The sequence below is a fragment of the Symphalangus syndactylus genome, chromosome 12 (assembly GCF_028878055.3).
Source record: "Symphalangus syndactylus isolate Jambi chromosome 12, NHGRI_mSymSyn1-v2.1_pri, whole genome shotgun sequence".
Taxonomy (NCBI): Eukaryota; Metazoa; Chordata; class Mammalia; order Primates; family Hylobatidae; genus Symphalangus; species Symphalangus syndactylus.
The window spans coordinates 84,948,354-85,011,429 of NC_072441.2; the positions used below are offsets into that span (position 1 = coordinate 84,948,354).

The following is a 63,076-nucleotide window of genomic DNA, read 5'->3' on the forward strand; positions in this document are numbered from 1 at the left end:
AGTCACAGAGGACTGCTCATGTTCTAGGGTAGAGGACAGAGCCTTCCACCTCATGGGGAGGCTCCAAACCTCAGGGTTTTGGAAGAGGCCGTGGAATGGGAAATGTCGTGGCCATATTTGGAAAATACATTCTGCCACAATATGAACATATATATGAGGGCAAATGTATAGAAAGAAGGCCTGGAAGGATCTATACCAAATTATCAACAAGGCTTATTTTTGGGGAAGATGCAGATGTATTTTACCTTACTTTTGTACATATGACTTGAATCTTTTACATTGAGATGATATATACATTATTTTATTTGTTTAATGAAAAGGGAACTCAGAAAAAAAAATTTTGCTGTAGGCTTTTTATAATAAAAGGGTTTAATAGATGGTATTTCTGAGGAGTGTTGCATAACGCATCTGAGTTTTATGAAAGCATTTCATTAGGTTGATTATATTATCTTTTTAAAAAGATGCAGGAACATGGACAGCATTACTCATTCATTTAACAAATAGTCAGTGAATGCCTACTGTGTGTTAATGGAACAGCTATACCCAGAAAATCTTGTTAATAAATCTGAGTCAGCTTGGAGAGATATCACTGGTAGCTCCATCCATTGCCCTGTCCTGGTTAGCACTTTTGTCTGGAAAGAGAAAAGGCAGATTTGGCAAGAAGGTGGCTTATTGGTGCAAAAACACTTGAATATATTAGATTAAAACAGTGGCAAATGTTCAGCTCCACTCTTCCATTTATCTATTGCTATGTAACAGACCACCTTAAAACTTAGAGGCTTAAAACAACATTCTTTCATTATTATTATGGTCCTGGGCTCTACTGGGCTAAACTAGGCAGTTGTCGCTTGTCAGGTCTCTTATGTGGTTGCAGACAGCAGCTGGAGTCATCTCAAAGCCTTCCTCATGTGTCTGGTTTTCAGCTAGGACCTCAGTTGGGAAGGTCAACAGGAACGTCATATAGATGTTGACTTCTCCATGTAGCCTCAACTTCCTCACAGCATGGCCGTAGGGTTCCCAGAGCAAATGGCCCATAGGACCAGGTGGAAGCCATAAGTCACATAATGTCACTTTCACTGTAGTTAGAGGCCTTCCCAGATTCAAAGGGAGGGACTGTGGATGCCCCCTCTCAATGGGATGACAGATAATGCCCCTATAAGGAGAGCATGAAGGAGCAGAGATTTTGTTATGGCCATCTTAGAAAATAAAACTGCTGGGTCGGGCGCAGTGGCTCATGCCTGTAATCCCAGCAGTTTGGGAGGCCGAGGTGGATGGATCATGGATCCTTTGAGGTCAGGAGTTCAAGACCAGCTTGGCCAACATGGTGAAACCTGGCTCTACTAAAAATACAAAAATTAGCCGGGTGTGGTGGCATGTGCCTGTAGTCCCAGCTACTCGGGAGGCTGAGGCAGGAGAATCGCTTGAACCTGGGAGGCAGAGGTTGCAGTGAGCTGAGATTGTGCCACTGCACTCCAGCCTGGGGAACAGAGCGATACTTCATCTCAGAAAAAAAGGAAAAGAAAAGAAAAGAAAACGTGCTGCATTCACTAATTATCAAATAAATAAAAACTAATCAATGATGCTTCCTCTTCTTCAAAGAAACAATTGACTCAGTTAACACAGAGTAAAAAAGTCAAGCCCGTCTGTATCAGGCCAGATGGGCTAAGTTATGCTGTAGTGGTAACCATCCCCCAAGTCTCAGTAGCTTAACGTAATAAGTCTCAGTGGCAGATAGTGGCTGTCTTTCTTTCCAGGTTGCTACCAGCTGGTGATAGCTCATGACACATGTCACACTCAGGTTAGTAGGGGAGGCTCTGCTCCACATAGTCACTCAGGGACCCAGGCTGATAGAGGCTCTACCGTCTTCTAGCTCCACCATCTGGAACACAGATACCATATCTGGGAAAGAAAGATCAGAGAATCGCATATGGGATTTTTATACTTTTTATTTCTTTTTCTTTTTTTTAAGACGGAGTTTCACTCTTCTTGCCCAGGCTGGAGTGCAATGGCACGATCTTGGCTCACTGCAACCTCTGCCCTCCAGGTTCAAGTGATTCTCCTTCCTCAGCCTCCCAAGTAGCTGGGATTATAGGCACTTGCCATCATGCCCAGCTAATTTTTTGTGTTTTTAGTAGAGATGGGGTTTCACCATGTTGGCCAGGCTGGTCTCAAACTCCAGACCTCAGGTGATCCACCTGCCTCAGCCTCCCAAAGTGCTGAGATTACAGGTGTGAGGCACCACACCGGGCCTTTTTATACTTTAAAAATTTTTATTTTTCTTAAAAAAAAAAAAAAAGTCCAGTTGTGGTGGCTCATGCCTGTAATCCCAGCACTTTAGGAGGCTGAGGTGGGGGGATCCACTGAGTCCAGGAGTTTGAGACCAGCCTGGGCAACATAGGGAGATCCTGTCTTTACCCAAAAAAATAAATAAATAAATAAAATAAAAAGAAATCAGCTGAATGTGGCAACACATGCCTATGGTCCTAGCTACTTGGGAGGCTGAGGTGGGAGGATTGCTTGCTTGGACCCAGGAGGATGAGGCTGTAGTGAGTCCTGATCATGCCACTGCACTCTAGCCTGGGCAACAGACTGAAAGCCTCTCAAAAAAAAAAAAAATATGATGGGGTTTGCTATGTTGCTCAGGCTGGCCTCAAATTCCTGGGCTCAAGCGATCCTCCCACCTCGGCCTTCCAAAGTGTTGGGATTACACGTGTGAGTCACTATGCCTGGACTCATATGGGATTTTTATTGCCTAAGCATGGAAATGGTACACTGTACTTCAGTCACCTTTCATTGGCCTAAACTAGTCATATAGTTCTGCCTAACTGCAAGGAGACTGGGAAATGTAGCAGAGTAAATGGAGTTATTGGTGAGTGTTTGGTGGTATCTGCCACACCTTGTTACAGCCTACAAGGTTATATCAGATCTGTCCTTCCACCTTACTTGTTAGACCTTGTCTCCAGGTGTTCACACTTAGCTCACCTTTTAGCTTCTTCAAGTCATTGCTGAGTTGTTGTCTTCTCAAGGAAGCCTCTCCTGATCACCCTATTTAAAATTGCAACCCATCCCTCACTCCTCTCCTCCACCCTTGACCTCCCTTACCCTGTTTTTCCTTTTTCCAAGGCACTTATTACTTTTTTTTTTTTTTGAGACAGAGTCTTGCTCTGTCACCCAGGTGGGAGTGTAGTGGCGTGATCTTGGCTCACAGCAACCTCCGCCTCCCAGGTTCAAGTGATCCTCCTGCCTCAGCCTCTGGAGTGGCTGGAATTACAGGTGCGCACCACCACGCCCATATAATTTTTGTATTTTTAGTAGAGATGGGGTTTCACCGTGTTGACCTGGTTGGTCTTGAACTCCTGACCTTAAGTGATCTGTCCACCTTGGCTTCCCAAAGTGCTGGGATTACAGGTGTGAGCCACTGTGCCCAGCCACAAGGCACTTATTTCTTCTAACATACTAAAGTATGTGTCTTTCTCTGCTGCAACGTCAGCTCCACTAGGTTGTTGATCTATGTCTGCTTTGTTCAATGATGTATCCCAAGTACCTAGGGCAGTGTCTGGCACACACAGGGCACTTAATAAATATTTGTTGAAGGATTAAATTTTTTAAAAAATATTTGCTGCTAGCAAGGGTGTGGTTACACTAACACTTCCACACACTTTTAGTGGGACTCTACATTGGAGCAATACATTTTTTAAACAAAACTTTAAATTTTGTACTAATTTTAGATTTATGGAAAAGTTGCAAAGATAGTACAGTGAGTTCCTGTGTACCCCTTACTGAGTTTACCCTAAGGTTAACATCTTATGTTACTGTGGTACATTTCTCAAACTAAGAAACCACTGTGAACATATTACTCTTAAATAAACTCTAGAATTTATTTAATTTCACCAGTTTTCTATTAATGTCCCTTTTTCTTCTGTGCCAGGATCCAGTTCAGGTTACCAAATTGTATTTGACAACACATATTTTTTAAATGTCCACGTTTCTTGCAGAGAAAGGGGCCCTCTTACCTACACTAGTAGAAAGGCAACTGAGAGGTTTCATTAAGCCCCAGCAGAGATAGATTTGTGTTGATTTGCAGCAAAGTCAGTCTGGGCTTCTTTCTTGACCCTGGACTACTGGCCCTAGTAGTGTAGACCATTTGCTCTCACTTTCTGTCCCTTCTTTCTTTCTGTGAATTGGTACAGATTTTCTGTAGACATTAGGCCACATGTAAAAAGATCCTTTATAAAATGCACCAAGCAACTTCTCATCTAGACACGTAGTCCAATACAGCATTATTTTATTTTATTGTTTATTTTTTCAATTTTGAGACAGAGTCTCGCTGGGCCCCCAGGCTGGAGTGCAGTGGCGCGATATTGGCTCACTTCAACCTCCACCTCCCAGGTTCAAGCAATTCTCCTGCTTCAGCCTTCCTAGTAGCTGGGATTACAGGTGCATGTCACTGGGCACAGCTAATTTTTGTAGTTTTAGTAGAGACAGAGTTTCACCATGTTGGCCAGGCTGGTCTCAAACTCCTGGCCTCAAGTGATCTGCCTGACTCGGCCTCACAAAGTGCTGGAATTACAGGTGTGAGCCACCACGCCCAGGCAATACAGCATTAATTTGTATACTAAAACTTAAACAATCTAGTTATTTTATAGTGGATGGATTAAGTAGATTATGTTGTATCCCATTTAATATGGGAGAATGTTTATAATGATAAGTGGAAAAAGCAGGTTACAAAAGAAGATACATAGTGTGGCTGTAATTACAAATATTATCGGAAGAAAATATATCAAAATGTTACAAGTGGTCACCACTTGTTATGGTATCATGAATTATTTTCACCTTTTTTGTTTTTTTATATTTTCTAAATTTCCCACAAAAAATATGTATTATAATTAGGAAAAAACCTATAACTTTTTAAAAAGTGTATACTCTTTGAACTACCCTCTGTTCTAGGATTCTATTCTAAGGAGTTAATTAGAAATGTAACAAAGGACCCAGTGCAGTGGCTCACGCCTGTAAGCCCAGCATTTTGGGAGGCTGAGGCGGGAGGATCACTTAAGTCCAGGAGTTTGAGACCAGCCTAGGAAACATGGTGAATACCCTGTCTTTACAAAAAATAAAACATAAGCTGGGCATAGTGGTACACGCCTGTAGTCCCAGCTACTCGGTAGGCTGAGGTGGGAAGATCCCTTGAGCCCAGGAATTGGAGGTGGCAGTGAGCCGTGATGGTGTTACTCCCTCCAGCCCAGGCAACAGAGTGAGACCCTGTCTAAAAAAAAGAAAGAAAAAGATGTAACAAAGATTTTGTCTACAAAGATATCCATTACATAATTACTTTTACTAGTGAAAATGGAAAACAATTCAACATTGTAATTGTAGGAATGTCAAACACATATGGGCTATATTATAGGCATTAATAATATTTTTGAAGAAATTTTAAAGACAGAGGACAATATTTTTCATGGCTAAGTGAATAAAGCAGAATCTAAAATTGCATATACAATATGATCTCAGCTACTCTCAACTCAAGTCTCTTTATTTTTTATTGTAAATTGACAAATTATAATGCTATATAAGTCTCTCTAGTTTGATTCAACAGAGATGATGCATTCTTATATCACATTATTCAAGTATGCCCTCTAGAACAGTTCTCAAACTGTCTGTAGTGAAGGATGCATTTTTAAAAATTTCCAATCTTTTATGGACTGATATTTTTGTGAAATGCAAGAAATACTAGTTACTAGAAAACTGAAATAAAAAAGACCTATTAAATACAAGCCTCAATTTTTAAAATTATTACATTCAGATGAAAAATTACTGGCAGTTCCTATAAGCTTCTAAATGTTTGCTCTCAATTATTGCATTTATCTAGTTGTGGACCAGTAACAGCTTGTGGTGCCCACATTTAGAAGCACTGCTCTAGCAGAAGCAGCATGCCACTCTGTCATGTTGCTCACATCTGGGCAACAGAGGGAGATCCCATCTCTAAATTAAAAAAAAAAAAAAAGAGCAATACAAGCTTATCGTAATAATAGTACAAGAAGAGCCTTCAAAGGTGACCACCGCCAAGCTTCTTGTGTATCAGTCCAAAATGACAGCTTTCTACATTGGCACATACAGATCCACCTCATTTTTTTTTTTTTTTTTTTTTTTTAAGAGACAGGCTCTCACTGTGCTGCCCAGGCTGGTCTCTTTTTTTTTTAAATTAAATTAATTAATTAATTAATTATTTTTGAGACAGAGTTTTGCCTTTTTCACCCAGGCTGGAGTGCAATGGCATGATCTCAGCTCACCACAACCTCTGCCTCCAGGGTTCAAGCAATTCTCCTGCCTCAGCCTCCTGAGTAGCTGGGATTACAGGCATGCGCCACCACGCCCAGCTAATTTTGTATTTTTAGTAGAGATGGGGTTTCTCCATGTTGGTCAGGCTGGTCTTGAACTCCCGACCTCAGGTGATCCACCCGCCTCAGCCTCCCAAAGCGCTGGGATTACAGGCGTGAGCCACCATGCCTGGCCTTTTTTTTTTTTTTTTTTTTTTTTTTTTGCCTGTCGCCCAGGGTGTAGTGCAGTGGCACAACCTCGGCTCACTGTAACCTCCGCCTCACAGGTTCAAGTGATTCTCCTGCCTCAGCCTCCCAAGTAGCTGGGATCACAGGCACATGCCATCATGCCTGGCTAATTTTTGTATTTTTAGTAGAGACAGGGTTTCACCATGTTGGCCAGCCTAGTCTTGAACTCCTGACCTCAGGTGATCCGGCCACCTCGGCCTCCCAAAGTGCTGAGATTACAAGCATAAGCCACCACGCCCGGCCTTCCCAGGCTGTTCTTGAACTCCTGGGTTCAAGCGATCCTCTGGCCTTGGCCTCCCAAGTGCTGGGAATACAGATGTGATCCACCATACCCAGCTTCCAGCTGATAATTTTTATTGGCTGCATAATGTTCCATTGTGTGGCTGCCCTACTGAGTTTATTGCCAATATGAACAATACTGCAACAAATCCTCCAGAGCTCTTTGCCCACATATCCAGATATATCCACAGGAAAAAGTCCTTGCTGGGTATGTGCACTCATATTAAGAAAAACAAGCTTTATTGAAATATAATTCACAAACCATAAAATTCACCCTTTTAAAGTATATAATTGTGTGATATTTTATTATACTCAGCGTTGTGCAGCTATCACCACTAATTACAGAACATTTTTATCACCCCTAAAAGAAAGCCCATACCCATTAGCAGTCACTCTCCGTTCTCCCCTTTTCCCAGGCCTTTGCAATCACTGATCTACTTTCTGTTCCTATGGATCTGACTATTCTGGATATTTCACATAAATGAAAGTATACAGTATGTGGCATTTTGTGTCTGGCTTCTTTCACTTAGCAACACATTTTCAAGTTCATCCATGTTGTAGCATGTGTCAGTATTTCATTCCTTCTGATAGGTGTATAATATTCCATTGTATGGAGATACTACTTTTGTTTATCCACTCATCAGTTGATGGCCATTTGGATTGCTTCCATTGTTTGGCTATTATTTATAGTGCTGCTATAGATATTCATGTGCAGATATTTGTGTGGACATATGCTTTCAATTTTGTTGTATATATACTTAGGAGAGGAATTGTTAGGTCACATGATAACTCTATGTTTACCATTTTGAGGAGTTGCCAAATTGTTTATCAAAGTAGCTCCACTATTTTAACCCTTCCAGCAATGTATGAGAGTTATTTCTCCTCATCCTCACCAACACTGATCATCGTGTCTGCTTTATTTTAGCCATCCTAATGGGAGTAAAATGGGATCTCATAGTGATTTTGATATGCATTTCTCTAATGGCTAGTGATGGCCAGGCCCAGTGGCCCTGGCCTGTAATCCCAGCACTTTGGGAGGCAAATGAGGGCAGATCACTTGAGCCCAGGAGTTCAAGACCAGCCTGGGCAGCATGGCGAATACTTTGTCTTTACAAAAAATACGAAAATTAGCTGGGCATGGTGGCGAATGCCTGTAGTCCTAGCTATTTGGGAGGCTGAGGTGGGAGATCACCTAAGCCTTGGGAGATCAAGGCTTCAGTGAACCATGATCATGCCACTGCACTCCAGTGTGGGCGACAGGGTAAGACTTCGTTTCAAAAGAAAAAAGGCCATTTGTATATGTTCTTTTGGGAGAAATGTGAATTCAAATCCTTTGCCTATTTCTTAATTAGGTTGTCTTTCTATTGTGATGAGTTCTTTATATAGTCTGGATATAAATCCCTTATCACATATATGATTAGCAAATATTTTCTCCCACTCTGTGGGTTTTTTCATTTTTTTTTTTTTAAATTTTATTTTTATTTTATTTTTTGAGATGGAGTCTTGCTCTGTCACCCAGGCTGGATTGCAGTGGTGTGTTCTTGGCTCACTGCAACCTCCACCTCTGGGTTCAAGCGATTCTCCTGCCTTAGCCTCCCAAGTAGCTGGGATTACAGGCACGTGCCACCACGCCTAGCTAATTTTTGTATTTTTAGTAGAGACAGGGTTTCTCCATGTTGGTCAGGCTGGTCTTGAACTCCCGACCTCAGGTGATCCACCCGCCTCAGCCTCCCAAAGTGCTGGGATTACAGGCGTGAGGCACCACGCCTGGCTTAAAATACATATATTTTTTAGAGATGGGAGCCTCACTATGTTGCCCACGATGGTCTTGAACTCCCTGGACTCAAGCAATCCTCCCATCTTGGCCTCACAAAGTGCTGGGATTACAGGTGTGAGCCACCATGCCTGGCCTTTTTTAAAGAGTTTTATAGTTTTATCTCCTACAGTTAGGTCTGTGGTTCATTTTGAGTTTATTTTTGTATCTGGTGTGGGGTAGGGGTCCGACTTCCTCCTTTTGCATGTGGATTTCCAGTTGTCCTGACACCATTTGTTGAAAAGACTACTTTCTGTTGAATTATCCTGGCACCCTACACTTAATTTTTTTCATGCCACCTTGTCTAAGAAGCACTTATATTTTTTATATTTCCAAATTGTCCTCCAAAGAGGTTACACTGGCACATAGTCCCATCCATAGGAGCTAAGAAACTGTATCTCAGATTGGGCATTGAAGGTTAGCAAAGACACTAATGAGCTCAAGCTTATCAGGGACCCACAGCAGAGTGGAGTGTTGGGGGAGCTTGAGAGTGTCATGAAAGGGGAGGTTGAAGGAAATAGAAATGTTTCTCTCAGAGAAGAGAAAAAATGCTGGGGATTGCATATCTGGTGGGCCTCAGTTTAAAGCCCTGTTCTGCTCCTTTCCAGCTGAGTAGCCTTGGGTAGTTATCAGATCCAACTCTGAACCTCAGTTTCATCATGTTAAACCAAGATGGAGACCACAACAACCTTTGTAGGGTTGTTGTGAGGAGTAAATGTATGTAAATATCCCAGCCCACGATAGACTCTCAATAACGGTAGCTATTGTGACATTTCTATATGTGGTATATGTGGCTGAGATCATGTGATTGTGGGGGAGCATTGCAGCCATTTGGTGAGTATGAGATTTTTAATGATGGCTGATCACATGTAGAAACTTGGATCTACTGGTAAATGTCACTGTCACCCAGAGCAAGGCAGTACTTGAAGTCTTTGCTGTGACATGTTAAGGGGGGGAGAGGCTGTGACTGAGATTGGATGTGACAGCAAGACAGATCCTGAGTGACAGAATGGAACAGAGTGGAGTGGGGCAGACTGCACCAGGCAAAGATGTGTCCCCAACAGGAGCTGCCTGGGACTTCAGATGTCAGGGCAGGTGTCTGTCTCTACTGTCCCCTCCCCAACAGACTTCCCTCCCTACTTTCTGAAAGCAAGGAGGAAAGGAGGGAGGTTTCCCTTCGGAAAGGAGATTTTGATCAGTGTAGAATCTATAAGACCTAAGGAGTTATGGCTTAAGCACCTTTGATATCGCCACCTAAGGCTCAGGAAAAGAACCTGCTGGAACTGTGTGTAAAACGGGTGGGGTAGAAGTTAGAGTGGCTTCTCAGCTTTAGTCTTCAGAGTGGCCGATAAAAACAGAATGGAAACCTAAGCATTCCGTCCTCCTCTCTGTCCCCCAGGGGAAGGAAGAGAGAATAAATGCCACATCTCATTAAGCTTTTGCGAGCTCAGGCAGGCAGAGTGGGCCCACACCGGAGGCAGGCAGAGGGCTGGGGGAGGCTGCAGGAAGGATTCCCCAGTTCTCTCAGGGAGATGTGTTCCCGAACTTAAAGGCCAGCTCCACAGAAAATGAAATAAGGGTTAACAACAGATGTGGGAGTAACAGCTGCTTTTATTAACATCAGAAGGGCAACAGTACAGGAAGTTGGGTAGATGTGGGGACAACAGAGAGACTGTGGCAGAGGCAGGACTGCAGATCTATGGAAATTGCCTGGAAGAGTCAGCTGTAAGGCATGAGAATCCTGAGGGTAAAAGAGAAAAGGGAAAGACTCCTCTTTGATCTTATGGGGCTGAAATAACAAGATCTTAAACATGAGTGAGAACTCTGTTGCCCCAACCTAAGGTGACTTTAAATCCAAGGTATAAAACACGGCGTGGATATTAGTTTGAATAGGGAAAATGAGAACTCTCTTTAAGCTCAAAAAAAAAAAAAAAAAAAAAAATGAAAGCATTAAAACCCTGATTAAGTCTGCACAATGATCCAGAGTGTAAGGATGGGAGAAAGAATAAATACCTTAGTGACCCACATATTAAACAGACCACAAACAAGAGAACAAGACTTGAAGCTAATGGAAGGTCATCTTGCCCATGCTGCCATGGGGGGCAACAGTGCCACAACGCCACGTGGGCACTAACACACACTGCATCCCCCCAGCCCCTGCCTAGGTTGGAGGGTGTGCAGATCACAGCAGCACAGCTGCCTAGACTCAGGCAGGGCAGGAACACCCACTGCTCCTGCAGTGCGAGGTAAGGATGGGGAGCCTGGCCCTGGCTTTGTGGGAGTGCAGAGAGAAGGAAGGCAGAGGGGAAATCAAGCCGCTGGGGTAGTGTTTGTAATATTGGGGTCTGTGGGAGGGCAGTAGCAGACACAAGAGTAATGGCTTTCCTAGGTCAAGGTCCATGTCCTACCATCTGGCAGGAAAGCCAGGGGTTTATCATGCATGATAAAAGCCACACAACTGGACTCTAGGCAAGGCCTGCTTTAGCCAATTAGAAGATACACTGTCTGTGGCCAGGCAGGCAAGCTCCTCCCAGCTGGGGAAGGGGTGAGAATCCCTGGGCCTTGCCCAGTCCTGAGCTCTGGGTGTCTGCAGGGAAGTGCAGCGGTGAGTTAGTGTTAAAGAAAGCATCCAAAGAGGTAAGAGGGGCTTGGGTAGCACCCTTTGCCTCTGTCACTTCCGCAAAAACTTATTGTTGAGGAGGAAGATGAGAAGGTTGACATTGACTTTGGCCTTGTTGAAGAGTTTCATGACAGCCACACCCTCATACTGGAGCTGCAGGAGGTCCTAGGAGGGAAGAGGCAGAGAGGGGAGTTTAAGGGCTTCTGAATGTGGTCCAGTCAGATGGTGTACAAAACACTCACATCATGGGGCCTTCTGCAGTCACCAGTGGCACTGGCCACTGAAGTAGGGCATTGAAATCCCACTTCACAAATGAGGAAACTGAGGCAAGAGAGGTACAGTGACTTGATCAAATGTCAACTCAAGCAAAACCAGGGCTTGAAATTGTTTTTCTTATTTTATTTATTTATTTTTTGAGATGGAGTCTCACTCTGTCTCCCAGGCTAGAGTGCAGTGGCGCGATCTCGGCTCGCTGCAATCTCCACCTCCCAGGTTCAAGCGATTCTCCTGCTTCAGCTCCTGAGTAGCTGGGATTATAAGCAGGTGCCACCACACCAGGCTAATTTTTGTATTTTTAGTAGAGACGGGGTTTCACTATATTGGCCAGGCTGGTCTCGAACTGCTGACCTCGTGATCCGCCCGCCTTGGCCTCCCAGAGTGCTAGGATTACAGGCGTGAGCCACTGCACCCGGCCAAAATCATTTTTCTTACTCAAAAGGCAAAACAGCAAAGCAAAAAGATTTGGATTAAAAACTACTGCTCGGCTGGGCACGGTGACTCATGCCTGTAAATCCCAGCACTTTGGGAGGCCGAGGCAGGTGGATCACAAGGTCAGCAGTTTGAGACCAGCCTGACCAACATGGTGAAAACCCATCTCTACTAAAAATACACAAAAAGCCGGTGTGGTGGCGTGCACCTGTAATCCCAGCTACTCAGGAAGCCGAGGCAGGAGAATCGCTTGAACCCAGGAGGCAGAGGCTGCAGTGAGCTGAGATTGCGCCATTGCATTCCAGCCTGGGTGACGGAGTGAGGCTCCGTCTCAAGAAAACAAACAAACAAACAAAAACCCAAAAAAGGCCAGGCTTGGTGGCTCATGCCTATAATCCTAGCACTTTGGGAGGCCGAGGCGGGTGGATCACGAGGTCAGGAGATCGAGACCATCCCGGCTAACACGGTGAAACCCCGTCTCTACTAAAAATACAAAAAATTAGCTGGGCGTGGTGGCGGGCGCCTGTAGTCCCAGCTACTTGGGAGGCTGAGGCAGGAGAATGGCATGAACCCAGGAGGCGGAGCTTGCAGTGAGCAAGATCGCGCCACTGCACTCCAGCCTGGGTGACAGAGCAAGACTCCATCTCAAAAAAAAACAACAAAAAAAACAAAAACCCAAAAAAGCAACAACAACAACAACAATAACCACAACCAAAAACACCACTGCTTCACTCCTTTCCTGACACTGGCCTATGACTTAGGCCGGCTTCTTAACCTTTTAGCCTAGAGCCTGTAAAATAGGGATAATACTTCAGAGCTGTGGAGAGGATTAAATGAGGTAACATGTAAAGTCCCTGACATGTGATAGGGCTTCAAATATTAATCCTGCTTCTGACACCAGCAGCCCACTCCACTATCCCTGATGCTTGCCAGTGGGGTCTGTGTCAGGGCATGGGGAAAGGGGGGCTTGGGCTACACAGACCCCCACCCTTCTCTTCAGGAACAGACGATACTGATCGGGTGAAAAACTGAGCTGGTGTCATCTGAGGACTAGGAAAGTGAGGCCAGCTGCTCTCTTCAGGCCAGCACCTAAAGCCCAGCAGGTGTCCTGCAGGCTCATGGGACTGTCCCCTCACCTGATAGTGAAGCTGAAATCGCTCCATGTCCACACCCAGGAACTTGGCATTTACTTCAAACTTTCCTGCCTCATCTCCCGGGGTGATGTCAAAGATGACGTTTCTGAAGCTGTCAGGAACAGGATTCAAAACAGGAACCCACTGCCTCTTTCCAGGGCTACAACCACATTCTTGTACCCACTGCTCCTTATCCTGGGCAGCAGTGTAATCCAGAACCAGCTTTCCCTCTGTCACTCCCAGAGGGCCCAGCTCGCTGTCTTCTCCCAGTTTTACTTCTGCTCCCCACACCATCTCTTTATCTGCCCCGCCCTACCCAGCTGTTCTCACCTCTGGAAAGCTTTCCCAGTACCCTCTGCCTCAGGGCATCTAGAACTGTGCTAGACCATGTCCACGGCCCTTCACTTTCTGTCTGGGCGTGCTCTGTCTCCACCATCATTCTAGCAGCAACTTCAAGACCGGGACCATGCTTCTCCTTCTCTTCCACCCGGTGCCCAGCCCAGAGCTCCACCCCCAGGTTAGAGGACAGGAAGGGGCTGACATCCTGCCCTCCAAAGACACATACTGAGAGGCGGGAAGATCTTCAATTTCCACCAAGACACCCTTTTCCAGGAGCTGAGCAGCAGTGTAATGAAGAGAAGGCTGCTTCTTCCCCTTCCCAGAACTCCTGATTAAAAGAAGGCCCCAGAGAATTCATCCAACAAATACTTTACCACCAAAGAAACTTGTTTTCTGTGGCTGGAAAGGAAATGAGACCCCGAGGAAGACTTCTCATTGATGGAAGACAGAGAAGGGGGGCTGCACTTGAGCCCAAGACTTTGTAAATCAGGCTCAAAGACCAGACTTAGGAAGGGACTGTGCTGTGCTGGGTGAGATTCCCCTTTCAAAGCTGGGAGATAGTGGGGCAAAGGTGACATGGGCAGGGGTGAGAAGTCACACGTAACCTTCCGAGTATGGGAAAGCAGCACCTACTTGGAGTCAGGGGCCAGGTGGTCCAGGCAGGCCCGGATGTACTGGCTGTAGTAGTCACCCTGCTCCTCATAGAAGGTAGTCTTAGTGCTCAGGCCCTGTAATGTGGCCTGCAGCTTCACCAGCTCCGCCTTCCGCCTGTGCCTGTGTCTGTGCTGGTTGCGGATGTCCTGGGGTTGGGGAACAGAGGAAGGGATGAGTGGTCCTTCCTGGCAGGAGAGCCTTAGGGCCTGACACAGGCCCAAGCACTACATACTGTGAGGCTCTTCAGAAGAACAGGCTTCAAGGCTGTTTTCCTAGAAGGAAAATCTCAAGGATGGTATTCCAAATCCTCAAGGCATGTCCTCAAGGCCTCTGCCCCTTGAGGACTAACTGGTTTCAAGGCTGTTTGTTTTTTAGCAAAAGAAAGTTGCAAGGATACTTTTGTAGGTCATAAGCTGAGGACTGGGTTTTCATGCTCTTGTGTGAGATATGCTTCCCTCAAACCTTCTGACCTGGGCACATTACCCAGCTAATGTGGAAAAAAAAAAAGAGAGAGTTGCAAGAACACCCTCCTCTCTTTTTTTTTTTTTTTTTTTTTTTTTTTGAGACGGAGTCTTGCTCTGTCTCCCAGGCGGGAGTGCAATGGCGCGATCTCGGCTCACTGCAAGCTCCGCCTCCCGGGTTCATGCCATTCTCCTGCCTCAGCCTCCCGAGTAGCTGGGACTACAGGCGCCTGCCAACACGTCCGGCTAATTTTTTGTATTTTTAGTAGAGATGGGGTTTCACTGTGTTAGCCAGGATGGTCTCGATCTCCTGACCTCGTGATCCGCCCGCCTCGGCCTCCCAAAGTGCTGGGATTACAGGCTTGAGCCACCGCGCCCGGCCAAGAACACCCTCCTCTCTAACTAATTTCAAGATCTTTCCTTCAGGCCAGGAGTGGTGATTCACACCTGTAATCCCAGCACTTTGTGAGAGCCTAAGGTGGGCAGATTACTTGAGGTCAGGAGTTTGAGACCAGCCTGGCCAACATGGTGAAACCCTGTCTCTACTAAAAATACAAAAATTTGGCTAGGTGCAGTGGCTCACGCCTGTAATCCCAGCATTTTGGGAGGCCAAGATGGGCGGACCCTGAGGTCAGGAGTTCGAAAACAGCCAGGCCAACATGGCCTGAAACCGTGTCTGTACTAAAAATACAAAAATTAGCTGGGCGTGGCAGCGCGCACCTGTAATCCCAGCTACTTGGGAGGCTGAGGCAGGAGAATCGCTTGAACCAGGGAGGTGAAGGTTGCAGTGAGCCAGGATCACACCACTGCTCTCCAGCCTGGAGGACAGAGTGAGACTGTCTCAAAAAAAAAAAAAAAGAAAAGAAAAAAAAATCTTTCCTTCAAAAAGGACCCTCAGCCTTCCTCTGGCTGGTGACAATTTTGGGTGGGCACTCATCAGGAGGGGCCCACCAACACTATGGATTAACATGTACACACACACACACACACACACACACACACACACACGTACACACAGGCACACGGAGCCCAGGCCCAGGTTATTACCTTGGCCAGCTCGTCCACTAGCCCCTGGTAGCCATTTCTGGCGCTGACCAACCCCAGGGCTTCAAGTCGGCGCAGGTTCCGCAGGACGCGTCGCTGCTTCTCTGCCAGTGGCAGGAGGGAGTGAGCTGTCAGTGAGCGGTGTCGTCGCAGTGGCTCCGGTGTCTGGGCTGTACAGGCCTGGCGTCGGCTCATCAGCTGCTTGTGGGCTGCTTCCTGGGGACACACAGACGCTGGAGGGGTTTACCAGGTCCTACCATTCTGCTCCCACACCACGGAAGGTCCCATGGGCACCAGCAACAAAGGGAGGCCTGAGCATTTTTCTGGGTATCATTAAGAAAGTGCCCCAGAGCCCAGCCTCTGCAGGATATGGCTGGGGCAGGGCATAGCTTATGAAGAATATCAAGGTATAACACCATAACACATGGTGTCACACATGGGAGGGCCTCATAGATCACCACAGGGGAGGAGTGGCCCAAAGGAGACCCAAACCCAGGCCATGGCATAAAGGATTCCGGACAGACACTAGCTGTGACTTCCCAACAATGGATCTTTCTGATGGCACAGGATGTTTGGGGGCATTTCCCTGTCTGTTCTGTTTTGGGACACACCTCTACTGGCCATCCCCACCTTTTCTTTGGGAAGACCCTGGTTCAGTCTTCGCTCCAGCGGGCCCAACCTGCCCCTGGCCCCCCACCTGCCTACTACCTTCTCCTGCCTCCACGCGTTCTAGCAGACCACTCTTCTGAGTGCAGGCCTTCCAGGGGAGCCTTCCCAGACTGTCTCTCAGCGCCCCCCATAGCCCTAGTGTTGGTGCTTGTTTCAGTGTGTGAAGTGGGGAGAGGGGTGGGGCCCCATGACTCTGCAGCCTGAGGCTTCCCAAGGCTAAAGCTGTATCCCTCACCCTGTAGGCCTCCAGAGTTCTCATTACTGGTGAGCACAGGTGTCTGCTTCTGGCTGACTGTGGGTGAGGTTCAGAGGAGGGAAACAGCAGCAGTGCAGGTGGGACGAGGCGGGGGATGAATGAGACAGAACCTGTGGGCTGGCCCGGCTACTCACTTGCTCTCTGGAAGCCGAGAGGGACAGGATCTCCTTGAGGGTGTCCCCGGGATGGAACTGTATGATATCGGCCAACAGCTGCTTGGTGCTGCACAAGGAGGGCAGTGACAGAGGAGAGGTAAGGGGCAGGGGAAGGGCCTGGACATGGGACTGGCCAGAGGTCTGAGAGTAAGTGGACCATGCTCTATAGCATGGCTGCTAGGATCCAAGGAGAGAGAGCAAGGGATAGGGGATGTCGTTGCCTAGAATACCTTCCCCACAACTATCTTCCTTTGAGTCCTTCAGCTGAGCACACATGTCCTTCCCGCCCAGCCATCCCTTCTCCTTAGCTCTCAATGCATCTGACAGCCACCGCCCTCTTGGTGGTGCTCTGTGTTCAGCCCTAGCCCGACCCTGCTCTCAGCCCTTTGATGGCAGGACAAAGACGATACTTAGCTCACTTGTTTTTTTTTTTTTTTAGATGGAGTTTCACTCCTGTCACCCAGGCTGGAGTGCAACAGCATGATCTTGGCTCACTGCAACCTCTGCCTCCCAGGTTCAAGTGATTCTCCTGCCTCAGCCTCCCAAGTAGCTGGGATTACAGGTGCCCGCCACCATGCCCAGCTAATTTTTGTATTTTTAGTAGAGATGGGGTTTCACCATGTTGGCCAGGCTGGTCTGGAACTCCTGACCTCAGGTGACCCACCTGCCTCGGCCTCCCAAAGTGCTGGAATTACAGACATGAGCCACTGCACCTGGCCAGCTCACTTGTTTATTGAGTGAATGAGTGGGTGTAAGGGGTTGCCTTGTTGGCAGGGAGCTTGAGCTGGCACTTTGGCTCCTCTTCTGCCCAGATGACCAGCTCACCCCTACTGGGAGTCCTCCCTCACTTTTGTAGGACTGGGGAAGAAAAGCTCCATGCCCATCTGCTGACCATCACACTCAACAATAATGTGGAATTAGGCTGGGCACAGTGGTTCACGCCTGTAATCCCAGCACTTTGGGAGGCCAAGGCAGGCAGATCGCTTGAGGTCAGGAGTTCAAAACCAGGCTGGCCAACATGGTGAAACCCCATCTCTACTAAAAATACAAAAATTGGCCGGACGTGGTGGTGAGTGCCTGTAGTCTCAGCTACTCGGGAGGCTGAGGCAGGAGAATCGCTTGAACCCAGAAGGCAGAGGTTGCAGTGAACTGAGTTCACGTCACTGCACTCCAGCCTGGGTGACAGAGTGAGACTCCATCTCAAAAAAAAAAAAAAAAAAAAAAAAAGTGGAATTAGAACATGAGATCTACAACCCACTGGCTGTGGAACTTTGGATAAATCACATAACTACTGAGTCTTTCCTCAACTATGAAGAGGGGAAGCCACCATCTACCTCATAGCTTGTTTCTAAGAATAAACGATAACATATAAAAAAGCACTTGGGCCAGGCGCAGTGGGTCAATCCTGTAATCCTAGCACTTTGGGAGGCTGAGGCAGGTGGATGGCTTTGAGGCCAGGAGTTTGAGGCCAGCTTGGGCAACATGGCGAGACTCTGTCTCTACTTGAAAAAAAGAAAAAAGCATTTGGTAAACAGCACAATATGCAAACACCTGCTGTTGCCAATATCTTCACTATTCCTTTACTTTCAGTACAACACAGAGCAAAAAGCTGAGGATACCAGACGGAAAAGAGCCAAGGCTGCAGTGAGGGGAATAAAGGTAGGCTTCAGGGAGAACTTCCTGAAGGATAAGGGAGCCCAGGAATAAGGTGGAATGGGCGCCTCAGAGTAAGGCCATTTTACTGGCCTGGGGAGCTCAGGTATGCAGGGGCAGAGGCCGGCGTCACCCACCTCAGAAGCAGGCTACGGGTGTTGGAGTCATCAGCGTCTGCCTCTAGTCCTTCAAACTTGTTGGTCAGTGTCAGGGACACTTCTAGCTTGCTCAGGTCTGTGTGCCCATCTGCAGCGATGCTCTCCCCTGAGGTGTGGTGAGGAATGAGAGGGAGACAGCATACACACACACATGCGCGCGCGCGCGCACACACACACACGCACACACACACACACACACACACACACACATGCACCAATGGGGTCACGTTAAATCGGCTGCTCCACATGCCCCTCTTCCAGGAAGTTTTCCCACACTGGGCTGCAGAACTACCCTGTGTCCCCAACCCTTAGCACCGATGGAAGGGCTGTCATCCACAGAGCATACCCTTGTGTTACCGGGGCTGTGCCACCCCCACACCCTCAGCCCTGGGTGCCCTGAGGGTAGAGGAGCCATGCCTCCCTGAGCCTGCAGCTCCTGGTTCTCTCCAATCACCATCTTCATTCTGTCCTTCCTCCCAGTAAGTTGGCTTCCTCCTATTCCATGGCCCGGAAACCCCTCCTTCTCAGAGAAACCTAATGAGGCCCTGATCCCTGTGCCTCTTTCAGATCACTTAATTGGCCGTTTTCCATGATGATCGTGGGTCCCTCTACTGTTTGTCTACCTTCTCCACATCAATCTGTGTCCCTGTGCCCATGTCAGGACCAGAGGGAGTGTATGGAACTAGTCGCCTGGCACAAGACCTAGACTGCATGGGCACGCTCACATGCCCTGCCTGCCTGCCTGCCTGTCCCTCCCTCCCTGCAGGCCCCCTAGCTGGCCCCAGCTGCTAAGGAGGGCACGCACCAATAAGGTCAGGGATGGTGGGCAGCTCCCCAAGGTCCTCCAGGAGCTCATGCAGGGGGTCTTGGTGATCAGGGGCAATGCAGTCCTGGTGCTCCAGCAACAGCTGCAGCACAGAGGAAGAAAAGGAAATGCAGGGTCTGAGCCAGGTCTTCCCTCTGGGGCCAGCCCACTACCCCATCACAGGCTACCAAACCCTTGCCCACCCAGCCAACACCCTCCAGATCTCAGCCCCTCACCCTGTGTGTGTTGACCAGCTCCCCCACGGTGATGTACACCACGGGTTTGGCCACAGCCACCATGTCTGAGTACTCGTCCACTGCAAAACGCTCCTCTGGCTCTGGCACCTGGCAGGCTCTATGGATGAACTTCCTGTCCAGAGGGCGGGCATGTGAGAGAGCGGGGAGGGCCAGCACCCCACACATCTTCTGTCCCCATCATTTCCCCAGCCTTCTCCAGTGATTGCTCAGGCCAATTTGGACTCTCCAGTCTCAGCTTCTGCCCTCTGTCCTCCCCTACCTCTATCCCAGTGACCCCTCAAGCCAATCTCCCTTAATAGTCTCCTTTTCTCTCCACTGGGAAGTCCTTCCAACAACCTATCCTCCACCCCGCTCATTATGCTCGTCCCTTCTATTTATGCCTCTTGTCCTCATGGATTCTGGAGGGGACAAGTGGGATGTCAAAGGTGAGAAGAGGGAAGAAAGGGGACAGAGAGGAAAGGGACCCAAGACCTGAACTTGAGGTGTGTTTCCTCCAGATAGTCATTCAGGACCCGCAGGTGCTGGCTCTGCCCAGAGAAGGCCTTGCCAGCCGCAGCGTGCTGTAGGAGCTGAGCCACAGCCCCCAGGGCATGGCGCTGGGGGGCAGCCAGGGCTCCACCAGCTGCCATGGCCACAATGTCGAAGGCGTCAGGAGCCACCACAGCTGGGTTCAGGAAGCGGTAGTACAGGAGGTTCCCGACCACCTGAGGGCAGAGGAGACTCTCCCAGGAGTGTCCAGGGGCCGCCTTGACTGGTGCGGCCCCACATTCCCAGCTTGCTTGGCTGGAAGGGACACCTGGGCCAACCCCCTCACTTCAAAGAAAACAGGCCCAGGGCAGGCAGACAACTTGCTTAAGGCCACACAGCAAACCTGAGCAAGAGCTGGGACTTGAACCCAGATCTCCTGACAAGAAGCCAGTGTTGCCCACTCTGTTCGCTCACACCCCAGCGTGAGCCATCTGCCACCTGAAGCCCTGTGGGTGAGCCAGGCTCCATTTATAGAGGCAGCATATTTCTCTCCTTGGATTTTTATGGCATAGGATTTTTTGTGTTTTTGTCTCAGTCTGGGGATTGCAGGTACCAGCAAAGCAAAGGAGGGATTGGGAGGTGGGGGTGGGGAGACAACACTTGCCTTATAGACCTCGCTGTCTGTGGCGTCGGGGAATTTCTCTGCCAAAGTTGCCTTCAGGACTTTGGCCACATATCGCATCCCATACCTGGGGACAAAGAAATAGGTGCGCTGTGCCTATGCCTCTGCCCATCTCTCTCTGCCAGAGATAAGAGCTTGAGTGCCTGGCTGTCTCTTCTCCCCCAGGCTCAGCCACTCCAGAGTGGAGCTCAAGCACTGTCCCTCCACTAGCCATGGCCAGCTCCCTGCTGCCTTCCTCCAAATGTCTCTGGGCCTTGTCCCTTCCTCCTGCCTTGTGTCAGCAGTCAGGACCAGGGCCTTATCATCTACTAAATCTCTCACACAGCCTCCAACCTGGCTCAAGAACCTCTTCTCTGAGACTCTCTGGCTCCTCTGCAGAGCACCCCAGATCACCATAGCCATCCCCCATCCCCCAGAGGCACCGTTAACCTAAAGCTTGGGTATCTGACACTCACAGCCAAAACCCTGTCCTAGGACAGCCTAGGTGGCTCCGAGGTAGTCAACCTTGTCAGTTGTCACAGAGCACCTGTGAGTGGCCTAGTCTGGGCTAGAGGCAGGGCCCCAAGGAGATCAGTGAGCCGGGAGGAGAAGCTCCAGTTTGGACTCCACCACCAACCAGAGATATTACCTTAGGCTATTTCCTTCCCCTTTGCAAGTCTATCCCCTGGTCTAGAAAATGGGAATGATCATTCTTGCCTTCTCTTCTCACAGGGTTTTTTGAGGATCAAGTGAAATTATGTCTGCGAGAGTAACGTATAATGGTAGAGTACTATTCAAATGTGCTAGACTGTATTATCATTATTATTCCTATTATGGATGTGCCACCTACAAATGTAATTAAATTCATTTAAAAGCAATTTCCACTCCTAGGGTACCAGAGACAGAAGTTTACAGCTCATTGTATACTTTACTTTCTTAAGCCTAGAACAATCTTTTCTTACTCCTAATTGTAAACTCTTAATCTGGTTCTCCAGGTTTGGGGAGCAGGGTTATAAACTCTGTGGGTTCCCCCTTTCAACATCCTCATCTTGCCCTGGGCACTCCAGCCTGGGCAACGGAGTGAGACCCTGTCTCGAAAATAATAATAATAAAAAATAAAGAAAAACAAACAAAAAAAGAGTGAAAGCCTGTCATTTTCGACAACATAGATGAACCTAGAGGTTCGTGTTAAGTGACATAAGCCAAACACAGAAGGACAAATACTGCATGATCTCACTCATATGTGGAATCTAAAGAAGGTGATTTCACAGGAGTAGAGAGTAGAATGGTGGTTACCGGAGCCTGGGAAGGGTAGGAGAGTGGGGAGAGAGGATGGGGAGAGGTTGGTCAATGGGTACAAAGTTACAGTCAGGTAGAAAGAATAAGTTCTGGTGCTCTATTACACAGAAGGTGACTATAGTTGATAATGTGTTGTATATCTCAAAATAGCTAGAAGGATTTTGAATGTTCTCACCACAAAGAAATAAATGTTTGAGGTAATAGATATGCTAATTACCCTGATTTGATCATTCATTGCACAATGTATACATGTATCAAAACATCACACTGTACCCTATGAATATGTACAATTATTATGTGTCAAAAAATAAATGTAGAAAACCAAATGTATTGACTAAATTTTAAGAAAAGAGAGAACTATAAAGTACTTTGTGTGCTTAAAATATTTATTTTTGATATTGGGAACTGAAGAGTCCCATTTTCTCCTCATTTGCTGTTAGATAATAAAGTGTCCCTGAGATCATTTTAGGGTCCCTCCTCTGGTTCCACTGACATCCTACCAGGCCACACACAGACTTGCACACCGTCTTTCAGCTCAGCCCTCTAGCAGGAGTTTCGAGCATTCCCCACATCTCTTCAGGAACCCCTCTGAGTACCCCTGGCTCCATCTCCCTCCCTGCCTTCCTCCCTGCAGGACTATCACCCTGCTCTGCTCCCCATGGTGGCCTGGCCCTCTTGAAATCCCATGTGTAGGCTGGGGTGGGGCTGTTGCACATACGGAATTTGGTCCACAGATGAGGTGATGGCTACAAGGAACTTATCGGTCATGGCGAGGAGGTTGCGTAGGGCGATGTCCAGTCGTCTCTGGACCTCGGGGTGGCTCAAGGCCTGCTCCAGGGTGACATCATATGGGAGATGGCTATGAGCAGAGAGAGACAAGGTGTTAAGCAGGAGCCCCCTCCAATGGCCTCCTTCCCCAAGGCCCTATTCCTTAAACTCTTGTCTAACAACAAGATCTCATACAGATGTGCTAAGGACAGCTCAGCATGCTAAAGGAGAAAGGGCCAGAATGAGAGAAAGGACTGGAGAAATGCAGATGGGAGGTAAAGAAAAGTTGGAGTATCTACAGGGAAGCTGGAAGAATGTAGGAAGGAACAGAGAACCTGGAATCTAGGGACCCTTCTAAAGGAAACAGATGACAAGCAGGCAGCTGCGCTGCAAATAGTCTTTGGGAGTTTGGAATAATGAAGAGGCTGGGCCAGAGCCTTATAGTTCCCTCACCTAAAGCCTCCTGTGCCATCCAGAGCAGCCACCGCAATCTGCTTGCCTCTGTGGCTAGGTTTCCCTAGCACTTAGGGACCTGAGTAATGACCCCAGGCTACAAGGGCAACCTATTTCTCCCACTATCTCATTTGCCTATTCATCTGTAAATAGAAATATTCTTCTATACCCCTATCAATAGGAGTCCACATCCTAACTCCCAGCAAATTTTGTTTTTTTTGCGGGGGGACAGAGTCTCACTCTGTTGCCTAGAGCTGGAGTGCAGTGGAGCGATCTCAGCTCACCGCAACCTCCGCCTCCCAGGTTCAAGTGATTCTCTTGCCTCAGCCTCCCGAGTAGCTGGGACTACCGGAGTGCGCCACAATACCCGGCTAATTTTTGTATTTTTTATTTTTTTTTGAGACAGTCTCGCTCTGTCGCCCAGGCTGGAGTGCAGTGGCACAGTCTCGGCTCACTGCAAGCTCCGCCTCCTGGGTTCACGACATTCTCCTGCTTCAGCCTCCCGAGTAGCTAGGACTACAGGGGCCTGCCACCACGCCCGGCTAATTTTTTGTATTTTTAGTAGAGATGGGGTTTCACCATGTTAGCCAGGATGGTCTCGATCTCCTGACCTTGTGATCTGCCCGCCTCGGTATCCCAAAGTGCTGGGATTACAGGTGTGAGCCACCACGCCCGGCCTGTATTTTTAGTAGAGGGTTTCACCATGTTGGCCAGGCTGGTCTCAAACTCCTGACCTCAGGTGATCCGCCCACCTTGAGCCCCCCAAAGTGCTGGGATTACAGGCGTGAGCCACTGTGCCCAGCCCTACTACCAGCAAATTTGACACATCATTTGCAAGCACTGACATAGCAATTAAGCACATTTGCATATTCATCTGTACTCATTTTATGTTAAGCCCACCAGGTCTGGAGTCATTTACATCAGTTTCATGTTAATTATCAGAGGGGGTCTAAAAGACTACTTTATGCATGCCTATAAAGCTGGTGTCATATTTGCATAAATCAGCATGCCTATTTATATGCCACCTTCAAAGTACACCCAAGCTTCCCCAGTAGGGTCCAAGACACAGCTGATCAAAGAGAGCTCTCCCTCTGCCCATGTGCTCACCTGCGCTGCCCTGTCTGGGCCTCAGTCTGGTTGATCCAATTCTTATAGAGGTGGACAGGGTCTGTGTGGACACTGAGCACTTTGTCTTCTAGCACATCCTGGATAACCTTGCCCAGAATCTCCTGCAGGGCACTCTGTCCCCGCCCATTACGGTAGAATCTCACCACCAGCCTCACCACTGTTGGGTTGCCTGTCACCACATCCTGGGGCTGCTCCACCTTTGACCTGTGGTTTAAGAGGTCACTGAAATCAGTCTTCTCCCTCTGTGTAGGACAAACCGTTGCTTTTCCTTTTTGAGATTTTGGCTCTCAAAGCCTGCCCTGGTGTCCCCGCTCTTAAGGAATGTCTTGATATCTCTCTCATCCTTTGTGTTAGCAAGTCAGCCCATATCCTCCCACTGTGCTGTCCCAGACGTTTTACGGTTTCTCCACAGGAGGCAGAGAAAAGAGGTCTTCTGATTCCATTTCTACCCTTAAGCCTCAACAAGCTGTCACCTTGTGAAGGAGCCAACAGGGGCATCTCTTAACCCATTCTCTCCCCATTCCTTTGTGTCTGGAGAGCCTACTTGATTTCCTCCTGGAGTGCTGTCTTGAACAGCTGGAGCAGGAGATAGGCCTCTCGGCGGCTGGAGGCATAGTTGTACAGGCTGAAAATCACTGCCTCCATGAACTTGGTGGTTTTGTTCTGTGGCATCTGAAAGATCAGCTTGGCCAGGTAGATGGGCTGAGTCTGCAAGCAAGAGGGGAGACAGGAATGGCTGACCATGTACTTCGAGGACCAGTGATAGGATAAGGAAAGGCTTTCCCCTGATGGAAATCTGGAATGGAGAAAGCACTACCACACTTTCTCCAGGTGCTAGTAACAGACAAACAGACAAACAGGGGAAGAGGTAGTCTCTTTTCCTGGGGATAAGGAATTAAGATTATGGGAAAGGACACCTTGCATGGTGCCAAAGGCACAGACAAGAAGGCCTTGAAGTCTCAGACCCTCAGGAGATGGGAGAGACTTCTCCTTGGAAAGTCCTCTGCTAACCTGGAGCAGGTAGAAGAGGTGTTGGTATGCTTCTAGTTTCTGCCGTTTCTCTTTGCTCAGCGACTTTAATCCCTTCTGCTTGTCCAGAACCATCATATCTGACAGCTGTTCCTTATTCCTCTTGGTCAGCTTCTTGCAGTGGGAGACCACTTCCTGCAGGGGTGGAGGAGCGGGTGATACAACTAGCCTAGGCCATCCCAGGGCACAGAACATATGGTCTAGAATCAGTGCCTTGAAGAGCCAGGGCTTTCTGCTGTTCAAGGAACAGGCATAAGCTGGGGGACAGAAGCAGTACTAGGGTGAGGAAGGGCCCCTCCTAGTGCCCTGAGACTCCATCTGGTGCCTCTCCTGTCATGGGAGTGAGTCCCTAAAGAGAACTGGGTTGCCAGGCTGAGGAATTGTGTCTATTTGGCTTTTGCTATCTCTCCTTTCTTTTTTTTTTTTTTTTTTGAGACAGAGTCTTGCTCTGTCGCTCAGGCTGGAGTGCAGTGGCGCAATCTCGGCTCACTGCAAGCTCCGCCTCCCGGGTTCACGCCATTCTCCTGCCTCAGCCTCTCCGAGTAGCTGGGACTACAGGCGCCCACCACTATGCCCGGCTAATTTTTTTTTTGTATTTTTTTTAGTAGAGACGGGGTTTCACCGTGGTCTTGATCTCCTGACCTCGTGATCTGCCCGCCTCGGCCTCCCAAAGTGCCGGGATTACAAGCGTGAGCCACCGCGCCCGGCCGCTATCTCTTCTTATTAGACTGCTACACACATTTGAGGTGGAGCTATCACTATATCACTATTACCCTGTCACTGCATATTTGTATGGTAATTTATGATTTAAACAGCTTTCATATCTATCTCTATATTTGGCCTGGAGAGGTGGACATTCTCATTATTCCCAGTTTGCTAATGAGAAAACAGACTTAGAAGTGAAATGAGCACTCACAGCCCCATCCCTGGGAATCAGCAAAGCCAGGCATTCTGATTCCAGGTCTCATGCTCTTTCTACTCTGTCATGGGTCCCCCAAAATGATTTATTAGAATGGCAGAGGGCCACTGGAACAAGGACCTGAGTCAGGTGATAAAATCCACACCATTTTGAAAAAAATTGATTAGCAAGCAGAGAATGGTCAGCATCACATCTCCAGACGCAGGCAGATCTGAGGAAGGGGAGGACGGGTGGGCCCCACACCTGCAGAGTGATCCGGTTCTTCACCAGCAGGCCAATCTTGATGTCCATGATGTTGAGGTCCTGCTCCAGCTGCTGATTGGATCGGATCTTCCTAACTACCTCTTCCTGGAGCTTCAGCAGCTCTGCCTCAGCCAAGAAGTCTCGCTGGCTTTGATTCAAGAGATGGGCAAATCTGCGTACCACACTGAGAGGAGGGTGGGGGGCATGCACTGGGAGGAAGGGAGGAGGCATCAGGATTAGCCATGCCTCATCAGAGGCCTCCTAGCCAGCCCCTGCCCCAGAGTCAGCCCACCCCAGTCCCCATTCTGCTTGGGATCAGCAGGTCCCCAACGCCAGTCCTCTTCTAACTGGTTCTGCTTGCACGTGGAGGGCAGTGGGTAGCCTCCTAGCCAGGCCTGTCCCTGAGCTCCCTGTCTTATAACTGGAGATGACATAATAGCTGCTCTTCCCATGCCTCTGATTCACCCCAGCCTGGGTCTATCCCAGGGACCTCTGACACCAAAGCCAGAGCCACAGCTCCTTCTGATTATCCTCCCAGACCTCCCTAGTCTACCCCAATTTACCACTCACTTCTGCTGGGCCAACCTGTTCCTCCTCCTCCTACCTGCCAGCCACCACTCAGCCCTGCTTGCTCCCACAGTGCTCCTCTGTCAGGAATGTCTGTACACACCGGGAAGGACAGGTAGACGGGATGGACAGTGGGCTTTATAATATAGGGGAGGTCAGAGCTAGCTGGTGATTCTCCTTGAATAACCTTTGGAATTGGTATTTGAGCAAAAAGAAAGAAGCCTCTGAGCTAATTTATTGGAAATAACAACAAAACAACTAATACATAGAATGTTTACTATAAGACAGAACCTGTTCTAAGTGCTTTACATAATTAAGACCCCCTGTGAGGTCAGTACACTATAACTATCCTCTCTTACCGATGATAACTCTGAGACTCAGAGAAGGTAAGCAACTTGCCCTACGTTACAGTTAGTAATAAATGAAGGAGTCAGATTTGGAAGATGAATAAAACTAGTCCCTGTCCCTAAAGGGAGTCTAGTAGGGGAACTAGACAAATAAACCACAATTCACTGCAATGTAGTTAGCACTTTGAGAGGAGCAAGCATGGGGATCTTTGGGAAAACAAAAGTGGGTTGCCCAACCCCACCTGGGGAGTGAAGAAACACTGCAAGGAGGAGGTGAGACACCCCTGATGTCGGTGAAAAGGAGGTGGAGAGGGTGAATGTGGGGAGTGCTGGAAGTCCACTGTATCTGGAACACAGTGCAGAAGGTGTAGGTGGTGAGGGGCAGGTCAGTGAGGTTAGAGGTGTAGGGAAAGGCTGGATCACAGAGAGCCCCAAAGCTGTGGTTAGGAGGTTGGACTTTATCCTCAAGGCAACAGGGCATCATGATAAGTCTTAAGGAGGTGAGTGACATCATCACATGTACAGGTTTAATGGACTAATCTGGCTATAGTAGGGGAATAAATCTTTTTTTTTTTTTTTTTTTTTTTTTTAGACAGAGTCTTGCTCTGTTGCCCAGGTTGGAATTCAGTGGCATGATCTCAGCTCCTTGCAACCTCTGCTTCCTGGGCTCAAGAGATTCTCCTGCCTCAGCCTCCCAAGTAGCTGGGATTACAGGTACCTGTCACCACGCCTGGCTAATTTTTGTATCTTTAGTAGAGACAGGGTTTCACCATGTTGGCCACGCTGGTCTTAAACTCCTGACCTCAGGTGATTCTCCTGCCTCAGCCTCCCAAAGTGCTGGGATTATGGGTGTGAGCCACTGTGCCTGGCCTGGGAACAAATCTTTGAGGAGTGAAGAAGGGTAGAGTCCAAGACAATTCATGGCGTCTTGGATTCGATGAAATACAGCATATTAACTCCTCAGAACAACCCTACAAGATAGGTATTAGCATTATGTCCAATTTATAAAGGAGAAAAGTGGGCGAGAAGGAAGTTAATTGGCTGGGTGTGGTGGTTCACGACTGTAATCCCAGAACTTTGGGCAGCCAAGGCGAGTGGATCACTTGAGCCCAGGAGTTTGAGACCAGTCTGGGCAAAATGGGGAGACCCCCATCTCTACAAAAAATCAAAAAGTTAGCTAGTTGTGGTGGTGTACGCCTCCAGTCTCAGCTACTCAGGAGGCTGAGGTGGGAGGATCGCTTGAGCCTGGAAGGTTGAGGCTGCAGTGAGCCATGATCGTGCCACTGCACTCCAGCCAGGGTGACAGAGTAAGACTCTGTCCCAAATAAATAAATAAATAAATAATCAATTAAAAAAAAAAAGAAGTTAAGTAACTTGCCGAGGGCCACACAGCTAGTAAATGGTAGAGCTCTGAGTAAAGTTTGGGGGCCAGTGAAGTCAGGAGACAGTACTAGGGAAAAACAAATTCTTCCAGAAAAACCATAAACTGAAGAGAAGAAAAAGAAGATGAAGAATGGCCAGGACAATGGTATTAGTGTAACCACAGAGACAAAATAGAATGGGCTAGGCTGGGGAGAGGGAAGGAGAGAAAGAAGGAGGGAAGAAAGCAGATGGCCTGAGTGTGCATGGCCAGAGAAGGGACAGACAAAGCCCCTGTGGGCAGGACAGGGGCGAAGAAGGACTGAGGAGGTGAAGGAGAGGATTCCTGAATAGGACATTTCACCAGAAGCCCAAGAGTGCAGCCTCAAGGTCAGGAAGGAAAGGGGCCTACTGCTACAGGAACCCAGGGGCTAGAAGTGATATGTAGAAATGGACTACTTGTCAATTTCACAAAAAGGAAGGGGATGCCATTTGCTGGGCTTCTGAACTTGAAGAACAAGAGCCAGAAAGGACCTCTTTAAAGCTTTAAATGAGCACCCAACTAATGGGGAATATGGAGCAGGAAGATGGCACTCCCTTGGGTGCTTCTCACATTCCCCACACCACAGAATAGACTCTGTGTGCCTCACCAGGCCTTGTTTGTGCTGGGCCACAGAGGTCTGGAGAGGAGAAGATTGAACACTAAGAAAAGAAGCAAGATCCTTTTCTTTCTGCTTTGGTGGTAGCAATAGGTAGATAATCTAAGCCTGTTACAAAAAGAGTCTGGTTAGAAGAACTTTCACTGTGACAAGGCTATATGTGATTGGGATGAGCAGGGGGGCTTTTGTTACAACCCCTGTTCCATGCTCCTGCACAGACAACTTGTGACTACCTTCCCCTTACCTGCTGTGCAGTCGCAGAAGGATGTCTAGACCTGCCTGGCTCTATGGGGTCCTCTCCCTCCCAACAGCTGGGGAGGGTGGATCAGGCAGCTCACCTAATATCCTGTAGTCATCCTGGGCTTTCCTGGCTCGGAAAAACGCCTGGATCTTCACAATAGAGTTAACCTGCCACAAACACAGATGGGAAAAGGGTTGCTGACTGTCCTTGCTCTAGTCTCATGGGCAAAGGTTGGGTATGTGGGCAGGGGGAGCAAGGTGACACTCACGTTCTTCTGGAAGTAGTGCAGACGCCTCAGGTATTGCCTCCGAGCTGCCCACATCCGGGCCCAGGCCTGGATCTGGGAGAAGAAACACACTGCCTCAGCTCCAGCTTGGGGCCCACCCTCAGTCTCAGGCCAATTCAGCCAAATCTAGAGGTCACAAGGAGGTGACAAGACTACAAGATTGTTCTCAGAGGGTCCTTCGAGAGAAAGGAGCCTGCCAAAACCACCGTACCTACCTTGATTATGGCATCCAGGTTTGCTTTAAAATACTGCAACCGCTCCAGGTAAATCTTCCGCTGCCTATGACCCCGCCAATGAGCCTGCACATCAGGAGAGAAAGGGAAGTAACTCAAGCAGGTCTCCTTTGGCCAGAGAGGCTTTTAAGAAAATCTTTGTCCTGGGCCCTCCAGGGAATGGAAGGGGGCGGTTCAATAGAGGGGGAAGGGGAAAGTGGCCCTGTTCTCAAAGAACTTCCAACTTCATGGGGAAGACCAAATGGCTGCACATAGCCAACAATGCCCTCTGCCATACTCCCTGGTCCCAGAACAAACACCCACATACCCATACCCACACACCTCTAACCAACACCTCTTCACAGAAACTCAACTATAAGATATAGTCCTAAAAGATAATAAAGCATACACCTACTCACCAACTTCACCAAACTATGTACCATATCAGCCTAAAATATACTCATACACCCATATGCAGACCACCCACACCCTATCACACACTCCACCCTCCCTCATGTGCACAGAAAGTGGGCAGAGAGCAGTCTGGAAATGCATGCAGTTGTGTGGATGAGAAGTGTGTACAGACACAGAGCCGTGTGCTCACCATCTCTGCCCGCGGCCACCTGGGCAGCAGGTCACTAATGCTCTCATAACTCACATTCTCTTTACAACACAATCCAGTTCCTGACCCTAGTTCTCAGCAAATCTTCCCACCAAGGTCCCCAGTAACTCAGCTGTCAGGCTGATGGCCTCTCCCCTAGCTGATCTGCTGCAAAGGACCCAACCGACATCTGCACAAATCATGCCTCCTTTGGTCTCTAAAATCTCAAGGCCCTCTTCAATTCCAGTCTCCTTCCTAGGAGACTTTTCCCTTTCTCTCCAAGCTTGTGTGGGATTAATTTTCCTAAAGTACCTCTTAGACTGTCCCAGCCTGTTTCCAGAAGTTCTCAACCATCTGACCCCACATTCCCTATTTGACTTGCCACTGGTCCCCACCTTCTTAAGGATCCTAGATGCATCAGACTTTTCACTTTCTTGTAAACATGCCTTATGGTTTTCTGTCCCTGAACCTTTTATACTCACCCTTGTTCCCAGCCCTATCTACCCACTGAAATACTTCCTGTCTTTTTTTTTTTTTTTGAGACAGAGTCTTGCTCTGTCACCCAGGTTGGAGTGCAGTGGTGCTGTCACAGCTCACTGTAGCCTCAACCTCCTGGGCTCAAGTGATCCTCCTGGCTCAGCCTCCTAAGTAGCTGGAATCACAGGCATGTGTCACCATGCCTGATTAACTTTTTATGTTTTGTAGAGATGGGGTCTTACTATATTGCTCAGGCCAGTCTTGAACTCCTTGGCTCAAGCAATCCTCCCACCTCGGCCTCCCAAAGTGCTGAGGTTACAGGCGTGAGCCACCATGCTTGGCCCTTCCTGTCTTTTAGGCCCCATGTCCAGCATCTCTCAGTGCACAGGCCCTGGGAGATACTCTACCACTGACATTGTCTCAGTTTGGTAAGACTTGGGAGCAACTCCTTTCATTCAGTTGCCCCCAGCCCTTCCTAAAGCCAGTTCTGCCAGCTTTCCCTCAAGGCTTACACGGCCCCTCTGTTGGGATAGGATGTAAAAGAGGATAGCTTGGTCCATGATGCCAGCTGTCCACGTTGGAGCCTAGAGGTCAGGAAGCCCCATTTCCATTCTGCCCTCAGGACTCTTTCCTTTCCTCCTCCAGGTACTGCCTGGAAAGTTGCTGTGGGAAAAGGCAGAGTGGTCTGCTCTCTGCTCTTACTCACTACCCCACCTCCACCAGGCTCCTTAAGGCCTCTGAATTGGTCAGAATTCAGGACCCTGGATGGGGTTCTGGCCAGGGTCAGAGCTTTCAGGAGATAAAGTCTCAGCACACCCAGGAAGCCTCATTTTGGATTTTCCTTTCCCCGGGCAAGAGGCTCAAGGCTCTGGGCTACCTCTCTCTTTCTCTGTCTCCCAGGACCCAGGCCACAGCCCACACAGCTCTGGTACTAGTGACAAATGTTCCCTCTGACTCCATCTTCTCTCCCACTGTTGGTGTGGTTAGTGTGAAATTCCAGACTGGGCTCAGGAGGGAGAAATCCCTATGATTCAGACCACTAAATACAGATCACTAAAGTTCTGTATTGAGTTCTGGGACCAATGCCCTGAAAACAAAATCTCATAATGGCTCCCATCAATGGAGCACTTACCACGCTAAGTGCTACATGTAATTTTCCTACTGAGTCCTCCTAATCAACATATGAGGTGAGTATCATCATTATGAATGAGGAAACTGAGTGCTAGAGAGGGCATAAGTAAGGTGCCCAATGTCATATGACCCAGAAGTGGTAGGACCAGGAGGCAAACTCTAGCTTCTGACCCCAAAGCCTGAGCTCTCAATTACCCCCCAACACCCTCAGTCATAATCAAGGGCCATTTGCCAGTCCCGGTCTGCACATCTGTCTCCCTTGGAGTCCTCTGTGTCCCTTGGAGTCTTTGTGTCTCTCCTATCACAATGTCTAACACCAAGTGTACTCCAATTTCTGTGAGGGGAGAGATGTGATTACTCACCCGTGGGCCTTGCACCCATCTCGCACCCTTGCTCTTGGCATTCAAAGAAGTTTGTGAAAGCATGTTTACATTGCCAGCACCTCCACGAGGCCCTCCAGATCACATCTGCCTGGGAAGGTATCTGCTCAATTGCCATCATTCCTGGCTTGCACAGTGCCTCTGGCTATCTTCCCTACCAGCCTCATGTCTCAATTACTTATAAGTCAGTCTCAGAGGCCACACTGGACCATCCACGGGTTGGAAGAATAAAAATGGGAAGGGCTGGTAGGAGAGAAAAGGTAGAAGGCTATTCTCTTCCTAAAGGATATTCCACCCCTTTTCTGTTTAACCACCACCACCCCTTCGAGCCCTCCTGGTGTCTAAGCCTTGACGTCTTACCAAATACACAGACACACACACACAGACACATACACACACACACACACACACACACACACACAGACACACACACATTTTTAGAGTTAGGGTCTCACTCTGTTGCCCAGGCTGGAGTGCAGTGGTGGCATTATAGCTCATTTCAGCCAGTACACTGCCCTCTAGCCTGGGTGACAGAGTGAGACCCTGTCATGTAATCCTCCCACCTCAGCCTTCTGAGTGGCTGGAATCACAGGCATGAGCCACTGCGCCCAGCTAAATCTTATTTCACTCTTCCCTTGGGGAAGCTAAGAAGCAGCTCTCACTCTCTGGATAGTGATGATGATGATATAAATAGCATGGTAACTTCTACCATGTTCTTACCTACCTCCCAGGCACAATTTATAAACACTTGAGATATTACCTAACTTAATCCTCATAACAACTCTATAAGGTAGGTGCTATCGTTATCCCCATTTTTCAGACGAAAAGACTGAGGGACCAGTGAGGAAACTGATGGACAGAGGGTAAATAATTTTCCAGGGTCACACAACTAAGAGGTGGTAGAGCTGGGATTCAAACATACATGGTCTGGCTCCAGAACCTATGCTTTTAACCACTACTATTCAGAGGCCGAAAGATCATTCCCATGTCAGTAAAAAGGAAGCAGGGTGGATACCCTGGAGCCCAGATAAGCCCAGACCCTGAAGACTGAGAAAGCCAGAGCCTGCCACCTGGATCTTGATGACTGCTGGGAGCCAGGTCCTCAGAAAGTGGGAATACTCAGCAAACTTCTGCCGAACTAGGAAGCCACGGAGGCGGGCCTGGAGCTGGATGACAAAGCTGACGTTGGCTTTCCAGAGCTGTTGGCGGTCATAGGCAGCAGTGACCTTGGTGACAGCTAACTGTGGAGGCAGGAGAGAGACGCTGTGGTCTTTTGGGGAGTGGGAGCCTCTTCTTCAGGACATTCCTATCCAAGATCCCCTACCCTTGCAGGGGCTCTGCCAACCTGGATCTCCTCCCGGGTCAGGTGAGAAGTGTTGAGGGGGCAGCCAGGAGGTTGCTCCCAGATCCCCTGGAAGGTCTGCAGATGGAAGTAGTAGGCAGTGCCATCCTTCATGTCATGTTGAACCCAGAAAGCTGTGTCTGCTAAGCAGAAACCAAGCAAGTAGAGAAGGTTCAGAGCAGGCAAGGGGTGGCTGGGACAGGCAGCGAAGAGGAGGGTCAGGTTGGGGCCATTACCTGGATGCTGTTTCTTTGCCATGACACTTTCCAGGGCTCGCTGGTATCCGTTGGCACAGTCGGGAACTACCCCTCGAAGGGCCACTGCGGGGTTCCTCAACACCCGCTCAGTCTGGGCTGCCTTGCCCTCCTTGATGGCTTGATTGATGGCAGCCACACCAAGAGCCACTGACAGGGGCATCAGGAGAGAGCAGTCAGTCCTTCCCCTGAGTCCCTCCCATGGGCCTTGGCCTGTCCACTAGGGACAGATTCCATGAAAAAGGACACAAAATCACCCTTCTGAAGGAGTAGACGGGAACATCCCAGGATGGACAGAGACACATACATGAAAAGCAGCAGTATGCAACTGTGCTTCGAGGGAAAGGCAGCAGCAGTCAAGGAAGCACTCCTGAGGGAGGCAGCATGGGGCTAGGCTGAGTTGGGGCTTGATAAAAGGAAAATCAGCTTGAACAGAAGCATAAAGTCCCGGAGCAGTGGCTCCTGCCTGTAATCCCAACACTTTGGGAGGCTGAGGCAGGCGGATCACTTGAGCCCAGGAGTTTGAGACTAGCCTGGCCAACATGGCGAAACCCCATCTCTATAAAAAAATACAAAAATTGGCCAGGCACTGTGGCTCACGCCTGTAATCCCAGCACTTTGGGAGGCCGAGGTGGGCAGATCACCTGACGTCAGGAGTTCGAGACCAGCCTGGCCAATATGGTGAAACCCTGTGCCTAATAATAATACAAAAATTAGCCAGCTGTGGTGGTGGGCGCCTATAATACCAACTACTCGGGAGGCTGAGGCCCGAGAATCACTTGAACCTGGGAGGTAGAGGTTGCAGTGAGCCAAGATTGTACCACTGCACTCCAGCCTTGGTGACAGAGAGACACTCTGTCTCGAAAAAAAAAAAGAAAAAAAATTAGCCAGGTATGGTAGTGCATGCCTGTGCTCCCAGCTACTCAGGAGTCTGAGGTGGGAGGATTGCTTCAGAGGGTGCAGTGAATGGAGATCACAATACACTGCCCTCTAGCCTGGGTGACAGAGTGAGACCCTGTCTCAAAAAAGTAGCATAAAGGCAGGATATGGGCAGAGGACCCTGGGACAGTTTCTTAGGAGAAGAGAGCCTAAGAGGTGGGAATGGCTGCTGTAGCATCTGCCTTCCAGTCACTAGCAGACAGACAGATGGACAGAGAGACCCCAGCCACTGAGAACTAACACTACCAGCACCACACAACAGCACACCCCTGTCTATTTGCACTGAGTCTGCCTGTTTTCCTCAAACTACTGCCAATTCCTCTTCTCTCACACCAAGTCTAAACATTTTCTAGCCAGAGCTGATTGACTGTTGGAACCCAAACTCAAGCTACCAGCAGAAATGGGATTTCTGACTACCACGTGATCTCACATGCCCACATTACAGGCAAAGTGTCCACAGGAAGGCATAGAGGGAGGCAGCGGGTGAACTATGGATTCTCACCTCCTGAGAATTTCCTGCCCCGCTGACTGCTAGGAAATCCATCCTGCAGTCTGAATAGCAGCCCTCCTGCTCTGACTCTGGCCTGCCTCCCCACAGAGGTTGAAGGGAGAGGGAGGTGACCAGGGAGGCTGCCTGATTATCTGGGCTGCTGCTGAGCCCACATCACTATCCCTCCCCTCCCAGGGTCCCCCACCCAGTCCATTTACTTCTCTGAGCTGTATTAGTGTCCTGGTTGGCTCTGACCACTCCCTGGCGGATCTCCTCAAGCCACAGCACAGCTCCAGGATCCCCCGTCACCTGGCAGATTGAGGGAGAAAAAAAAGATGAGACCCCAAGCTAGTCTCTCTAGGTTCCCAGGCCAAGATGCGCAAGGGAACCAAACTGCAGGCAGGCATTGGGAGCCACAGGGACAGCAATCTCCACTCAGCTCTTTGCCCTGTGTGTGGGCATGTGTTGCATGTGGTTCCCTGGGATGCGGCCAGGCTCAGGAGGCTCTCTTTTCTTACTGGGCTTTCAGGTCTACTTGGCTTGGCCACAGCACCTCCGGAACCACAGAGGCTCTGCATAGCTCCTTAAACCCTCAGCATCCACCACCTTCTCAATAGCTCAATTCCCTGCTCTTGTGCCTCAACCATGTCCAGGGATAGCCCACACTGGAGGCTCCAACTACCTGCCCCCACACCCCACTCGCCATGCCTCATTGCACACCTTCTCAGGCCAATCCTGACCCTGACCTTTACCTTCTCTTTCCTTTTCTTGCTCCGCACTCCTCTACCTGACAAGGTAGTGGGAAGATTACATGAGCCCACAGGTCAAGTAAGCCCATGCCTGCCACACTGTCAGACTGATAAAGGCTTGAACTCTTCCTTGCCTCACAAAACCCCAGATTCTACTCCTTCCCAACTCTCCTCATTAATAATAGACTTTGTAAACTAACATTTTATTGAGTACTGACTATGTGCCAGGCAGTATTCTAAAGCACTTTCTTATGCATTAATACTTGTAAAGCACATAAAACGATGCTTGGCACAGAGTGAGGACTCAATAGATGTTAGCTAGTACTACTGTCATATTATCTCACTTACACCCCGTAACTATGAGATACGCTCTTTACTGCCACAAGCTTCTAGGTGATGAAACAGAGGTACAGAGAGGTTAAGTAACACGTGCAGGGTCAAGCTTCCAGGACGCAGGGTCAAGCTTCCAGGACGCAGGCTCCAGTAGTCTGGCCCAGGAGCCTGAGCTCTCAACCACTCTCTACTGCAATATACTCAGGGCATTTCAGATTCAGAACCCTGCCCCATTTGTCAATTCAGTTGATTTTCACCCTCATTCTGGGAGCTGGGTAGGACCAGGGTAGGCAGTACTTTACAGATGAGTAAATAGAGCTCAGAGATATCAAGGGATTTGCTCAAGGTCACATGGTCACTAAGGGTCAGAGTGGGAAATCCAGCCTGGTTCTCTGGTTCCCAGGCCTGTGCTCTTCCCATGGACTGCCCACTGCCCTGGCAACGGGGCCATCCTTCTTTACCAGATTGGAACGCTCCCCTCACCCCCACCCAGAAGCCACTGTGTCCATCAGAATAGAGCTCTGCCAGACTGGGTACAGTGCAACCCACAGAGAATGTTCTTCCTGCTCTGATGACCAACCCAGCCAGCTCTAACTTCACCTGGGCCTTCTGCCTTTTGGCTGCCACAAGGAGGAGATGGTACCGAGGGGCAACAGGGAGGCTGACATCATCTAGGCCAGCTGCAGGAAGCAGTAGGGCAGACAGAGTCTTCTCAGGGCTGCCTTTGTCCAGAGCCTCATTAATGAGGCTGACTGCGAGGACCCCTACGAAAGAGAGATCTAGGTGGGCGGGGGGCCCCTAGACTTATGGCTAAGGGACAGGACTGCCTAAGTTGGGCCATCTCCACCCAGCTCCAAACTATACTTACGGTCAGTCTCTTCCTGGGCCTGTGCATTGACCTGGCTCACAGTGGCCTGCAGGTCATTCCAGCTCAGGAAGTCCTCACCCGTCCCACGCTCCTGTCGCAATTTCAGCAGGGCATCGAAGTAACTGGCAGTGGGGTGAAGGGCAGAGAGGTGAGTAGCATGTGAATTATCAGCCAGAAGTCAGGGGAAACAGTTGAACGATTTTCCTCACTTGACCTCCAGGACACCACACTCTTTTAGTTCTCTTCTTGCCTCACAGGCTGTTCTTTCTGAGACACCTCTTCTGGTTCCTCCCTGACATCTAAACATGGGAGCATCCCAATCTTCAGTCTTCAGACCTCTTCTCTCTCCATACTTACATCGTAGGTGATCTCACCCAATCTCATGACTTTAACACCATATGCTCCCGAAAGCACACCTCCAGCCCATTCATTTATCCCAGCCAGCTCCTTGTGATTTCCAAGTAAATGTCTAACAAGCACCTCAAACCCAACAGCTCACATCTGAACTGATTCCCCTGCTTAACCTGTGTGTCCCACTGTCTCTCCCATCTTGCTCCAAATCTTGGAGTCATACCTAATTCTGTTCTCTCTTCTACCCCATATCTATTATATGACCAAATCCTATCAGTTTGCTTTCAAAATGTATCCAAAATCTGACTCCTTTTCCCCATCTCCACTACCGCCCAAGGCCAAGCCCCCATCATCTCTTGCCTGGATTACTCCAATAGCTGTCTAACAGGTCTCCCTGCTTTCCCCTTGTACTCCTGCAGTCAATTCTCAGCACAGCAGCCAGAAAGATCCTGTTAAGTAGATCAGATCGCTGGGCGCGGTGGCTCACGCCTGTAATTCCAACACTTTGGGAGGCCAAGATGGGAGGATAGTTTGAGCCCAGGAGTTCAAGACCAGCCTGGGCAACATAGAGAGATCCTATCTCTACAAAAAATTAAAAAATTAGCCAGGCATGGTGGCATGTGCCTGTAGTCCTAGCTACTTGGGAGGCTAACTCGGGAGGATCACTTGAGCCCAGGAGTTCAGGGATGCAGTGAGCCGTGATTGCACCACACACTCCAGCCTGGGTGACAGAGCAAGGCCCTGAGCTGTGATTGCATCACTGCACTCCAGCCTGGGTGACAGAGCAAGACCCTGAGCTGTGATTGCACCACTGCACTCCAGCCTGGGTGACAGAGCAAGACCCTGTCTCTAAAAATAAAAAAACGAAGTAGGTCAGATCAACTCCCTCCTGGCTCAAAACCCTCCCACGGCTTCCTTCCTCACTCAGAGTAAAAACCAGAGTCCTACATGGTCTGGCCTCGGCTACTTGGTCTTCATCTCCCACTCCTCTTTCTTCCTTACTTCACTCCACCACACTGGCTTCCTGGTGTTCTTTGAACACACCATGCACATTGCTTTCTCAAGGCCTCTGCCCCAGATAGCCTTATGGCAATCATTTATGCCCTTTAGGTCTCTTTCAAAATGACCTCCACAGCAAAGAGGTCTACATTATGTAAAACAGAAAAACTGTCCCTACTATGTCTCTACCCATTACCCACTTTGCCCTATTTTATTTTTCTCTACGCCTCTTTTTCTTTTCTTTCTTTTTTTTTTTTTTGAGACAGACTTTCACTCTCGTTGCCCAGGCTGGAGTGCAATGGCATGATCTTGGCTCAGCACAACCTCCACCTCCCAGGTTCAAGTCATTCTCCTGCCTCAGCTTCCAGAGTAGCTGGGATTACAGGCATGCGCCACTATGCCCGGCTAATTTTGTATTTTTAGTGGAGATGGGGTTTCTCCTTGTTGGTCAGGCTGGTCTCAAACTCCCGACGTCAAGTGATCCTCCCGCCTCGGCCTCCCAAAGTGCTGGGATTACAGGCATGAGCCACTGCGCCCAGCCACCTCATCTTCTTTTCTAATCATCTGTCTCCCTTTACTAGCATGTAAGTTTGACAAGAGCAGAGTGTTTTGTTCACTGCTGTTTCCCAGCGCCTAGAGTAATATCTGGCACATGGGTCAGTACTCAAACATCTGCTAGGAAAGAATGAATCAATGAAGAAAAGAGGAATGACTGTGACCCCATCCACTCCCAGGAAGAAACACAGGCCAAGGAACTGTGAACAGACCCAGAGGGTGGGCCTGGGCCCAAGAATGGGACATCATGCACAAGGCAAGTCTCCAACAGAAGAGTGCTCAGTCTTGGCTGCATTCCCCCATCCCTCACTCCCAATGTGTGGCTAAGCCTTTCTCACCGCTGGGCATTTTCTCCTTCCACCTCAGCCAGGCCTGTGGCAGGGTTCACCAGGCTGCTCCAGAAGCCACTGGCATCCCGGGCCTCCAGGGCCCGGTTAATCAGGACCACAGCTGAGAGCATCTCCACAGCCACGAAGAGCTCCTCCTGGCCAAGCTCCTACAATGGGTGGGAGGGCCAATTCCCAAGTGGGCAGGTGAAGGGTCTAAAGGCCTATTCACCATCCTGCCCCCAAGGTTCTTGAATATCCCAGAGTCTGTATCCCAAAACCCCAGTGGCCTGATTCACTCACTAATAATCATCATACAAAACACTTGAGAATACTTACTATGTGCTCAATTATAAGTACTTCACACACATTATCATTTAATTTTCATAATAAGCCAACAATAGAAACATAGTACCATTAATATCCCCATTTCATGGATGAGCCCATGACCAATAATGTAAGTCAAAACTAGCTGTCTGATTTCAAAGCCCACACTTAACAAGTAAGCTCTACCAGCTCCCATTGGTCCCTACTGCATATCAAGAACTGTATTAGCCGGGTGCAGTGGCTCACACCTGTAATCCTAGCACTTTGGAAGCCAAGGTGGGCAGATCGCTTGAGCTCAGGAGTTTGAGACCAGCCTGGCCAACATGGCAAAATCCTGTCTCTACTAAAAATACAAAAATTAGCTGAGCATGGTGGCACGTACCTGTCGTCCCAGCTACTCAGGAGACTGAGGCAGGAGGATCGGTTAAACCCAGGAGGTGGAGGTTGCAATGAGCCAAGATCACGCCACTGCACTCTAGCCTGGGTGACAGAGTCAGACCCTGTCTTAAAATAAAAAAAAAAAAATTGAACTGCACTAGGCCCTGGGTATACAGAGATGAAAATGGAGTGGTCGCCTCCACACTGCACTGTACCGCACACCCAAGAAGCCACCAGCCCCATTTCCCTGCCCTGTCCTTCTTCTGCTTTTCAAACATCTGCTTATGCTGTGCCCTCTGTCTAGAGCACCCTTTCTATTTTCTTCTCTTTTTTTTTTGAGATAGAGTCTCATTCTGTGGCCCAGGCTGGAGTGCAGTGGCACAATCTTGGCTCTCCCGGGTTCAAGTGATCTCTGAGCCTCAGCCTCTGGAGTAGCTGGGATTTCAGGCATGTGCCACCACCACACCTGGCTAATTTTTGTATTTTCAGTAGAGATGGGTTTCACCATGTTGGCCAGGCTGGTCTCAAACTCCTGGCCTCAAGTGATGTGCCTGCCTGGACCTCCCAAAGTGCTGGGATTATAGGCGTGAACCCCCACACCCAGCCCCCTTCCTATTTTCTCCTAACAGAATGTTGTGAATATCAACAACAATAATGTTAATAGCTAAAGTTTACTTTCTTCTCTAAGGTTCTTACTTTCTTCTCTTAGGTTCTTCTCTAAGCAAATATGTTACCTTATTTAATCCTATAGCCTGAGGTAAATATATTATTGTTCCCATTTCATATTCAAAGAAATTGAGCAGCAGAGAAAGTAATTAAATTGCCCAATGTCACATAGCTAAGAACTAGCAGAGCCAGATTTGAACTCACGCAGCCTGGCTCAAAAGTCCACAACTTTAGTCACAATGCTTTACTTCTTAGTACTTATTTTATGCTTCCTTGTACATAGTCATTCCTATGTTGAGACTGTGCCTTTCCTGAGGGCTGAGCCTGTATCCAAGTCATGCTGGGAGTAGATGCTCTATAAACACCTGCTGTGGGTGTAGTTCTCTATTGATTCTCTTCCAGGAAGCCTTCCCAGCTCTGCTTCCTCCATTTCCTTGGTCTGAAGACTTCTTCCACCTATGTCATCTGCTCTTCTCTCCCTGTGTCTCTATTTGGACCCTCAGGTGTATTCTAACTCCTCCAACAGACTGAAAGTCCCTAAGTGAGAGCCCTGTCACTTTACTGTCAGAGAAGAAGTACGAATTGGGATGAGGTGGGACAGTGAAGTGCTTCAAAGCATGGGCTTCTGCATCCACTCCCAGTACTGGCACTCACAGCTGTGTTGGGCAAGTGACTTAACCTCTGCATCTCAGTTTCCCCATCTCTAAAATAGAATGCCTCCCTCATAGGGTCCTTTCAAGGATTAAATGAGTATGTAAAGCAGTGTTTGCTCAAGGTATTGGCTATTAAAATATGCTCAGTAAGGCAGGGATGGTAGCTCTTTCCCCATCCTAATCTCGTGCCAGCATCTCATATCGCACTCACAAGAGGGTGGCCTGGGCTGCCTGTCCTGATCCCTCCAGCTGCATGGGGACTGCAGAGCTAGACCTACATTTCTGGGGCTTACCCCCTGCTGCTGCCGCTGGAGCACTGTCAGCTCCTGCTGGTACATAGCCGACGCAACAGGGTACACTGGAGGCAGCTGGGCCTCAGGGCACATCAGCTCCTTCACAGTGTCAGCCGCCACTCCCCTCCGGATGGCTTTGTTAATCCGCTGCACAGCGTGGAGCACTGCAAGGGAGGAGAGCAACAGGTTGTACTGGCTGGGCATTCAGTGGCATCTCCACTCTCCTGACCAACTAGGCTCCGCCGGGGGATCTTGGTGGGGAAATGGCTTTGCAACTGCTCTCAAAAATCTGCTAGGTTTAAAATGCATTTCTAAATGTTCAGGAAGAAATGTGGCTGGGTTGCTTTAAGAAGAGGCTCTGTAAGAAGCAATTTGTCAGGCCTAGAAATTGAGTAGCTCAGCATGTAACACAGAGTGGCTGTCATGGCAGAGGGTGAGTTCCTAAGGTGGTGAGCACAAGATTGACAGGTGGCTATGGAGCGTAACTTAGATGAGGTTAGTCAGGGGGCTCTAGGGACCAAGGCTTGATGACAGCAGAGAGGAATAAGGAACCAGCTCCAAGGTGGAGCCGTTTGCTGCAAAGGGCAGTAGTAAGCTTAAAAGGGGCTGTGGTGCCTCAATGTAGTCTGAGTTTACAAACTCTGTGGCTTACAAAATGCCAAGCAGATACGGGCACTGACATCAAGGAGAGCACAATCTACTGGGAAGAACTAAGGATACGAAAGTACCTACAGTGCACTGCTGTCAATGTCAAGTTAGAAGTCCACCTTCCCCCACTCCCACACAATGCCATGGCAGAGCAGGGGAGAAGGGATTCTGCCTGGGAGAGAGCAGAAGACTTCACAGAGGAGGAAGCCTTGGAGACAGCTCTGGAGAATGTTTTCACCTGCTCATCAACAGGTGAGAATGTGGGAGAAATGTAAACCAGAGGACCAGAAGCCAGTGATGGGAAAGGCTGGAGGGCAATCTAGGAAGAATAGATCATTTGCTCGGCTGAATTGGATGGAATGTGAACAGAAGAGCTGGGGACTAACTCTGGAAAGGTCTTATCTGCCAGGACAAGGAGATAGGACTAAAGTGTGGGCTAGATAATGGAAGAACCCATGAAGGTCTGAAGATGTTCAACAAGGGAGATAAGATCAGATCTGTGCTTCAGAGATTACTCTGGCAGCAGCAATCGGGAATGAACTGAGTGGATTAGGAAAGCAGCCAGTCAGGAGTGGCCTGGGGGCTACTGAAAGCTAGTGAATGTCGGAAAGCTCTCTTAGACAAAGGTAAATGGTTACTGAGCAACCTCTAAACCTGACAGCAAGTCCAGACTAAGGCAAGCAGCTGTAACAGGTCTAGTGTCCACAGGCTACTGCATTTTGCCTCAGCACTGTTTCTCTTCATACTTGCAGTGCAGATAGATCTCTTGGAGGAAGACAATTACTAACTCACATTCTTGTAATAAATAATTACATTTGTGGCTGGTCAGTGACTCACGCCTGTAATCCCCAGCACTTTGGGAGGCCAAGGTAGGCAGATCACTTGAGGCCAGGAGTTTGAGACCCACCTGGCCAACACGAAGAACCCTACCTCTACTAAAAATACCAAAATTAGCCTGCCATGGTGGCAGGTGCCTGTCAACCCAGCTACTTGGGAGGCTGAGGCAAGAGAATCATTTGAACCCAGGAGGTGCAGGTTGCAGTGAGCCAAGATTGTGCCACTGCACTCCAGCCTGGGCAACAGAGTGAGCCTCTGTCTGAAACAAAAACAAAAACAAACAAAAAAGAAATTACATTTGTATATAATGTTTTTAAGGGAAACTGAGAAGTTGAGTTTTTTGCTCATATTCTGGAAAATTACTACATTTCAGAAGCCAAAGGAATTCAAGCAGGTTGAAACTGTCAAAATTACAGGCAAACTGCCTGGGAGAAAACTGCCTGCCCCAGGAGAACAGCCCAGTGCAGTACTGGCATGTCATTATCTCTAAGGCCTTAATGAACTTATCTGTAGTGTCCCCCCAGGCAGCAGGAATAGAGCAGATTATGTGAGGGGAGAAGTTCCTAGCCAGGCTGGAAACAGCAGCAGTGTGTACTGCCCAATACAGAAGCCAGCAAAGAGGTGGGATACTCTTCAAAGAGCCAGAGATACGCACAGAGCAGGCCTCAGACCTGCAGATGACTTACTGGCTTGTTCCTGATCACCCTTTGTGTTGGCTGCAGCCACACCAGCCTGGACTTCCTCCTTTTCCAGAAGCTCCACCAGGCCCAGCTCCTAAGAGAGGGAAGAGATGCAGTAGAATGGAGTCCTTCTGGGGCCATGACCATGTTTTACGAGTTGCCAGCATGAGCTCCCAGGTCTACCCAGCCACCTACCCTCAATCCTACCTATCCCCTTCAGGCTGGCTCACTCATCCCTATTAACCCTTTTTTTTTTTTTTTTTTTTAAGATGGAGTCTTGCTCTGTCGCCCAGGCTGGAGTGCAGTGGCACAATCTCGGCTCACAGCAACCTCTGCCTCCTGGGTTCAAGAGATTCTCTGCCGAAGCCTTCCAAGTAGCTGGGATTACAAGCGCGTGCCACCACATCGGCTAATTTTTGTATTTTTAGTAGAGACAGGGTTTCACTATATTGGCCAGGCTGGTCTCAAACTCCTGACCTCAAATGATCCACCCACGTCAGCCTCCCAATGTGCTGGGATTACAGGTGTGAGCCACGGTGCCCAGCCCTATTAACTCATCTTTAACCTTTCTTGCTCAGCAAGCATCTAAAATAACAACATAGACAACACGAATAGTGTCAGGGGAGAAGTCAACTATGTTAAAAACAAGATTGCTAAGTGGAGGCACCAGTTCAACAATGGGGGAGCACATTACTGCCTATGGGACTGTCGTTGGGTTCCTCTTGGTCAGCCTGGGGGACTCTCAGGGACAGAAGCTGATCAATCTGGTCTACTAGGCCTTGGGGTGATTTAACCATTTAAACACGTAGTCAGCACTTACAGAATACAAAGGACCAACAGTGGTGATCCTTGAGTAAGAGGCCCTCTCCTATCCTATAGTCACATAGAGGGGGTGGCAGGTAATAGACAGAGGCTAACCTGTGCCTTCTGCTCTCTGTCCAAGCTCAGTTGCTCCAGGTACCAGTCAGCAAAGTCTCTCCTCACCCCTCGCAGGGCCAGGGCAGGGTCTTGAAGGGCCTTGAGCAAGGCTTCAGGGCTCTGTCTTTCCAGGGCATCATCAACAACTTCTAGAGCCCCATGGACTGAAAAAAAACGACTCCATAATGGACAATGTGAGAAAGCCACCTCTCATAATCCCCTAGTCCAGCCCTAGGAATCTGCCCTCTTCTTGCCTGCCCAGAATTACCCCCACCCTTTCCCCATTGGTTCCTGGGCCCATTTGGTTCAGCCCAAATTCTTCAGCTTGGACTTCACAGCCTTCTCACTTCACCACCCCAGACCCCAAGGATATCCTCACCCTAATAGGCAAATGCCCACCCATCCTGAGCTTTCACACGGCTCCTACCCAGATCCCCCCATCCTCATGTATTCTCCACATTGCCCCTCTGGAAGGACCCCAGCCCAAATGCCCCTGCCCCCTCCGGCATCAAGAGCTGCTCCTCTCTATGGTTCTCCAGTCAGACAGAAGCTTCCCAGACATGGACTAATTCTCCTCTAGACATCGTTGGCCAGAAAGCAGTGCACATACTCCTTGGACTTTGATCTTTCCCCGAGGCAAGAGTTGGCCCAAGTGAGACCACAGGGCTTTCTGGCTTGAGAAAAGCTATCCCCAGGCCGGGCGCGGTGGCTCACGCCTGTAATCCCAGCACTTTGGGAGGCCGAGGCGGGCGGATCACGAGGTCAGGAGATCGAGACCATCCTGGCTAACACGGTGAAACCCCGTCTCTACTAAAAATACAAAAAAAAATTAGCCGGGCGAGGTGGCAGGCGCCTGCAGTCCCAGCTACGCGGGAGGCTGAGGCAGGAGAATGGCGTGAACCCCGGGGGGCGGAGCCTGCAGTGAGCCGAGATCGCGCCACCGCACTCCAGCCTGGGTGAAAGAGCGAGACTCCGTTTCAAAAAAAAAAAAAGAAAAGCTATCCCCAAACCTCCCAGTGCAGGGGCTTACCCTGAGGGCACCCCCAAACCACTCCTGCTCGATCTCTCTTACCGTTGACATGGTTGATATTGCCCTGGATTTCAGCCTGAGTTAGGTAGTGGTCATAGATGTCCTGGCTTTCTCTGTCATCCTGCAAAAACTCCATTGAAAGGGAACCTGGGAAACCCAATTCAATCTTCTTGTCCTGCTCTTCCCTCCCTGGCTACACTTATTTCTTCTTCTGGAGACCTTCCCAAGGCCAAAGGTCAGTCTGCTCAGAATTCAGGAACTGTGGGGTCTAAAACACCTGGCACTGACACAATTAAGCCAAACCAACCTTTGGAACCTCCAGTCCAATCTCATTCTGTTCTACATTCCAGCACCCCTCTCAGGCTTCCCTGAAGATCATCCCCCAAGAACCTCTTCTCCAGTCTTCTCTTCGGAATTCTCATCATTCTTCCAAGTTCTTTTCCTATTTCTCTAAAATCACTGATAAATTATGGTTTCTCTAAGAAGCAATTTTGGATATTAGAGATATGACAGATAGGAGTCCTGGTTTCACTTGAGACTTTCCAGCCACTCAACTTTTCAGTCCCTGCAACCCAAGACTACTCCTTACATGGTTCCTGGCATTGGCTGCCTTCTCCATCTTGGCCTGGGCCAGCATCTCCTGGTAGACAGCTGCCAGAGGCTCTCGGAGATTCTCCAGAAGAGCACTGGGATTCTGCAAGGCAGCCAGGGTGTCCTCCACCACCCCTCGCTCCACTGCTTCATTGATGGCAAGAACAGCTGCATGGACTGGGAGGGGGCATGGAAACAAGGTCAGGAGGCCAGAGTGAACTCCAGATTGGAGCGCAACCAGTAGCAGGCCACTCTAACGTCATCTTTTTTCCCACCCCTCAAGGGCCAGGCAAACCAGGTAGCCTGATGGCCCTATCTGTGGATGAGAGCTGGCCAGAACCCTTCCGATGGCTGTGAGGCTTGGAGCCCTCCCATACGCACTGAGCCTACTCCTGGCAGGGCAGAGCCTAGTCCTTACCTGCAGCCTCATCCACCGAGAGCTCACTGGCCAGGATGCCCCCGATCTTGCTGAAGGCAGGCAGCTGGAGGCCGTATTTGGCCAGTTCGGACGCCATGTTGCTGAGTTCCTCAGCTGCAATGATGCCACAGGTGCCCTTCATCAGGCCCAGAACCCCCAAGACCCTGCCCAGGCTGTGGTGGTCGGGGAAGGAGCTGGGCTTACCTGTGAATTTCACTTTCCCATATAGATCATGTATCTGAGGGGCCAATCCCAGCCGGAAGAGGAAAAGACTAGGAAAAAATGGAAGGCATTGGAAGGGACTGGGGCCTATTCATTTCGATACTCTGCCCATGATGGGTTTGAAGGAGATACTATGGGGACCTAGAGATGAAGACCACTCAGCACCTGCCCTCAAGTCATCCCCAACCCACATAAAGAAATATGACCATAAATCAGCCCAAGGAAAGGGCTGCAGAAGGTAAATAAGATGGTGTTGGGGGTCTGAGGGGATTAGGAAGGCTTCACAGAGAAGGCCACATTGCAGTAGCAGGTCACTCAATGGAGACAGAGGACAGGAAGGGCACAGCAAGCAGATACCTGCTGAACTAAGGCACAGGGGCACAAAGGGACATGGGAAGTGAAGCCAGAAAGAGATGGCATGGTAAACACAAGGAACCGGTCAGTCACTTGCTGTGATTTAGCCAACTGGTTGCTGATGGCTGGCTGTAAGTAGGACCAAAGAGCCTACACCATCCATACTAAGTGGCTTGCCTGTGTTGCTCTCAGTAGGTCCTGTTCTGATTCCTTTATACCCAGTTACAAACTGAAGGTCCTACCCTGCTACCTTCCTGTCTCTGGTACCCTGCCTGCCCTTCCCGTTCACCCACACAGGCCATACATAAATGTGCCCACAGACATGCACAAAAATCTAAACACAACTCTGTAAATCTGAAACCTCACTTTCCTGAGCCGTGCTCCCTGTGGTCTAACCTTCATCCTTCTTGCTGAGTTTGTTGCTGTTGATTGTTGGTCGCATCTACCTAGAGGAACCTGGATGATAAAATTTGAGGTTTCTCACCTGAGAGCATGGATGCAGTAGACTACCCGGGGCATGTTCTTTTTGTCATAGATGTCCGTGGTCTCTGGGAAGAAGGTCTAGAGGAGAAACCAGCCAGTTACTGCCATTGGGAACCTTTACGCAGCACCAAATATGGAGAGGGGGTGCCGAGGAATGGGTCTTCCTCTCCAACCTGAGGTGTGTGCTCCCTTGTTACCTGGGGTGTCTAGGTCAGTCTCCTCCAACCATTTCTAGTCAGCCTAGTATAAAAGAAAGGCACTGGGGATGCATACTAAGCCAAGGCTCAGCCACAGACACATAGTCCTAGGGTGCCCTGAATTAACCAAACACCAGATAAGGCCATCAAGGCTACAGGATATAAGCCATATCCTCCAAAAACAATAACAGCAACAACAACAAAAAACCAGGCCCCCAGTTGTCTTCCAGATGTCTACAGTGAGCCTGCATGCCTCACCTTAGACCCTTGCCAGAGACGTGGTATGCTGAGAGCTGGCCTACTCCCATGCAGGGCCCAATGAAGCATATGTTGCCAAGGACCACAAAAGTGTCAGGCTGTTATCCCTGTCTCCAAGCCAGCGGCTTCTGATCAATGAGAGCCCTTCTAAGAACCGAGTGGCACCAGGTATGGCTTCTCAATGCCACCTGACAACTGTAATGAGGCCTAACCTCAATATATCTTGGTTACATTTAGATTCACAACAAAAGGCCAAATTTAGAGACCTAGCATGTTCCAGTCCCACTGAAGACACATGACCTTTATTGCTTCTGCCTCCCATCAAAGTGTCTTTCTTTACTGCTGTTTCCTCTCTTATAGTTCCTTTCTACAGTGAAGAAAAACAAAGCAGAAAGAAACCATACATTGTAGAATCCTATCATGCCTTCATTTGTATAGCTCTTCACAATTCACAAAGGGAGTTCACACAGACCATGTGATCCTCCTGACAACACTGTAAGGTAGACAGGGCAGGGCTCACTATCCCCATTTTACAGACGAGTAACAAATTGAGGTTCAAAGAGTGAAATCATGTGTCCAGTTGGGGTTTTGGACCTAGGCTTCTAACTCAAAGTCTACGACCTAGGGATGTGTATACCCTTGCTTCACACTGTGAAATTTGGTGGAGACAGGGCTGGCCAATACGAGCATGACGTAGCAGCCCCCCACCCCCTGCATAATGGGAACCGTGCCACTCAGGCCAGGGAAACTTCACCTCCTTTCATCCACAGGGAAGAGGAGGCAGAGAAAAAATAACCTGGTTCAAAGACACACAGCCACAAGGAACTGTTCTCTTAGATTAAGTTAGTTTAGAAGACACATGGAAATAGGGCTAAAGGGTCCAGGGAGATAAAGCATGGGATTGTAGGGGGTGGCTGGTAAGGAGTAAAGATGAATACCAATCTTCAGGCCCAGTATTACCGAAGGCAGACCGATGTGGGCTATTGCAGATAGCCAAAAGTTGATGTTGTCTGTGTGACGGAAATGTAAGCCAGTTGCCTGAAAGGGAAGGAAAAAGAAAATCTATTTCCACAGTTCTCAGCACTCCCTATGGGTAAAGCCCAGACTACAGCTTAAAGATTCAGGAGAGACGGGCAGAGGGGAACCAGAGGACCACATCCTGTGGATTTTCTATCCCTACCAGGACAGAGAAACATAGATTAATAACACTCCCTTTTATTCAGATTCGGACAATAAGTTATATGGTCACTCTACCCTCACAGCTTTGAGAAGGCATAGTTTGAGGGGAAGAAGGTAGAAGGTGGGGTCCAATTCTCCCACCTGGTACCGCAGCTGCTCCACATCATAGATCTTCTTCAAGGGAACCACGGAGGGTGCAAAACAGTGGCCCAGCTTGGCCAGCAGCACTCCATTCCGAAGGCTCTCCTCCAGCTCCACCGGGGAAGGAAGTTCCTCCTTCAGGCAGGCCTCCATCCAGCTATGAACATGAGAGCATCTTCTCACGCACTCTGGCAGACCACAGTGATCTATTCTAACAGGAACTTCCCTCTCTCCCTCCTTTTAAGTGGCCCCTGCTTCCTGTTCCTGCTCTACCTCCAAGTCCCCTCTCTGCCCATTGCCTGGCTGTTCCCACCTTCTCCTAGGCTGCCCCAAATATCTGGATTGGCCAACCCTCAGCCCCACCCACCCCAGCAAATCCTCCTTGACAGATCCTGAACCTGCCCATCTTCAGTGAGGCTTAACTGTTACATAGCTTCTCACTCAGTCTAGTTATATCTTTTTTTTTTTTTTTTTCTTTTTTTTGAGATGGCGTCTTACTCATATTGCCCAGGCTGGAGTGCAATGGTGCGATCTTGGCTCACTGCAACCTCCGCCTCCCGGGTTCAAGTGATTCTCCTGCCCTCAGCCTCCCAAGTATTTGGGATTACAGGCACACACCACCATGCCCAGATAATTTTGTATTTTCAGTAGAGATAGGGTTTCTCCATGTTGGTCAGGCTGGTCTCAAACTCCCGACCTCAGGTGATCCACCTGCCTTGGCCTCCCAAAGTGCTGGGATTACAGGCATGAGCCACCGCGCCCAGCCCTAGTTACATCTTTGACTGTTAAACAAAATAGAATGTGCTCACTTCTTTCATTCTGGGTTGTTCTCTGAGAACCTGGGTGCAGAAAGGTCATGTCTGCCTGAATGATCTACATGGCTTATAACCCAGCTTTGATGATGATGAGAGTAGTGGGGCTGATGGAAGGGGAGCAGCACAAAGGGACAGAAAGACCACAGCTCTTGGAGTCCGAAGGCCGCCTTTCCAACCATCTCCCCTACTTCACCTCTGTGAGCCTCAGTCGCACAATTTGCAAAATGAGGATAATGCCACCTGTACTTCCTTCAGGGGGCAGCTGCTAGGATCAAATGAGCTAATGAATGTGAAAACACTTTGAATATAAATGTAAAGTATTATTATTACTGATAGTTGTATGAGGGAGAGATTAAAGTCTCTTCAGATGGAATCTCCAAACTTCCCTACATATTGGGGTCTAATTGGAAAGTATCTGTTTCCAAAAAGAGAGCCAGTTACACGTTGTTCCATGGCTTCCCTGCCTTAGACACCTGATTTTTCCTGATTGCCCCATCCTACTGACTTCCTTTAAGAACATTAAAAGTAAGGCCGGGCGCGGTGGCTCACGCTTGTAATCCCAGCACTTTGGGAGGCCGAGGTGGGCGGATCACGAGGTCAGGAGATCGAGAGAGACCACGGTGAAACCCCGTCTCTACTAAAAATACAAAAAATTAGCCGGGCGTGGTGGCGGGCGCCTGTAGTCCCAGCTACTCGGAGAGGCTGAGGCAGGAGAATGGCGTGAACCCGGGAGGTGGAGGTTGCAGTGAGCCGAGATTGCGCCACTGCACTCCAGCCTGGGCGACAGAGCGAGACTCCGTCTCAAAAAAAAAAAAAAAAAAAAGAACATTAAAAGTATCCTGTTGATTAAAAGCAAAGAAGTAAGTATGTATCCTGCTTTTCCTGTACAGATTGACTTTTAGAGTAACCAAATAGTCCTAAGATGATGAGAGAATGTTCTTTAGGATTTCAGCTAGTAAATATGGAAGAAATGACAGAACTAGAAAATAGTCATTTTATACCCTTGGCAAAATAATAAATTCTGATGTAGACCAACAGAGAATGAAGGCATTAGATGAAAAGTTAATGGGAAATTTTATGATGTGTAAATCAGGTTGGTTTCACCTAAACTCCCAGATTGAACTTAGCATCACTAAAAGTGGAACAAGCAGACATTGTATTCTTTCTATAAGATGTGATATGGAACACGTATCTTACATATGTTAAATATCACATATTTTAGATATATATAGTGCAGTGTATAGGGGGTAAAAGGATCTGAGTGGGGGAAAAAAACCACCAACACTAATGAAGACTTCTTGTCAAAAATGGTTTTTTTTTTTTTGAGACAGAGTCTCACTCTTTCACCCAGGCTGGAGTGCAGTGGCATGATCTTGGCTCACTGCAACCTCTGCCTCCTGGGTTCAAGCGATTCTCCTGCCTCAGCCTCCCGAGTAGCTGGGATTACAGGCATGCACCACCGCGACCAGCTAATTTTTGTATTTTTTTGTAGAAACAGGATTTCACCACGTCAGCCAGGCTGGTCTCAAACTCCTGGCCCCAGGTGATCTGCCCGCCTCGGCCTCCCAAAGTGCTGGGATTACAGGCGTGAGCCACAGCGCCCATCCAGGCTTTTCTGTTTGTTTTTGGAGACACAGTCTCATTTTGTCATCCAGGATGGAGTGCAGTGGCGCAATCTTGGCTCACTGCGGCCTCCTCGACCTCCCAGGTTCAAGCAATCCTCCTTCCTCAGCCCTCCAAGTAGCTGGGACTATGGGCACATGCCACCATGCCTGGCTAATATTTGTATTTTTTGTAGAGATGGGGTTTGTTGTTGCTTGTCAAAAATGTTGAACCCAAATCTAATTAAGCCAACATTCATTTATAGGAAATACAGGGTATAGAGGAACAAGCTGAATGACACAAGAAAGCAAATAGACACCCATCTCTAAAAAACAAAAGGAAAGAAAGAAAAGAAATAGAGACAGAATGTAGGATATTCTTCAGGAAAAATGACCCAGTTTTCTTCAGCAAGTCAATAATATAATGAACTGAAAAAAGGAGATGGGCTGCTCTGGATTAAAGAAGACATACAAGCAGATGTAATTAGTGAACTTTTTGGATCCTTATTTGAATAAGATAACTGTAAAAAGATTTTTTTTAAGACAAGCAGGAAAATTTGAATATGGCCTGGGTATTGATCTTCCAAGGATTTAAAATAATTTAGTTGGATATTATAATGGCATTGAGGTTATATAAGCGAATGTCCACATATTTTGGAGATACGTATTGCGGTATATATAGGGGGCAAAAGGATGTGACTGGGATTTGCTTCAAAAAAAAAATAAAAAGCTATTTCAACTGGCCCTTTCCCACAGGATGGACTCTTGATCTGTTGCATTTGCTTTAGGGGCAGATGCCTAGGGTGGGGTGGTAGAAAGGGAGAGCAGAAAGAGTCCATCTTCCCAGACTCTGCTCACCGCTTGGCCTCCTCCAGCCGGCACAGGTACTGATAGGCAACGTTCTGCCGCCTCTGCTCATCCATCTCCTCAGCTGTGAGGCGTTCATCTGAGGAGTTAAATGGGATAAGGTCAATGAAGAGCGCATTAGAGGTGCCTTAGCACTGAAGCGTCTTTTTTGTTATTTTTATTTATTTATTTTTTTTGAGACGGAGTCTCGCTCTGTGGCCCAGGCTGGAGTGCAGTGGCCCGATCTGGGCTCACTGCAAGCTCCGCCTCCCAGGTTCACGCCATTCTCCTGCATCAGCCTCCCGAGTAGCTGGGACTACAGGCGCCTGCCACCACGCCCGGCTAATTTTTTGCATTTTTTAGTAGAAATGGGGTTTCATCATGTTAGCCAGGATGGTCTCGATCTCCTGACCTCGTGATCCACCTGCCTTGGCCTCCCAAAGTGCTGGGATTACAGGCGTGAGCCACCGCGCCCAGCTGAAACGTCTTCTCTACAGACTTGTTTAGGCAACCCTGCTCAGAGACCTGAAGCATCTCCCATGTATCCCTCCTTCTCTTCCCAGGATACCCTTTAATAGGCAGTCTCCTGTGCTGGAGGCATTACTTCTCTTTTCTCTGTAGCCATCTTCCTGTCCTCTTCCTCCTTAAGTCTACTCATGGAACTTCCCTCAGTACCTCGCAGCTGGGACATCCAGAGCCTTCCTTGGCTTGAAACTTAACTCCTTCATTACTTCTCTTTTCTCTGTAGCCATCTTCCTGTCCTCTTCCTCCTTAAGTCTACTCATGGAACTTCCCTCAGTACCTCGCAGCTGGGACATCCAGAGCCTTCCTTGGCTTGAAACTTAACTCCTTTTCTTATCCCTAATTAGACTGAGTTCTCCAAGAACTGGACCTGTGTCATCCTCGTTGGTTACTCTCTCAGAGGTGAGGTAATAGAACCAACCAGGATTCATCATTCACTCATTCATTCATTCATTCATTCATTCATCAGTACCTCCTTTATGCCAGGCACTGGACTAGCAGACCCCTACTCTTAAGAAATGCAAAGGCCGGGCGCGGTGGCTCATGCTTGTAATCCCAGCACTTTGGGAGGCCGAGGCGGGTGGATCACGAGGTCAGGAGATCGAGACCACAGTGAAACCCCGTCTCTACTAAAAATACAAAAAATTAGCTGGGCGCGGTGGCGGGCGCCCGTAATCCCAGCTACTCGGGAGGCTGAGGCAGGAGAATGGCGTGAACCCGGGAGGCGGAGCTTGCAGTGAGCCGAGATCGCGCCACTGCACTCCAGCCTGGGCGACAGCAGCGAGACTCCATCTCAAAAAACAAAAAAAGAAATGCAGAGATAAAAGCCTGCATGGTGGCTCATGCCTGTAATCCCAGCACTTCTGGACGCTGAGGTAGGTTTGAGACCATCCTGGGCAACATGGTGAGACCCTGTCTTGACAAAAAATCCAAAAATTAGCCTGGTGTGACGGTGCACACCTGTAGTCCCAGCTACTCGGGGTGGGGCTGAGGTGGGAGGATCACCTGAGCCCAGGAGGTCTAGGCTGCAGTGAGCCATGATCGTGCCACTGCACTCCAGCCTGGACAACGGAGTTATTGGTGGGTTTGTTTTGTTTTTGAAACAGGGTGTCACTCTGTCACCCGGGCTGGAGTGCAGTAGTGCGATCACAGCTCACTGCAGCCTTGACCTCCCACCTCAGCCCCCGAACACCAAATAGCTGGGACCACAGGTGCGCACCACCATGTCTGGCTAATTCTTGCATTTTTTGTTAAGACTGGGTCTCACCATGTTGCCCAGGCTGGTCTTGGACTCCTGGGCTCGAGTGATCCTCCCACCTTGGCCTCCCAAAGTGCTGGGATTACAGGCATGAACCACAGCGCCCAAAGATTATTATTAGGAGAGAAAAACATCTGAATAAATTAATCTAACGTGATAAGTATGATTATGGCCCATGAATAAAATCTATGGAAGCAGCAGAGGAAGCAAAGGATCCTAGCTATGAAATAGATCTTAAGGGATAAATAGGCAGAACACGGGGAAAGGCAGTCCAACAGAGGGAAACATGCCACTCACTTGGGATTAAGTAGAAAGACAAAGAAAATTTTAAAAGATCACAAAGGTACCTTCACTATCCTTTTCGGTATAGGTCACCCGAGGAGGAAAATAATCTTCAAGCTAAATAAAATACAGAGTACTGATTCCAAAACTCAAGAATACAGAATCCCTCAAGTGAGACAGCAATCATAATTTGCTTTGGTTACAGTCTCCCTTAATCCTTCTCCCTTCTCTCCCCTCTCTCTATTCTCCTTAGAAACACAATACAAACACAATACAAAATCAAACAGAAAGAGTAAGAGAAAGCTACACACACAGTAAGAAAATAAACTCAGAGAGCTTGAAAAAAGGCAGAGCTTAGCCAATCTGTCTTTGACTCAGCACTTAATGTCATTCCCGGTTGTTATCCTATTTCCTTATATTGCATATTCTGCAATGATTCAGGGAAAGGCAGGGCTTATTTGAATGAGCAGTTAAGTAAATTAAAAAACATGCACGCACACACACACACACACACACACCCCTCCAAATACAGATTTGAAAACACTGGCCAACCACAGGAAAGCCATCAGTTCCTCCAAGGGGGTGTACAAGGAACAAGTGTTGGTTGTTAAGCGTGGAAAATAAACCAGTAAGTGAATGACATCACTTCACAGTTATGAACTGAGAACTGTGGGCGATGGGAGGGATTTTGTACATACACATGCTGTCTCAAAAAAATAAAAAACCAAAAAACAGTTTTCCTGTCCTTCTCAGGTCTGGAACTAATTTTCCTTTAACAGAAGACTGGACATGGACTTTGCTCTTTGAATCCTAATAGAAAGGAAGGGAGTGGTGGAAGGAGCAGGTTTTCCTTTCATTCAGAAAATCAGATAGAACCTTTCTGCCCCACCCATCCTTCCAACTCCAGTCTCTCTCTCTCTCTAAAACAGTGTCTTTGAAAATGTGGCCCAGGGACTACTTTCCTCACAATCACCTGGGGTGAGGAAAGAAGCACAGCAGTGCTTGTTATAAACGCAGATTATGGGCCCCAAACCAGACCTTCTGGAACTGAAGCTCTGGGACAGGTCCCAGGAATCTGCATTTCAAACAAGCTTCCCGGGTAATTTCAGCCCCCTGTTTGACAGGCATTGTCAGAAAGCGGCATCTCAAAGCCTAAGAGTTCCCCAGATCCCTCGAGGCGTCTTGTCCGGCGGCTGCGCTGGGCAAGTTTGGTAGCGAGCAGTAACTGCTGAATTTTAAGGAGCCATTAGGATCACCTACATTCTCCCGACTCCGGAACCCCAGAACTTGGAAATAGGGAGAAAGTTCTTTGTAAGCTTCAAAGCGCAGCACATTAGTCAGGGGTCAATGCGCCGCTCACAGTTCCACTCGGGCCCGCGGCGCCCGGGCTGAGGATTCCCGTCCCACTGAGCAAGTCCCACCGCCCTCGCCCCTCAGGCTCCACGCCCGACACACGCCCCAATCTCTCCCGGGATGGCCAAGCCCCCGACCAGCGGCACCACTGCGGGACCCTTCTCTGATCCTTCCCGCACTCACAGGCTGCCCGGCCTGGGCCCGCTGCTCTCCTCTCCATGTTCCTCCTTCTTCCAGGTTTGAATCTCCCGCCGTTGGGCCACCGCCCCTCACCGCCGGCTCGGCCCGACAGGACACTTCCTGTCCACACCGCTGAGAATCCTGGGATTTGTAGTTCCAGGACGCGGAGGCGGGCAGCCCAGGTGCTGGGAGAAGAGGCGCCCCAGGCCGGGGCAGTACTGCTCCCCTTACAGCAGTTCCTCGGCTTGTTCCTTCCAGGCGCCTTTTCTGCTAAACAGTCTTATTCTAGCTGCTGCCCCTGCCATTGCCTCTGTCATTTCCACCTAGTATTCCCATTAACCCCTACTCTGCTTCCTATGTGTTCCCGAGTCTGGCTAACTTGTGGGCCTACTTGGCGCTATGCACTAAGCTAGGTGATGCGAATGCAGAGATGTATGAGCGCAATGAATGCTCTGAAAAAGTTTGCTGTTCTGGCACAAGTGATAGACGTATAGTCAAATAAATTAGAGGCCGGTGATGCACAGAGGGAGGGGGTCATTGCTGTGATTAAGATCAGCGAATGACAGGGAAGACGTCCTAGTGGAGGTGACAGCTGATTTGGGTTGGGAAGTGAAAGAGAATTCATCAGATTGAAGAAGAGAGGCAGTGCAGTCAGTGGAAACAGCATGTGCAAGAACAAAGAGGTGAGTTTGGGAACTTAAATTTGGTTCAGTTTTAGAGAACAAAGCTCAGCCAGGGAGAGGCCAGAAGGGATCCTGGAGGCACAGGGCCAGGTCCAGTAGCACCTTGGGCACCATGCTAGGGCCCTGGCATGGGGTCTGGTGAGCAGTCACCAGCCAAGGAGCACTTTAGACATAGGTCAGAGCCAGATTTGTCTTTTAAAAAGAGCCATCTTATAGCAGGGGATTGGAAGGGGGTGAGGCTAGGGACAGAGACCAGTTGGAAGGCTACTGCAGTAGCACAGAAGAGAGATAATAAGAGCCTGAACTAGGCCGGGCGCGGTGGCTCACGCCTGTAATCCCAGCACTTTGAGAGGCCAAGGCAGGCAGATTACCTGAGGTCAGGAGTTCGAGACCAGACAGGCCAACATGGCGAAACCCCATCTCTAGTAAAAATACAAATATTAGCCGGGCGTGGTGGTGTATGCCTGTAATCCCAGGTACTCGGGAGGCTGAGGCAGGAGAATCGCTTGAACCCGGGAGGCAGAGGTTGCAGTGAGCTGCGACTGTGCCATTGCACTCCAGCCTGGGCGACAGAGTGAGACTCTGTCTCAAAAAAAAAAAAAAAAAAAAAAAAAAAGAGCCTGAACTAATAAAAAATAATTATGACACCAACAACTATGCTGAAAAAATATTATCTGATAGGTTTCCCCATCTTGTATTTCTCCTTTTACCCTTTCCCCACACTCCATCCAAACAACCAAGCAGCCTAGGCTTATAGCTTGGGCAGGTAGGAGAAGAGAATGTGAAAGAACAGAAAACAGAAATCCATACCTAGAGCCTTCAGAGGAACAGAGGAGACTCAGGGGCTGAGATAAAACTGGGAAAAGTATGATTTGAAGAGAGTGGATGCCCCCCTGAAGATCCGAGGGATTCCCCTTACCTCTCACCAGCTGGGGGAGATAGAATCTAGATGTTGGTGGCTCCTGGCAACTGGGGTCCCATTCTCTGCTTCCTGGAAAGGACCCTAGGTGTACAGAACCCTGAGAAAGAACAGTTGTATAATGAGCCAGGCAGACAATAGACAGCTTTGCAGAAATTCCTGACCTAGACAGAAAGGAAGTACCCGAATGAATTACTCCCTCTTCTGCTTGGACCCTGGGCTTGAAAGGGCCAGGTAGATGAGAAGAAAGAAGGTGTCAGTGGATACCTTTGTGAATAGATGGCTGAGGACCAGATGAGCCTCACCTTGGCATCATATATCTCCCCCTACTTAGACTCCACCCTGGAGAAAAGGAGGGGGCAAATCCTCAGACTGGTTCACAGTTTCCATCATCCCAGTGGAATCAGGGCTTGAAACAGAAGTTGAGTAGAGATTAATTTCTTCCACAGCAGAGTTATGGACCAACACACATATACTGTTTACTATAGGATGGGTACTATATTTAGCATCGTCTTACAATAACTATCTTATTTAATCTTTACAATACAGATTAGAAACTGAGGCTTAGAAAGGTCACATAGCTAATAACTGGTAGAGACTAGAGCTAAGTGCAGATAGTCGCACTCCAAGCTTGAGTTCTTTTTTTTTTTTTTGTGAGACTCAGCCTTGCTCTGTCGCCCAGGCTGGAGTGCAGTGGAGCGATCTTGGCTCACTGCAAGCTCCGCCTCCCGGGTTCACGCCATTCTCCTGCCTCAGCCTCCCGAGTAGCTGGGAATACAGGCGCCCGCCACTATGCCCGGCTAATTTTTTTTTTTTTTTTTTGTATTTTTTAGTAGAGTCGGGGTGTCACTGTGTTAGCCAGAATGGTCTCGATCTCCTGACCTCATGATCCGCCCCCCTCAGCCTCCCAAAGTGCTGGGATTACAGGCATGAGCCACCGCGCCTGGCCTTATTTTTTATTTTATTCTTTATTTTTTTGAGACAAAGTCTCACTCTGCTACCCAGGCTGGAGTGCATTGGCACGATTTTGGCTCACTGCAACTTCCACCTCCTGGGTTCAAGCAGTTCTCCTGCCTCAGTCTCCCAAGTAGCTGCGATTACAGGTGCCCACTACCACACCTGGCTAATTTTTTTGTATTTCTAGTAGAGATGGGGTTTCACCATGTTGGCCAGGCTGGTCTCAAACTCCTGACCTCAGGTGATCTGCCCGCCTCAGCCTCCCAAAGTGCTGGGGTTATAGGCGTGAGCCACCACGCCCGGCCCCAAGCTTGAGTTTTTAACCACTATATGCTATACCACCTCCAAGGCATGAGACTGCAGTACAAAGGGTCTATTAGAGGAGGATTTCAAAGGTAGAATCAACAGGCTGAGATTGAGAGCCAGAGAAGGAGTCGAGTATGGCTCCTCGGTTTCTGGTTTAGAGACTGGGTTGTTGGTCTACCATTAACACTGAGAATGCGGGAAGGGTAGAGTTAGGGAAACGTGAGTTTCCTTTGGACAAGTTACATCTATAGGTATACATTTAGAAATTAGGAGTCTATCAGTGGTGTTAAAATCACAGGAGTCAGTGAAATGTTCTTAGAAGAGTATATAAAGTAAGAAGAGAAAATAGCAAAGGGCAGCATGTTGGGGGACATTAGCATTTAAGAAGTAGACAGAGGGCCCCGCAAAGGAGATGGAAATGGAATTTTCAGAGAAGGAAAGAGAAAGCCAGGAGACAGAACGTTATGGAAGCCAAGTGAAAAGAGAGTGCAGGGATGTGGTGGGCACAGAGAGGATTCAAACAAGAAAATGATTCAGAAATGATCACTGGATGATTGGGAGGTCATTGGAGCCTTGGTGAGAACAGTTTCAGTCCCTGCCCTCTCCCTAAATCATCCTCCCTTCTTAAGGGAAGCCTGCTGAGTGAAGGACAAACTGAGGGGCATATTTGGCCCTGACCAGGCTGTGGTAGCATCTTAAAAGCCCAGCTGTCTGCAGAAGCTGCAGACAGCTAGGTTAGCCTGCCTTGGGCATGGGACTCAGGACACACCACCCCAAAATATGACTGTAGGAAAGTAGAATATGCCACCTCAAAATATACTTCTTTGGCATATTTTGAGCAGGTTATTCTGAGAAACTGCAGACACAGGAGTAGCACTGAAAAGCTGTCCTTTCGTAAAAGAAATTTATATCTGTAAAGGAAATCTACATTAGTAAAGTATCTGTATCAGGAAGAGGGCTGCTCTGAGATAACTTCTGTTTGTCCTAGCTGGACAACCTCTGTTCACCATGCACTTGCTCCCCTCACCCTCCAATAACTTGGATCAGCACCACCCCCGAGATGCCCCAACCCCTATTCCTTTCTGTAGCTGGGGATGCTATATAAATGTCAATCATCTGACCTTTCTTTGAGTCTCACGTGTTACGGGACTCCTGTGTATATGCACATACAATCATGAGCCTCACAACAACGTTTTGGTCAACGACAAATCGCATATACAATGGTGGTGCTATAAGATTATAATAGACCTAAAATATTCCTATCACCTAGTGATGTTGTAGCCACCCTAACATCTTAGTACAACGCGTCACTCACATGTTTGTGGTGATGCTGGTGTAAACAGACCTACCATGCTGCCAGTCATATATACATGTATAGTAATGTCCTAGGCTGGATGTGGTGGCTCATGCCTGTAATCCTAGCACTTTAGAGGCTGATGCAGGAGGATTACTTGAGCCCAGGAGTTCAAGGCCAGCCTGGGCAACATAGCGAGACCCTGTCTCTACAAAAAAGAAATTTTAAAGTTAGCTGGGCATGGTGGCACATGCCTGTAGTCCCAGCTAGTCAGGAGGCTAAGTTGGGAGGATTACTTGAGCCCGGGAGGTCAAGGCTGCAGTGAGTTGTGATTTCACCACTACACTCCAGCCTGAGTGACAGAGAGAGACTCTGTCTCAAAAAACAAAAACATAAAAAAAAAACGGTAATGTCCTAGGCCTTCACATTCACTCACCACTCACTCACTAACTTGCCCAGAGCAACTTCCAGTTCTGCAAGCTCCATTCATGGTGACTGCCCTATACAGGTGTACCATTTTAAATCTCCCTTTTTTTTTTTTTTGAGATAGGGTCTCCCTTTGTCACCCAGGCTGGAGTGCAGTGGTGTGATCTCGGCTCCCTGCAACCTCCACCTCATGGGTTCAAGCAATTCTCCTGCCTCAACCTCCCGAGTAGCTGGGATTACAGGTGCGTGCCACCACGTGCAGCTAATTTTTAGTAGAGACAGGGTTACACCATGTTGGCCAGGCTGGTCTCGAACTCCTGGCCTCAAGTGATCCACCCACCTCCGTCTCCCAAAGTTCTGGGATTACAGGTGTGAGCCACCGCGCCCCACTTAATCTCTTATACAATATAATTAGGGTACTTTTTCTGTTTAGATATGTTTAGATACACAAATACCATTGAATGACATTTGGTGACAGTATTCAGGAGAGTAACATGCTGTACAGCTTTGTGGCCTAGAAGCAATAGGCTATACCAGAGAGCCTGGGTGTGTAGTAGGCTACACCGTCTAAGTTTGTGTAAGTAAACACCATCTATGATGTTTGCACAATGACAAAATCACCTAATGATGCATTTCTCAGAACATATCCCTGTTGCTAAGCGAAGCATGACTGTAATTAAAATGGTTTTTCTCCTGCTAATCTGTCTTATGTCAATTTAATTTGTAGCCCAGCCAAAGAATCTAGAAGGGTAGAGAGAAGCCATTTTTTCACTCCGCCACAGCACCATCTGTAGCACCCAGCACTATGCCTGCACACAGCAGGCATTTAGCAAAGGCTGCAGGCCAAACGCAGGTGAGCCCCATCACTTCATAATTTTTGTTTCTGGCAAAGGCCTCTTTACTTAAAAGAGGCCTTTCCCTAGGCAATGAGGACATTTGCTTTCTGATGCAGGCCACCCTTTGTGAGTTGGGGCATTATATTCCCATCGTCCTGGGGCCTGCTGTCCTCTCATTAAGCAGAAACTGTAGGTTGCAGATCAGTGGAGTTGGAAAAAGGAGTCTTGGGGGAGTCTCTTCTGATCTCCAGGCCTTTCCTGACTATCAGTCTTTCACGCTGTTCCCAAATGTGAAACCACCACACAGAAGCACAGTATTTAAGAAAGCGTGTGTGTGTGTGTGTGTGTGTGTGTGTGTGTGTGTGTGTGTGAGAGAGAGAGAGAGAGAGAGAGAGAGAAAGGGTTCACTTCCAGGATAGCTCAAGCCCCATTAAAGCTTGCTATCACAGGTCATGCCAGGTGCAGTTTGTAATCCCAAAACTTTGGGAAGCCAAGGCAGGAGAATCATTTGAGCTCAGGAGTTT

The 63,076-nt window shown here is 48.6% G+C and overlaps 1 protein-coding gene and 1 non-coding gene across 6 annotated transcripts; one reads left to right on the forward strand and one right to left on the reverse strand.

Moving 5' to 3' along the window:
• Nucleotides 1-10,248: 10,248 nt before the first annotated feature.
• Nucleotides 10,249-57,220, reverse strand: IQGAP3 (IQ motif containing GTPase activating protein 3). 5 transcript variants are annotated; one of them, XM_063624864.1, is made up of 38 exons: nucleotides 57,135-57,220; nucleotides 53,549-53,636; nucleotides 50,275-50,431; nucleotides 49,915-49,992; nucleotides 48,501-48,577; nucleotides 47,645-47,712; nucleotides 47,441-47,554; nucleotides 47,021-47,199; nucleotides 46,474-46,552; nucleotides 45,402-45,565; nucleotides 44,490-44,577; nucleotides 42,319-42,482; nucleotides 40,014-40,171; nucleotides 37,771-37,892; nucleotides 37,503-37,666; nucleotides 36,039-36,129; nucleotides 34,374-34,541; nucleotides 34,141-34,277; nucleotides 33,866-34,036; nucleotides 30,210-30,293; nucleotides 29,977-30,048; nucleotides 29,806-29,875; nucleotides 26,536-26,744; nucleotides 25,356-25,508; nucleotides 24,889-25,052; nucleotides 24,324-24,548; nucleotides 22,714-22,854; nucleotides 20,700-20,784; nucleotides 20,039-20,271; nucleotides 19,547-19,679; nucleotides 19,311-19,413; nucleotides 18,485-18,611; nucleotides 16,674-16,761; nucleotides 15,618-15,830; nucleotides 14,089-14,255; nucleotides 13,682-13,783; nucleotides 13,120-13,228; nucleotides 10,249-11,440 (listed from the first exon to the last, which is right to left on the reverse strand). In XM_063624864.1, the coding sequence occupies exons 1-38, from the start codon at nucleotides 57,169-57,171 to the stop codon at nucleotides 11,327-11,329; spliced, it is 4,896 nt and encodes a 1,631-aa protein (XP_063480934.1). In that variant the 5' UTR covers nucleotides 57,172-57,220; the 3' UTR covers nucleotides 10,249-11,326. The 5 variants fall into 5 exon arrangements, with proteins under 5 accessions (XP_063480934.1, XP_063480933.1, XP_063480935.1 ...); XM_063624863.1 differs by having other exon boundaries at nucleotides 34,141-34,280; XM_063624865.1 differs by lacking the exons at nucleotides 46,474-46,552; nucleotides 47,021-47,199 and having other exon boundaries at nucleotides 34,141-34,280.
• Nucleotides 14,503-14,602, forward strand: LOC134735050 (small nucleolar RNA U13). Its single transcript, XR_010117911.1, has one exon. It is a non-coding gene; the product is annotated as a small nucleolar RNA U13 (small nucleolar RNA).
• Nucleotides 57,221-63,076: the final 5,856 nt, after the last annotated feature.

Excerpts from the sequence above, each read along its gene's own strand:
- IQGAP3 (XM_063624863.1), bottom strand. The coding sequence starts at position 57,171 with ATGGAGAGGAGAGCAGCGGGCCCAGGCCGGGCAGCCT. Across the intron at positions 34,542-36,038 it reads CACTAATACAGCTCAGAGAA|TGGCTCTTGGTGTGGCTGCC; the intron begins GTAAATGGACTG and ends TGCCCCTGTCAG. Across the intron at positions 24,549-24,888 it reads GCACTCCAGGAGGAAATCAA|GTCAAAGGTGGAGCAGCCCC; the intron begins GTAGGCTCTCCA and ends CTTAAACCACAG.